Source organism: Euphorbia lathyris, chromosome 8 (genome assembly GCF_963576675.1).
Source record: "Euphorbia lathyris chromosome 8, ddEupLath1.1, whole genome shotgun sequence".
Taxonomy (NCBI): domain Eukaryota; kingdom Viridiplantae; phylum Streptophyta; class Magnoliopsida; order Malpighiales; family Euphorbiaceae; genus Euphorbia; species Euphorbia lathyris.
Genome location: NC_088917.1, coordinates 45,234,534 through 45,306,622, shown reverse-complemented (window position 1 = coordinate 45,306,622; position 72,089 = coordinate 45,234,534). Strand labels below are relative to the sequence as shown.

The following is a 72,089-nucleotide window of genomic DNA, read 5'->3' as shown; positions in this document are numbered from 1 at the left end:
AGCTGACCGGCACTCGCGAGCTAATCTCCTCAACTTCTCAATGTTCGGTCGAACAAATTAGCGAAGCCGTCCGTCTACTCAACTTGAGTAAGGAGGAAATGGAAACTGACCAACTCAAAACCAACGAACTGTTGCAATACTCTCGGGCAACTTACAAACATGTGCGTCACACAAACGCTCAACGTCAGTTTTATGATTCGGGTCTGCTTAAAATGTACTATCAAGCCTATGCCCAACTGACTGACACAATCACATGGCTTGGAAAATCCCAGGAGTATATACTCAGTATGTTCAGTGCCTCCATCCGAATTCCCCGTGATACATTGGACGATGGCATTCTAGTTTTTGATGGGTTAAGGGAAAGCACGAAAAGGCTTAAGGCTTATTCAGTAAGGTTAACTCGTGCTGCTCTCAACGACACTTTCGTTCCTCCTCCGCCTGATGGTGGCAAAACGGGGGAGAAAGAACAAGCCGATCGAACTCAGCACACATGAGAAGCCTCTGGAAGTCAGCAGCAGCAAAAGGGAAAAGGCAAAGTCAATCCTGCCCAAGTCCAAGTCAATAGGAAGAAATAGTCTGGCTAGTCTAGTTTGCTAGTTCTTATTCTTAACTTGTATTTTTTCTATGTTTCCCTTATCTTGCGTATTTTGCTTTGCTGACTATATAAAATCATGCACCTTTTATTGATTGATCTTATGAGATGCTTACTTAAGTATTGTGCTTTATGCCGATCTGTCTTAATTGAACAAACAAACAAAAGAAAAAGGAATAAACTCAGTACACATTAGACTTGATACATTTGCTCTGAAAAAGTTTTCCCATAACTGGGTTATCAAACTAACCATGTATCAAAACTGAGTTAAAACACATTAACCTCTTCTGAAAAGCTGACCTAGGCTCATCTGAATTAGATCTTGGAAGGTCTAGAATTGAACTAAGTCAGTATAAGCATGCCTTAATTTTACTCAATTGAATCTTAGAAGGTTTAGAGCTAAGATTAAGTCAATAGATGCAACCCTTACGGGGGAGTAATTTCAGAAGTAATAAAAAGATTTTCAATCATGGGGAATCTTAATGCTGAGTTCCATTATTTAAATATTTTGCCAACATCAAAATGGGGGAGTTTGTTGAAACATATTTCCACATGATTTTGATTTGACAAAATCATTTAAGTTAATCCATGATTAAGGGACAATTAAATTTAAGTGCTTTGATTTAATTGTACTAATATGTTTGTTCAATGTTGAGTATAAATATAAATACAAATAGAAATAAAAAGTAAGACAGGACGAAGTCAGCATGAGATCACAGCACAAGCTGAGTAGAGTGGAACTCAGCGTAAGAGAAGTTAAGTCATCTTCAGAACAAAAGCTTAAAGATCAAGAAGCTGAGTGGAACGGAACTCAGCATCAAGAGTAAAAAAATTTGTCTGAGAACCATGTCTCGAAGAATGAAGCTGACCATGGAAGCTGAGTAAAAGAGAACTCAGTATCTGAATTGGCAATAATCAAAAGACAACAAATAACAAAGTCATGCCAAATGATCTTCAGGACAGCACCAATGATCCGTTAGCTAAAAGACAAGTCCGACAACTGTCTGAACCAATAATAGGAACCTCGGAATTACGCACAGAAATGATTTCGAGATGCATGGGTCAAACTGTTGGTCCCTGGTAATTAGTTCCAATGGGAGGTTAGGAACTAATATAACTTTTTCGCGTTTTAATTAAGCTGACTGGAAGTTATTTTGAGAGTTTATTAACTCAGCTTTTGGTCAGCTTGGTGAGATATGTTTCAAGACAGCTTTATTCAGATATTGACTAAAGTTGTTTTCTTGTGAGTTGAGAATTGACACTCTTGGAGGTCAGCTTCTAACTCAGCACCACTTATTTACTCAAGGTCAGCTTAGGCAATCTATATGCTGAGTAAATATAGCAAACAACACATACAATATAAGAGAGAGTTCAGAGATTACTCAGTATCACTTATCCTGGTTCGGCCTCTCTGCCTACGTCCAGTCCCTAGAGTCCTCCGGGCTTTTTGAATCCAATACTGAGCTCTTTAATGATAGAGCACAAACCAATTACAAGGCAGTTGAATATGCAAGAGTACCTTCCTCTATTCGTCTACTCAACTCCTACTAAGTGCTACAACCCAGCACCTAGATTTCTCTACCACTGAATGCTTACAACCAAGCACTCAGCTTAACACTCTCAATATTCCTATTGATCACAAACTTGTCCTTTTTAGGCTAAAGAACACTTTAGATGATTACACAATAATCAATCTAGCATTTACACGGAGAATAGAAAAGTGGGTGTAAGATCTTTTTGTATTTGAGTGCTTTCAAGATTTTCTCTCTTTGTATTTTTCTCTTAATGCTTCAGTGAAGATCCAAGGTTCTTGATTGTCCTTTTATAGAAGGAAATCTGCAGATTGGATCGTTTGAATTGTTGTTACTGTTAACACCAAAACGGCTCTTTTGGGGAACAATTTCTGGTCAGCTTCAGACTGCTCCGCCATTCCCTTTCTCTGTTTTCTTCAGGCGTCAGGTTTGTCTTCTTGCGTCTGGCTTGTCTTTTTGTGCCAGTTGTCTTTTACCAATAATCCAATGACCCATGTCTCTTGGAATTAGTCTTTTGTGTGTCTTCGAGGTTCCAATTATTGGTGCAGAAGATTGGCAGACTTTGTCCTATAGTGAATGGATCCTTCATGCCGTCCTGACTGTAACTCAGCTTCATTCGTTATCCTTGAATGTTCAACTTCTATACTGAGTTGCTTCATGATTAGCTCCGTTCTATTTATACGCTGCTGAAGAAGTCTTTTGTTTTAGTCAGCTTCGTTCTGGCATCTTAGACTAAAACTTCTGATATGGAGTTCTACTCCTTTTGGCTTCCATTCTTTCATGCTGAGTTCCGTTCCACTCAGCTTTGCTTTCGTTCCACTCAGCTTTGTTTCCGTTCCACTCAGCTTTGCTTATGCTGACTTCTGTCCTATCTTACTTTATATATATATTCTTGCACTCAATATTGAACAAACACATTAGTACAATTAAATCAAAACATTTAAATTTAATTGCCTCTTAATCATGGATGATTTTGTCAAATCAAAATCTTGTGGAAAGGTGTTTCAACAAACTCCCCCATTTTGATGTTGGCAAAATACATAATTACGGAACTCAATTATAAGTTGCCCCATGATTGATTTATTTTTAAAATTACTCCCTCGTAAGGGTTGCCCATGTTGCCTTAACTTAATTCTACACCTTCCAAGATCTAATTTAATTAGACTTAAGACATTTGTGTACACTGACTTAGATTTGAGCTTGTTTGGATTTAAGTCAGCTTTTCAAAAAATATTAGAGGTATGTTGTCTCTCAGTTTATTGCATAAGTTGTTTTGGTGTTAGTGCATACTGAGTGTGTTTAACTTCTTGATTTGTTTGTTCAAATTTTATTAGTCAGGTCAGGAAGAAAATTAATACTTATCATATATGTTGACCTTTTTAAAACACATACATTTCAAGGATATAAAGCTAAGTCCTAGAAATCGACTAAGCTAGTTCTTCTTCTTTTTCTTCAAGTTGACCTGAGCTTGATGGTCAGGTTGATATACTCCCTTCCCTTTATCTTTGCTCCCAGACGCACCTATTGCAGGCTGAGTTCCCTCTTGAATGTTCTCCCCCGTTTTGCCATCATCGGGTTTGTAGAGAAAAGTTTCATTGCGAGCGGCACTGGAGAGGTAGTGAGAATAGCGCTGAAGTCGTTTAGTGCTTTCACCCAAACCATCAATTACAGGAACACTATCATCCTGGACATGCCGAGGAACCCTGAGGGAGCTGATGATCATGCTGAGTAGGCATTCATGGGATTTGCTGAGCCAGGTGAGCGAGGCGGTGATCTGACCAAACGATTGATGGTACATTTTGAGCAAGGCAGAATCATAGAACATCCGCTGGGCATTGTTGATGCGCATGGCTTTCATAATGGCCTGTGAAAAGCTTAGAAGTTCACTGTTGGAAACTGGATCAACATCCATCTGGACTTTGTTGACATTGATGAGACTCACAGCTTCACTTAATTGGTCTATGGTGCACTGAGAAGTAGAGGATACCAATTCACGCGTATTGGTTAGCTCAGCATTCAGCTTGGTAAAGCAGTCTTGCAACTCAGCAGAGGTAGCATACTCAGGATTGGCAGTTGCGCTAGATGTGGTCAGTTCCGCAGTTAGCTTAGCAAAATAGCTTTGAAGCTCAGTGGAAGTGGCATACCCTGGATTGACTTCTGACAGTTGGTGAATTTTGCCTTCAAGCGAATTCATATGGGTTGCCATTGTCAGCATCAGTTCAGTCAGTTTGGCTATCTGGCCTTGATTGGGTTGTTGAGTTTGAACCGTAGTAATAATACTGACCAGATCCTTAAGGCCTCGGAGTTCATTGAGAAGCTGAGTAATACCTGAAAGTTGAGAGGACTCAGCTTGAGTGGATTGGTGTGCATCAGCTTGAGGAGTGTTTAAATCTTGTAGCAAGGACTGAGCAGAAGCAATGACACGGCGTCCTGACTCAGTAGCATTCAAGTATGCGAATTGATCAGCATTAGGCTCAGAGGCTGGTATGGAGTTTGATGGTGGTGGAGGAGTTGGCTCTCTGCCAGATTGAGTACCTTGATTGGTACCTGGACTTTGATTGATTGCATGAGCTGAGTCATCAACATGTTGAGTTGGAGGTGGAGTTTGATTAGGCAAGTTAAGGTGCTCAGCTTGAATAGGTGAAGTGGAACCAGGAAGTGTGCCACCTTGAGCAGCTTGGATTGGATCTTCAGGGTTTTTGGCTTGTTCCTCATCCTGAGTAACAGAGGCTTGTTTTTCTACAGGATTTTCTGGTGGTGACTCAGTCTCATTCGAGAAGTACTGGAACTGGATCTTGGAGAGGTCAGTTTTAAGCTCATCAATAGGAAAGTCGTCCATAAGATCAATTTGCTTTTGCGCCTTCTTTTTAAGTCTGCGTCGTGTCGGAACTTTTGGGGATGAAGGGTCAGCTTGAATTTCGTCGCTGGACTCAGTAGCAGCTATCTCCTCTTCTACAAGTTGCTCAACATGACCCTCAACAGCATCACTTTCTCTTTCTCCCTGCTCAGCATCATCCTGAGATTTCTCAACATTGGTATGTTCTTCCTGCTCAGTATTAAATTCTTCCTCAGCATGAGTTTCATCTGCAGCATGTTGCTCAGTTCCTTTCTCAGCTGCTTTGTCAAGGTTAGTTCCATGACATGTAGAGATAGCCTCATTTAGAGGTGCGGTTTCAACTATTTGTAAGGTGTTAGCCTTCTTCCTTTTCATCAAAGGGGATTCAGGAGTTTCCTCTTCATCCTCAGGCTCTTCTTGCCTTTTTTTTTCTTCTCTGCTAACTCAGCTTGCTCTTTAGCCTTGTCAGCTTTAGCTTTTTCTTGAGACACAAGTCTCACCTTTTTGGGGACAGCATGGATGTCTTTAGAGCAGGTTTCAAGAGCCTTCCTCTTCTTCTTCTTCTTCTGCTCAGGCTGAGTTATCTTAGGGGACTCAGTATGATTCTGCTCAGGCTGAGTTATCTTAGGGGACTCAGTATGAGTCTCCACTTCTTTTTCAGGTTCATATTCAAGCTCAGCTTCTGGTTGCTCAGCTTCTTCATCTTCCTCAGCATCTCCAGCTCCTTCATATCCTTTCAAAGGTTGATTATACAACAGTCCATCCAGCAGAACTGCAGTGATTTCACTTCCCAAGCTACTTGTCTCATTTATCGTTTCTATCTGTTTGTCCTCGAGAATTTTTGTGATTAGAGAGCCCAAGCGGAGTTTCTTACCACCACATTGAAGAGCTCCAACTAAGAAGACAGGAAGATTGAGCGGAGTGTAGGTCAGCATGTGCCAGATGAAGCACTGCTCGAAGTTAGAGGCGGATGAAGCTGAGTTGAGTTTGGGGAAGATAAAGTTGGTCAGCATGTAATGGACCATCTTCTATTCTTTTCCCATACAGGTGCTGGGTATTTCACCCTTATGATCTTTGGGTTTACAGAACCCCTTGATCTTCTCAGCCGTGTCTTTTGGCACTTTCTCCTTTGTTGTTCTAAACTCAATTCCTTCGTCTGGTAAATCTAGTAAGGTGGCTAGATATGCAGGGGTGACAATGATTTTCTGACCTTTAACTGTGGTCTCCAAATAATCAGAGTCATCTTCATCAACATATAGATATGAGTATAATTCTCGTACTAACCTAGGGTAGGTTGTTCCTGAGAGAGAGAAGAGACCAGTCCACTTGTTTTTCTCGATCCAGTCACAAAAGGGCTTCTCAGAGGTGATGAATCCTGGAGAGAACCATCTGCATTTCAGAACCTCCATATTGTTGACCTTTTTGTGTACTTTGATCATTTTCCTTTCTATTTGCGTCGAAGGACCCGCGGGGTCAGTCTGAGTGGGTTTGCCAGAGGTTTGGCTTGTGAGTTTAGGGGTTTTGTCTTTGCCGGAAGCCATTGTTGAAGGTTTTAGGGAGAGAAGAGTTTGATTTTAGAAAAACGTAGGCGTAAAGAGGAATGAGTGGGATCCTTCTACTTTTTGTACTGGATTTTCGGCGGCCCTATTCAATTAACTAGCCGTTTTGCCTAGGGACGTTCAACCGACAAAGATTCTGTCATTTATGACATCTTCGGCGCATGGGATTTGCCATTAATGTGCGTCTTTCCAAGGTGCCAGAGGTTACACGTGTAGGTTCATTTTACGCGAGTGGGTTTCTTTTTGATTTTTCTAGAATTCGAAGCATTCGTGATGTTGAGTTCCCATGTTTTGTCTATCTCTAAATAATTCAGCATACGTTTGAGCACTCAGTATGTGCTTCTACTCAGCATATGATATTTACTCAACATTTGTATCTGCTCAGTATAACCACTCAATGTTTATGTCTATTTAGCATGAGGTTATTTTTCTATTTTTAAACTTAATAGAGAGTAGATATTTATTGTTAATTTACTTAGCATGGCATTTGCACATTCATTCAAATTTCCACTCAGTATAGCAATCATTCAATCATACAGAATTATTTAGAGTGGATTTGACATACCAATGGCTTCCCTCAGTATATTGAATTGTTCCCGTGCTAAGGGCTTAGTGAAGATATCTGCAAGCTGATCATTTGTTGGCACATAGGTCAGCTTGATCTCATCTTTTAATACATGGTCTATGATGAAATGATGTCTTATGCTAACATGCTTCATCCTGCTGTGTTGGACTGGATTCTTAGATAGATCAATGGCACTTTTGTTGTCACATTTGATCTCTATTGTCTTTGTTTTGACTCCATAATCCTCAAGCTGTTGCTTTATCCATAGGACTTGTGCAACACAGCTTCCAGCAGCCACGTACTCAGCTTCGGTTGTAGACAGGGCTACGGATGATTGCTTCTTGCTGAACCAAGATACTAGACAGCTTCCAAGGAAATGACATCCTCCCGAAGTACTCTTCCGTTCTAGCTTATCTCGCCCATAGTCAGCATCAGTATATCCAATGAGTGTGAAGTCATTTGAGGTTGGATACCATAGACCTGCATCAACTGAGCTTTGCAAGTATCTAAAAATTCTTTTTACAGCAGTTAGATGAGATTCCCTGGGGTCAGCTTGATATCTAGCACAATAGCATACTGAGTACTGAATATCAGGTCTACTAGCAGTGAGATAGAGTAAAGAACCTATCATACCTCGATAGAGTTTACTATCAACTGACTTACTCTTCTCATCCTTGCATAGGACAGTATCAGTACCCATAGGGGTTGATATTGGTTTGCAATCTATCATACTGAATTTCTTTAACATTTCCTTGGTGTACTTAGACTGACTTATAAAGATGCCATTCTTACCTTGCTTGATTTGAAGTCCAAGGAAGAAGTTGAGTTCACCCATCATTGACATTTCAAACTCAGTTTGCATCTGTTGGCTAAATTCTTTGCACAAAGACTCGTCAGTAGCACCAAATATTATATCATCTACATATATTTGTGCAAGTAGGGTATGTTTACCCTTTTTCTTAATGAACAAGGTTGTGTCAGCTTTGCCCCTGACATAGTTCCTGGTCAGCAGGAAATTGGTCAACCTCTCATACCAAGCTCTTGGAGCTTGCTTTAGACCGTACAAGGCCTTTTTGAGTTTATAAACATGGTTTGGAAATTTTGAATCTTCAAACCCAGGAGGTTGATTAACATATACCTCTTCGTTTATAAGACCATTAAGAAATGCACTTTTTACGTCCATTTGGTATAGTTTAAAATTCATGAAACTAGCATAGGCACACAATATACGTATAGCTTCTAGCCTAGCAACAGGTGCGAATGTTTCTCCATAGTCTATACCTTCTTGCTGACTATAGCCTTGGGCTACAAGTCAAGCTTTGTTTCTAATCACATTTCCATGCTCATCTAGTTTATTTCTAAAGACCCATTTGGTTCCTATGGGCTTTTGATTCCTAGGTCTAGGTACTAGATCCCATACCTCATTTCTGGTGAATTGGTCAAGTTCTTCTTGCATGGCATTTATCCAATATTCATCTTGCTCAGCATCAGCAAAATTTTTTGCCTCGACCATTGAGACGAAGGCAACATTGCTAAGGTATTTTCTAAGCTGATCTCTGGTCATCAACTTGTTGTTGGCAGCATCAAGAATGGCATGTTCTATATGTCCTCTTGGGATCTTTATTTCCTTGGGCAATGTTGAGTCGTTTGGAAGAGGTGTTTCTACAATCTCTACAGGAATAGATTGGTCAGCAAATGATATTTCAATTTCTTGCTTACCTTGGGTCAGCTCCTGTATAGATGACACAGAGGCTTTTGGTTGATCAGCGGAAGCTGAGCTTGGTTCATCTTCTTCAGGCTGAGCTGACTTACCTGTAGGGTCAGTTTCATCGAACTCAACATATACAGACTCTTCTACAACCTGAGTTATTTTGTTAAATACTCTATATGCTTTACTGTTTGTTGAGTACCCTAAAAAGATCGCCTCGTCAGCTTTAGCATCAAATTTAGCAAGGTTGTCTTTTGTATTGAGTATAAAGCATTTACACCCAAAGGCACGAAAGTATCCAATGTTGGGCTTTCGACCTTTCCAAAGTTCATATGGGGTTTTCTTAAGTATAGGTCTAACTAGAGCCCTATTCAGTATGTAACATGCCGTGTGAACAACTTCACCCCATAAGTACTTTGGAAGCCTATTTTCACTCAACATAGTCCTAGCTATTTCGACAATAGTTCTATTTTTCCTTTCAACGACCCCATTTTGTTGAGGTGTTCTAGGAGCAGAGAAGTTGTGGTCAATACCACTGGTTTCACAGAATTCATCAAACTGTTGGTTTTTTAATTCTCCACCATTGTCGCTTCTAATGTGAGCTACTCTTAGGTCTTTGTCATTTTCAAGCTTTTTAATCAGTGTGGTAAACATCTCAAAAGTTTCATCCTTGCTGCTCAGCAAGATGATCCAAGTGTACCGAGAGAAATCATCTACAATAACCAAGGAAAATTTCTTACCTCCCAAGCTGAGTGGCTGGATAGGTCCGAAAAGATCCAAGTGTAGTAATTCCAATGGTCTTTTGGTTAAGACAATATTTTTGCTATGAAATGACTTTTTAGTTTGTTTGCCTTGCTGACAAGCTTTACACAGTTGATCTTTTTCAAACTTTAATTTGGGTAATCCCTCAACTAATTGCTTTCTAGCTAATTTGGCAAGAAGGTCCATGCTGACATGCCCAAGTCTTCTATGCCATAGCCAGGAGTTGTCCTCTTTAGACACTAAGCATATGTTTTTAAAAAACCGTTTTTCTAAGTTCAACATGTATACATTTTCTACACGAGGGGCAGTTAAGATCAATTCATTTGTATTTCCCTCGAGTATTTGACACTTAGCATCATCAAATACAACCTTTCTGCCGCTCTTGCAAAGCTGAGCTACACTCAGCATATTGTATTTGAGACCTTTAACTAAGGAGACAGACTCAATGGTTGGGTTACCTCCGATAGTACCTGAGCCGACTATCTTACCCTTCTTGTTGTCTCCAAAGCTTACGCTTCCACCTCGTTTAAGCTCTAGTGTGATGAACTGAGTTTCATCACCTGTCATGTGTCTTGAACATGCGCTGTCTATATACCAAAGCTTTGATTTCTCCACGCATGTCAAGCTGACCTACATTTTAAACTATTCATTTTTAGGTACCCAATTCTTTTTGGGTCCTTTCTTGTTAGTGTAAACAGGTTCAAAGTCATATTTTAACTTGTGACGTCATACATTAGTAGTATGGCCACTTTTACCACAAAAGCCACACGTAGTTGCCCTTTTAGGGTGATATTGAGTGTGGTCAGCATTGTTGTGCTGAGCATGCCAGCATACCTTGGTAGTATGACCTTTCTTACCACAGAAGTCACATTGGACAGTCTGTTTGTTATGCCAGCACACAGCTTTTGTGTGTCCTTTCTTCCCACAATAGCTACATTGAGTAAACTGTTTATGCTGACCAGTACCTGAGTACTCAGCATGGGGTTTATTCTTAGTTGAACCTTTTATTTGGTTCTGTAAAGTTGTGACATCCTTTCTAAGTTTCTTTGACTCAGTTTGAACCTCCGTGACAAACTCATGTATGATTTGCATGTTGGTATGTAAGTCAGAGTTGTCCTGGAGGAGATATCGGAGGTCACTCAGCTTGACCTCTTCAATCTCGTCACACCGCCTGCTGAGTGCTTTAATCTTTTTGTTACACTTCTTAGTTAGTGTATATAAGTCACTCAGGGCATGTTACCTCGTTGTTGTTTTCCTCCTGCTCGGAATCTTCAGAGAGGTCAGCTTGCTCAGATTGGGATTGGTCAGCTCCATCATCTGCCATGAAACATATGTTGGCTGTTTCATTTTGCTCAGCTTCGGATGATGTTGACACATCACTGTCACTCCATGTGGCTACCATAGCCTTTTTGCTTCCCTTCTTCTCCTTTTTGAGGTTGGGACAGCTTGACTTGATGTGCCCAGTTTGATGACACTCAAAGCACGTGACAGACTTTGAGCTGTCCTTCTTGTACTTGTCACTTGACTCGGCTTTATACCTGTCATTTCTTCTAAATGACCTTTTGCCGTTTCTATCATTCCTTCTGAACAGCTTCTTCATCTTTCTGGTGAACATGGCTATTTCCTCATCATCAGTTGACTCAGCTTCAGTCGAGTCAGCTTTCATGACAAGTGACTTTTGTTTCTTATCTTCTGATTTTTCTTTCTCTTTAGCTTCAAAGTTTTTCATAGAGATTTCATGGGTCAGCAGGGATCCGATCAGCTCATCATACTTATAGGTAGTCAAGTCTTGAGCTTCTTCTACGGCTGTTTTCTTTGCTTGCCAACTCTTAGGCAGACTTCTCAGAATTTTCTTCACCTGTTCCTCTTCAGTGAAGTTCTTTCCAAACCTTTTTAGCTCGTTTATAATATTTGTGAACCTTGCGTTCATTTCTGAGATGTCTTCATTCTCATTCATCTCAAACAGCTCGTAGAGTCTCATATGTTGATTGACTTTAGACTCCTTAACTTTGCTTGTGCCTTCATAGGTTACTTCAAGCTTCTTCCAAATCTCCTGTGCTGACTCGCAACCTGAAATCTTATTGTATTCTGCAGCATCTAACGCACAGTGAAGCATGTTTATAGCCGAAGCATTATTTTGTAATTTTCTGAGGTCATCCTCTGTCCACTCAGCCTCACTTTTAACAATTTTCTCATTGTCAACAGTTTTGTATGGCACATGTGGACCTTGGACAATTGCAAGCCATGCACTCATGTTTGTGGCTTGAATAAAGTTTTTCATCCTATTCTTCCAGAATGTATAATTTGACCCAAAGAATAGGGGAGGTCTAGTGATTGATAGTCCCTCAGGGAGTATCTATGTTGTTTGGTTTCCTGGAAGGAACCGAGTGCTATTCTCACCCATTTTTAGGGATCAGCTCAAGATTGTTAAGTCTTTTGAGTAGTGAGCTTAGGCTCTGATACCACTTGTTGGTCCCTGGTAATTAGTTCCAAGGGGGGGTTAGGAACTAATATAACTTTTTCGCGTTTTAATTAAGCTGACTGGAAGTTATTTTGAGAGTTTATTAACTCAGCTTTTGGTCAGCTTGGTGAGATATGTTTCAAGACAGCTTTAGTCAGATGTTGACTAAAGTTGTTTTCTTGTGAGTTGAGAATTGACACTCTTGGAGGTCAGCTTCTAACTCAGCACCACTTATTTACTCAAGGTCAGCTTAGGCAATCTATATGCTGAGTAAATATAGCAAACAACACATACAATATAAGAGAGAGTTCAGAGATTACTCAGTATCACTTATCCTGGTTCGGCCTCTCTGCCTACGTCCAGTCCCTAGAGTCCTCTGGGCTTTTTGAATCCAATACTGAGCTCTTTAACGATAGAGCACAAACCAATTACAAGGCAGTTGAATATGCAAGAGTACCTTCCTCTATTCGTCTACTCAACTCCTACTAAGTGCTACAACCCAGCACCTAGATTTCTCTACCACTGAATGCTTACAACCAAGCACTCAGCTTAACACTCTCAATATTCCTATTGATCACAAACTTGTCCTTTTTAGGCTAAAGAACACTTTAGATGATTACACAACAATCAATCTAGCATTTACACAGAGAATAGAAAAGTGGGTGTAAGATCTTTTTGTATTTGAGTGCTTTCAAGATTTTCTCTCTTTGTATTTTTCTCTTAATGCTTCAGTGAAGATCCAAGGTTCTTGATTGTCCTTTTATAGAAGGAAATCTGCAGATTGGATCGTTTGAATTGTTGTTACCATTAACACCAAAACGGCTCTTTTGGGGAACAATTTCTGGTCAGCTTCAGACTGCTCCGCCATTCCCTTTCTCTGTTTTCTTCAGGCGTCAGGTTTGTCTTCTTGCGTCTGGCTTGTCTTTTTGTGCCAGTTGTCTTTTACCAATAATCCAATGACCCATGTCTCTTGGAATTAGTCTTTTGTGTGTCTTCGAGGTTCCAATTATTGGTGCAGAAGATTGGCAGACTTTGTCCTGTAGTGAATGGATCCTTCATGCTGTCCTGACTGTAACTCAGCTTCATTCGTTATCCTTGAATGTTCAACTTCTATACTGAGTTGCTTCGTGATTAGCTCCGTTCTGTTTATACGCTGCTGAAGAAGTCTTTTGTTTTAGTCAGCTTCGTTCTGGCATCTTAGACTAAAACTTCTGATATGGAGTTCTACTCCTTTCGGCTTCCATTCTTTCATGCTGAGTTCCATTCCACTCAGCTTTGCTTTCGTTCCACTCAGCTTTGCTTCCGTTCCACTCAGCTTTGCTTATGCTGACTTCTGTCCTGTCTTACTTTATATATATATTCTTGCACTCAATATTGAACAAACACATTAGTACAATTAAATCAAAACATTTAAATTTAATTGCCTCTTAATCATGGATGATTTTGTCAAATCAAAATCTTGTGGAAAGGTGTTTCAACACAAACATCCGTTAGCTAAAAGACAAAACCTGTACAAGAAGACAAAACTGCAAGAAAAGGACAAGCCTGGCACCTGAGGAAATCAGACGACAGGATTGGCCTGCAAGCCTGAAGCTGATCAGAGCCTTGTCTCCCAAAAAGAGCCGTTTTGGATTCAACGGATAAATCAAATTCAAATGATTTGATCTTCAGATTGCAACTATAAAAGGACATATATACCTCTTGGATCATTGCCGAAAAACATACAAGTATACAAGAGCATACATACAAAGCACACAAATATAAAAGAGATCTTACACCAAACTTCTATTCTTGTGTAAATGCTAGAGTGATTTTTGTAATCATCTAAAGTGTTCTTTGTCTGAAAAAAGAACAAGTCTGTATCAATTGTATTATTGAGAGAATTGTGCTGAGTGTTTGGCTGTAAATACTCAGTGGTAGAAAAACCTAAGTGTTCGGTTATAGCACTTAGTAGGAGTTGAGTAGAGGAATAGAGGAAGGTACTCTTGCATATTCAACTGCCTTGTAAACGGTTTGTGCTCTACCTTTAAAAAGCTCAGTATTGGATTTAAAAAGCCCGGACGGACTCTGGGGACTGGACGTAGGCGGAGAGGCCGAACCAGGATAAGTCGTGCTGAGTAATCTCTAAACTCTCTCAATATATATATATATCTGTATGTGTTGCTTGTTATATTTACTCAGCATATAAACTGTCTGAATTGATATTGAGTAAATAAGAGTGCTGAGTTGGAAGCTGACCACAAAAGTGTCAATTCCCAACTCATATGTAAAATAGCTCTAGTCAATATCTGACTAAAGCTATCTTACGTTACAATCGTCCGTGCTGACCAAAGCTGAGTTGAGCAACTTAAGAAAATATACTAAGTCAGCTTAATCAAATTACGAAAAAGTTATATTAGTTCCTAACCCCGCTTAGAACTAATCACACGGGACCAACAGTATTATGTGGAGTTTCACCAAGGATGGTTTGTATTCGAGTAAATCAGGCTATAGAGTGCAGTGTGGTGGATACAGTGGACCCGTTCCTGATGGGGGATGGAGTAGAATCTGGAAATTGCATATTCCACTGAAAGTTAAGATGTTCGTTTCGAAGCTGGCCTTATGCTGTTTAACTACACGGCATAGGTTGGCTGGACGACGAATGACTATACCAACCCATTGTCCGTTATGTCATACGGATGTCGAAAATGATTATCATCTCTTTATGGAATGTCTCTACGCCTAGGAGTGTTGGAACCTATCCGGGATCAATACGGATGTATTCCAACTTGATTATATAACGTGTTCTATTTTGCAGGTTCTGACGTCTAATGATGATGATTTCCTGACAAAGGTGGCAATGACCCTATGGGTAATATGGAATCAAAGGAATCATCAAATGGTTTGGGAAAGCAAGATACAGCTCCTAGAGACGGCGATCCCACTCTCGATCACTTATCTTGCCGCTTGGCGTCAATCCCAAGTTAAGGCGCCGAACCGCAGCAACAATCAAAGCCACCCTGACAACTCGACGACGGCCCATTCCCGCCACGACGCACCTCCTACCGCAGCTATGTCGTCGACGTTGCTGCCTCCTGCTGTTCCTTCATCACCGACGCTATTACCCCCTGCCGCGGCCCCTACCCGTCCTCTTTCTACTTTGCCGCGCCAGCCTCATTGGTCTGCTACACATGGCGACGTCGGTCAGCAATCCCCAGCTGCGGGCGTCGTGAGCAGCAATAGGCTGGTCCGGCAGACTACTCCTGCCGCCACTACCTAGATCAGCGCCAGAATCGCTACGGCTGCGCAGACGCATGGAAGAAGGTGGACTCGACCTCCGTCAGGTGCAGTGAAATGTAATTGTGATGCCGCCCTTTTCAGTTCCGAGTCTCGCAGTAGGGTTGGGGCTTTACTCCGCTCCTCCGATGGCTCATTCATGGCATGCCGTAGCCGCCTCCTCCCATTAATTGAAGGAATCAGAGAAAGTGAGACATTGGCTCTACGCGAAGCTATTTTATGGTGTGTTCACTTGAACTGTATTAATGTCTGTTTTGAAAGTGATTCCTTGATTGTGGTTAACAGTATTATTTCTGTTGCTTTAGATTTCTCAGTTTTTGGTTCAATTATTCAGGATTGTAAGTTTCTCTTAAGCAACCGACACGATTACAAAATGTCTTTTTCTCCGCGTCTAGCAAACAGGGGGGCCCATGCCGTTGCACGACATGCCCTGTCCAACGCTAGGGAGTCTGTATCATTTTCTGCTCCGTCCTGGTTACAGAAAATTATTTCTTCTGATTTGGTTTAATGAATGTGTTTTTCTTCAAAAAAACAAATTTAAAGTTCAATTTTTTATTTAATATTTAAATAATTATATATTTATTTTAAAGTGAATAATTATAGATTTAAAATGATATTTACTACGAAAAGTCACTAATGATTAACCGACCGAAGTAATAAGCTAATTGAAATATAGTTAACCGAATTAAATGGATTGGTTAACCGACCATGCGCACCCGTAGAAGGATTCCATAAAAGGATTTTAATCTATGATTAATTAATTTTCTTCTCCCTTCTTATTTAAAAAAAAAAAAACAAATCGTGATCTAGAGAATAAACGCGGTGTCTTGAAGAAGAAAATCAAAGTGCATGTTTGAATTTTTGTTTATAAACCTAGTCTGGTCATGCAATATTCACCCTGATTGTCATGGAAACGCCGCGCAAGTCAATGGCTCTCGGCTTTCCAGACAGTCATACTCCTTCTGATACACTCAGTACACTGCCTGAATCAATTATCTTTCGGATTTTCTCATTCCTTGATCCTAATCAAACTGTTCGTCTCAACTTGGTTTCGAAAAAATTCCGTCTATTATGCTTGAACAGCCCTTACTTGTACTTTTCTGCCGATTTCGATTCCAGTACAAACTCTTTAGCAAGGTATTCTCAGTTCTGTAATTATGTAGATAATGTTATGAAATTGCGAGCTAGTTTAGGTATAGGGATTGATCGATTTCTATTTCACTGGTTTTGCAAGCAACCTAGGTTTAACATTGGTGCTCAATTACTTGGTTCTTGTCTTAAATGGGCTACCGTCTCTAATGTTCGAGAATTGGACATTCTTGTTTATTTTTTAAATAGGTGGAATATGAGTACCTATTCATTGCCTCATTGTGTTTATGAATGCCAATCTTTGAGGATTTTGAGATTGAATTTGCAGATGGGTAATTTTGGTTTGGAATCAAGAAAGATGGACTTTGTTGAGGTCTTTTTGTTAATTTCTGTTAATATTTTTGATATGAAATTTGGGGAAAAGATTTCTTCCTTTTGGACATCCCTTAGAAGGTTAAATCTTGACAAAGTTAAGTGCATTCATGATATCTACATAAAAACTTCCTCTCTCGAAGAGTTGGAACTCTCCAACTGTGAAATTGGGAGACTTTATTCTGATTGGATTTTGAGCATTGCTAGTTCATCTTTGAAGAGTGTGAGTGTTTCTAGGTGCCATTTCAAATCCAGCTGCCGCAGCTTCCTTGATTGCCCATCTCTGATGAATTTCAGTGTCATTGGATCTGTTTTTGACATGCCCTCAACTTTCAAGATGGCTTCTCAAAGTCTTGATAACTTAGGAATCTGTAGCTCTAATTTCAAGAAATCCTGCTCTTTGTATATTTCTTGCCCGGCCATTAAGCAGATAAAGATCAATGGCTGCAGATTTAAAGAGTTGTGCAGTCTTAAAATGAACAGTATATCTCTTGATGTATTGAATGTTTCAGATTGTGAGTTCATATATGCTGATGAGAAAATTTCTGAATCTGGTTGCCAAAAACGAATTAATGTTTTTGCTCAAAGACTTCAGACGCTGACTATAAACTCGTCTGATAAGTATTCATATAAATTCCCATTATGTATTTCTGCTCCAAGTCTTCAGGCTATTATTTGGAAAGGAAATCCTGTGGATTTTAGTTATTTGAAGAGCTTCATGTCACTAGAGTATGCTAGAATTGATATTCAACCGTCCTGTCAGCATAAGAGTAAAAAATTAGCTAGCCGTTGCAAGCTTTTCATGGGATCAATCTATTCTGTTGCTGTGCTGCTTCAAAGTTTAAAAGACGTCAAATCCTTAGAAATCAATGTCTGGCCTATTGAGGTACTGTACTTGCATTAGTTTTATCTTTTGTATTGTATAGCTGCTTTATTTTCCCATTGTTCTTATGCAATTTTTGTTGTTTGGTTCTGTAGTTGTTCTTTATGCAGAATGATGAACCGATAATTTTCAAGAATCTTCTTCACTTGTTTCTGCTGGTTAATGATTTATCAGCTGAACAGCTCTCAGGCATTGCCTCCTTCCTCAAGGGATTACCAAATTTGATCACTCTAGTGGTAAAATGTGAGAAGAAGTCTGCCTTGCGTGGTGATCCAGAAGTAAGTAAAAGTTTACTCCCACATCTCTCTTATTATCTTGATTCAATGTTGGAATGGATGTGTTTTCTGAAAATGCTTCAATTTATGTTATTTCTGTACGCAGCTCATAGTCTTACTGGGCTTGTGTCCAAAGGCTTTTACTGTGTCATTCAGTGAGGATTCGAAGCAGTTGAAGATTGCTAGGGGGAATGCACAAGGTGTAGATGTAGATGATAATTTTATAAAGTGTACAAGTGTTGGGATGGAGACTGCAACATGAACTTTGGCTAAGCTTGATTTAGATATGCACCTAAAGCAAGTATAAACAGTTGGGTGCACAAGATGAATGTTCATCTTGAAATTCTGGTTTTTGAGTTTTGCTTTCACACAGATTATCATGAGCAAAAAGCATTTTGATTTTAATTTCAGTGGATTGAATCTCATCTTTACATTACATTCTTTTTTTATATATATATAAAATCATATATTATTCTATTTAAAAAAAAAAGGAAAAGTACGAAAATAAATCTTATGTTTTGACTTATTTTCAAATATAATCCAGGTGGTTTAAAAGTTTACAAACAGGTACATTGAGGTTCACACCGTTTTTTGTTCCAATTCCACCCTTTCATCAATTGATGAACAACAGATCTTGGGATGCAACTGATTATGCGAAAAAGAATAATCTCATCCAATCATTTTACGGTGAAGTCGACTTTATTTCATTGTGTTGGGTATTTTGTGTTCCTTTTCTGATTTGCATTGGGTTCCTTCTATTAGGTTCGTCTCTGGTTTGTATCGGCAAAGACTGTGAAGATTGTGGATTCCATGTCAATTTTACTCATTTGTTTAATCTCTATACTCTTGATGGGTTTGTTATTTTCTATTTTCTATTTTAAGATGGTTTTCTTCCAAGAAATCAAGAGAAAAAACGAGATTGTATTAAATGAAAAAAAATTCTTTGATTAGACATATGGCTTGTGGGAGCTGAATTAATTTCAAAATTCTCATTGTTAATTTTCCTAGACCTTCATCGCTGTGGTCTCTTTGAAGTTTCTTCTAGATTTTTTTTTTTTTTTTTATACCTTTACTTGGCTAAATAGGCTAAATAGAGGATCATTCTGTAAATATTTAAAATTATAAAATATTATCTAATCATTAGAAACAAAAAAATTGAATGGTATCCAAGTTTTAATAAAATAATCTGAAAATAGTTTTATTTAAAAAGTAGTTTTTTATTTTAAAAAATAACTTTTTATTTTAAGATGCGATGGTTGGAGGGTTAAACACCCTCCAAATATTACACATGCTCTTATCCAGTTCAATTTTTAATTTAATCGAACATAGTTGTGAAAAGCGACCCGGGCGATCAAGCCACTGCCTTTTGTAATGGAAGTAGGGATGGCAACGGGTAGTATACCCGCGGGTATCCGACACTACCTGTATCCTGTATAAAAGGATATGAGACGGGTATGAGATCAAAACTATTACCCGTTAGGGTAATGGGACGGGTATGAGAATACCCCTAGGATACCCGATACCCGTTATAAATTATTTTTATATTAATAAATACAGTTGTTTTTTAGATGTAAAACGTGAGATTTGAACTCCAAACTAAGCAATTTTATTCTTATTAATTAAGGTTCAATTTGTTCAATTTTTAGATAGATGATTTATTAAATTTATACTTTGTCAAATTTGTAATATTTTTATTTTATTTATTGATTCTTAACGGGTAAGGGTACTCGCGGGAACTCGCGAATTAAATGGAACGGGTATTGAAACACCCTTGCCCAATACCATGTAGATACTGTCCGCTTTGGCCAAAATTCAACATCTTGGGCCTCTCGACTTTAAAACACGTCTGCATGTATTGAATTCACATATTACTAATAAGCTCCAATCACTCTCTCTCCATTTCTGATGTGGGATTCAGTTCATTCCTGCCCCCATCAACATCTTGCTCAGGTCTTTTACCCTGGCGCCACCTACTCCGGACCGGGTCGTTACAGGCCCACTAGCTTCCGCCTGGTTTGTCCCCGAACCACACATCGTACGTGGAGTAACACCCTTGCCCAATACCATGTAGATACTGTCCGCTTTGGCCCAAATCCAACATCTTGAACCGCACGGCTTTAAAACGCGTCTATATGTATTGGATTCACATCTTACTAATAAGCCCCAACTACTCCCTCTCCATTTCCGATGTGGGATTCAGTTCACTTCTGCCCCCATCGCCATCCCTTAGGGCTACTCCTTGCTTAGGCCTTCTACCCACCCACTCCGGACCGGGTCGTTACAGGCCCACTAGCTTCCGCCTGGTTCGTCCCCGAACCACACATCGTATGTGGAGAGTCGGCTCTGATACCAATTGTAACACCCTTGCCCAATACCATGTAGATACTGTCTGCTTTGGCCCAAATCCAACATCTTGGGCCTCACGGCTTTAAAACGCGTCTACATGTATTAGATTCACATCTTACTAATAAGCCACAATCACTCCCACTCTATTTCTGATGTGGGATTCAATTCATTCCTGCCCCCATCGTCATCCCTTAGGGCTGCTCCTTGCTCAGGCCTTCTACCCCGACGCCACCCACTCTGGACCGAGTTGTTACAGGTATGGGATGCAAAAAGTATACCCGTTAGGGTAATGGGACGGGTACGGATAATTAAAAAATAAAAGGGTAATGGTTTGAGATTGACATTACCCGCGGGTACCCTACCCGCTGCCATCCTTACGCGGGCGAAATTCGAAAGGCGATTGCCTTTCCACCGCAGGCGAGAGGCGGTTCCAGGTGAGAGGCGGTCGCCTTTTGATCTAAGGTGATATTTAGGTCGCCTTTGGGTCTCAGGTGATATTTAGGGTAAAAATTGGAGTAACTGTAATCAGGACAGTTTGTGCGATTGCGATAGAAAGGGTTCTCTATGTCCAATTGGAAGACTTCATCTCCTCCAGGCTTAATTCATCCACTTCGACAACTTTACTTCAACTCCTCCCAACAGGACCGTCGATATAAGGTACATACTTCAACAACTTTACTTTTCTCTCTTCTCTTATCTGTTCTAACTTCTATTTCTTATTTCCATCTTCTTAGTTTCTTTTCTTCTTCTCTTACTTTTCTTGGTTCTAAGTGTTATGCTGCTCAAATTTTTCTGACTTGTTCTAATTGTTATGATGCTCAAATTTTTTATAAATTTTATGAAGTTTTTACAAGTTTATTATTAGTTTTTGTTGTGTTATGCAAGTTTATTATTAGTTTTGTTAAGTTTATTATTAGTAATTAGTTCTTAAGTGTTATGCTGCCTGAATTTTGTAGGTTTTTCATGAGTATTAGTAATTCTAATACATCGAAAGCTACACAAAGAACGGATCTTTGTTGGAAGTATGTGCAAGAGGTCAAGGCAGGGAGCTCAAATGATCTAAGATACGCATGAATGATTTAGTTTTTTGTTTTTTACAACTTTAGAAGTTAAACTAGTCAAAAAAAGGCGGTCGCCTCGCCTCAAGGCGATATTTTGCCCTTATCGCCTCGGCTTGCCTTTCGCCTTTCGCAACTATGTAATCGAAACTTTCCTCTATTAGCTATGTCTTTTTCTTTTTCCTTTCTTATTTTATTATGTTTGCATGTTGCTTTGAAGAGATAAAGTGAAGGTGGTTTCCGCAACTATCAGGGAATCGAAAGTTGTAGGTTGTCCTCCTCCTCGTCGGAGAGGATTGCTTGCTGATGGTTCACGAGTTCAGGTTGTTGCCGGTCGTTGGTGGCATTACAATTTTGAGAGAAAAGTGGTGGCGTTGAAGGAGATTAGTTTGACTTGTTGAAAAAATAGACAAAGTGACAAAATTGCCCTCTACCATTTGATTTAATTTTGCCACGTCATTTATGTCTAACGGTGTTTAACATTTTTTACTGTTCGGAATATTCGGAATATTTTTTTTGTAAACTTTTAACTCAGGTGGATGATGTTTGGAAATGGACCAAAACCAACGTGTTAGTAAAAAGATCAATAAAAATCCATGGAAAGAAGTATTTCAAAGTGGGCTTACAATTTCTCCTATATGAATATTGTTTTTAAATAAATTGTTGCATATGCATATAGACTCTTAATTTACGGTGGATTTCTCTATATTTTGATGTTATACAATATAACATGGTATTAGTATAGTTTGTTGAAATCGTGCGACGTCCTCTGCTGAAGCTGCTTCTTTCTCCTTTTTTTCTGGTGCTAGGCTAGTGTTGCTACTTCCACTAATACTATTTTAGAAACTCCATTTCCGGCGTCGCCTCTCTCACTTCTTTCTATGCCTATGCCTGCCCAATTTGTTTTTAGGTGAATCCCCTTCTTTTGTGTCAATGTTATGTTTCAGACCTACAATGTCTCAATAATGTGAAAATTCTTAAATATTTTTCTGCTCTTTATCATCTCAGACCTTACTTGCAGAACAACAATATACATATATTCAAGAAAGTTAACTAAATGATACCAAATACTTGTCATTCGAACTTCCAGTGGATAAAGGGAATATGGGCAAACACGTATGGATAAAACTGAGTGCAAATAAAATAGTACCATAAAAGCTCATGTGATTTTCAACTCTAGAAATGTCAAATCTAAATCATACCATATCCCAACCGGCCCATAATTATGATTCACTACAAAATAAGATTTGACAATTCCATAAGAAACAATTTATCTTGTGAAACCTAAGAGAAATCAATATGTAGCCTAGCCATAAATAACAAAGAAAGGGACATCTCTTTTCAATGGTTTCTTTCCATACACAAATGGCAAAAGAACGGGATAATAGACAAGAGATGCTGCAGCTTGGATTCTCAGATTATGTCTCCACAGCATTCTCAAATTTGTAAGCCAAAATTTCCTCCCTGCAACACCATATTCAACAATCTCTTCTAGTATATGCATGTACTTCGCATATTTGACTCCCTTCAAAAGTTCTAACCATCACTGACTTCTTCGGAGTCAGCAACCGGAGATAAATCTTCACATCCAGATTCATTGCCATTGGCTTTGTCAGACAAGCTATCATCCTCCGAATCAAGCACAACAGTATCAAGAGCAGAATTACGTGTGGGTCTTTGTCTTAACCTGTTTTTTGAAGCCAAGTTTCTAGTCTCCACATCAGGATGGTGCATATCTCCGGCCAACCTTATACTCCATTGTGTCCCGAAAGGCTTGTGAGAACAGTTCATGTCACTGGCATCATCCATGTCTCCAGAATTCTCTGATTCACTGCCCCCCTCGTAATTGTCACTTTTTCTGTCATTATCTTCATCATTACATGCGCTGTTATCATCACCTTTACTATCTTGTGGAATACTGTCGCTTTCAGCTTCACTGTCCAAGGAGTCTCCTTTTTTAATATTTCCATCTTTTGAGCCTGTACCCATGTCTGAATCACTGTTTTCAGTATGGCTTCCTTTGGAATCCATGCCTGCATCAGAGCCCCCATCAGAGCCTAATTTTCCCTGCTTACTAAGCTTGTTATTCCCTATTTCTTTGGTCGTCTTCCTTTTCCTGAATCATAAAGTGATATCACCGCCAGGGAAAAAAAGATATACGATCCAGAAATAGGCTAAAAAGTCTGTAGGACAGCATATCACTCTATCAAGTAAATCAACAAGGGAAGGAAAATCCTCCAAGAGTAAAGGCATGAAAAATGCACATGTGATGCTTTATATTTCATGACAATGTAAAAGACCAAAGATGCAATTTTAAAGAGAATCCACAATATAAATTCAATCAAAGTCCAAGTCAAAAATTGATCAAAGTTTATCAGCTTTTCATAAATATAAAATCTAGAAATTTGCTCCTTTCGAATTAGAACAATTTGCAAACAAATAAGATAATACTAATTTCCCATAAAGTAGTAGATACCCAATTTAACCAGAAAAATGACCCTGCTACACTATATGATTTTGCATTAAGAGCATATGAAAGACAATTGAATTCCAAAACTCAACCATGTTCGGTGAAACCTAAGTCTAAAAGAAGTTCTACTAACGAGAACACCTTTAATTCAAATTCTAAAATGGTCCTCACCCATACTCATATATTGCCTATGTGTCTTTTTTTCATTGGTTGGGACCAAGTGGACCAAGACCATTTAGAATTTCTCGTAAACTAAACTGCAATCTGCAAGGCAAGCAATCAGTTGAAATCATACTAAATATGTAAGCCTATCCTGGTGAATGGACAAGGTATCATCATCAGCATACAGCTCTTTTCAATTGCTTTTTTATTTGTGCACTTATGGAAAAAAGACTTCGAATTCAAAGCTAGGGATCTTTTCTTTTTCTCACTCAATCAACCTATATTTCAGGATATATGCGATCACCAATTCTTTTACTTAATGTTAAAGACAACAGATATTCAGTTTATAGGCCAATATATCAACAATCTATAGAATTCGGATGCTACTAAGTCTGAGCTATCCTTACTTCGATATTTTGATAGCCTCATCAATGGCACGATCATACTCATCTGCATATTGGATACCAAAAACTAGTAAGAAGCAAGTCATAACTGAATCAGTTTAGCATATTAAATCCTCATAAACATAGAAGCAATATACACAATCACATTATTACCAAATGTATAAGTAATAGCTCTGCGGTTGCGACAGGAACGCGTAATCCCAGTTCCATAGGATCCAATATCATTCAGCAGCCTCTCTTGCCTTTCTTTTTGTTTGAGTGCCCTCTCTTTCTTCTACTAGATGCAAATGAAATGAAGAAATTGTCAAGGATACAAACTAGTAAAAGAAACAAGGTGACAATGTATGTGAGTATTTGTCTTTACAAATTTGTCTGCATACCTTCTGAAATTTCTGAACTGCAGGGACAACATCAGTTTTGATGATTTTCCCAACAGCAGTTTCTCCCATAACCTTGCTGGATGAAAGTTCATCCTGAAATTTCCAGCAAGAAGCAAATGTAAATCAAGCTTGGTTTAAAGAAATGCATAAAGTTTAACTTACCACAATTTTCTCGAATTCATTAAGATTGGTTGCTAGTGTTTCCCACTGAAGAGAGATGGTTGGTGGACCATTAGATGCTTTCCCCTTCATTTTTGACTTCGGCTCGTTCTTGCTTACTTCCTTATATAATCTATGACCAATTACTGTACCTCCATCGTACCTAAGCGCAGAGTTAACAAGATCAGTACTTGAGCATTAATTACATAAACAGAGATGCTAGAGAACTACCAGTAAGAAGTTGCATTTCCATCTCCCCCAATCTTATTTTTGCGGAAACAGGAAATTTCAGATCCATTTTTCAAAGCATCATTAATGTATGACACGGCATCATCTTGCTGCAAACAAAAAACATACATTTTACAAGAGTTCGGAAAAAAGTTAATTAAAGGAGACAATTTATATTCACAACCAAATATGGTCGTGAAGCAATGAAAACAATTAAACTCGTTAAGCAAATTTTTAAAAAATGAAATCTAAACAAAAGCATGTAATTGTAGATCAATCTAGTCAAGATAACACAACAATCATTAAAATATCGAGAGAGAAAACTACTTCAGCGCGGATTTCGCAGAGTGCTTTCAGAATCAATAACCGAGTTGTTGGTTCTAGTTCTTTGTATCTGTATATCTCCTCTCTGCACAAACAAAGCAACAAGAATAATTCAGGCTAACACACACAGCCTATTTAAGAAAAAGAAATTCTTTTTTTTTTCTAAACAATAATAGACTTATTAAGTGATACCCCTTGGCTGCAGTCAAGGGCATCTCTCCTTCAGCAACCTGCCAGAGCAGTAAGCACAAGCATGCAAATTATATAGCAATTGTAATTTTGACCATATAACAAGAGTCAGCAGTAAAATTTCCAAGACTGACTTACCCATGGCCACCAGATAGTGATCTTCTTACAAACTGCAGTCACCCATGCATCAGTGTCATTCAAAGTCTTACTTACAGGTGGAATACCCTATTAAAAATTCCAGTGTGAGAAACCATAAGGGTACAAGAGCCATCAGACTACAGAAGAAAAGGTTCACCTCAATAAATTTTGAAAAAGAATATAGAAAGAATAGCAAAATTTGTAGAAACATGTTTTGCAGCATCTAGTATGAAACCACAAGCTTAGAGTAATGCTCAAGCAGGAACTTCAATGCTAAAACCAACTGGCCCTGTATCTAGTATGAAACGATTAGATTGGACTCATGCTCAAGTCGGAGCTTCAATACTCAAACCAAAAGATGATAAAGAAAGGATTCCCCCAAATGTTATTTCTACTTTGGATATAGTGAGCTTTAGAGAAAAAAAAAAAAGTAGCACCAATTTGTAATTAATAATAGTAAAGGAACAATGCACCTAAACGCATACGGAACAATGCACCTAAACGCATACGCATATGATAAAACCATATTAGGAAAAAAAGCATACCAAGATGTGCCATATATATGTAATGCAAGGTGATAGCATTGTACAATATTGAAAAGTGCAATATTTGATTCAAACTGTTACATCATCAAATGAAAAAACGAATGCTTCATCTATCATTTCAAAAACTAGACCATGCATTACATTAAAGAATAATTGACAAAATCTCAGCCCAGTCATAATGTGAATAATCACATACCTTTAATAGTTTGATGTGAAGTCGAGCAAGAGAACTATCGGGCTTGACAAGACCAGTCTCGATCTCCTCAGCAGTCAACTTCAAATCACTACCTATAACAGGCTCAAAGGTCTGCAAATAAATCCTACACTAATAAGCACTTAAAATGTACACAGTAAGCACGTTTACCATAAAACAAGATCAAAACCTGCAACCCGTAATCCTATTCCTAGGCGAACCCCTCATGTATAATGTCGAAAAAAACAAAGAGTCAAACAAATTAAGAACCAAAATCCCTATCTAAAAATAGGTCCGTTTAATCAACTCTATTTATCCAGACCCAAAAAAGTCAATAAAAATCAATAATGCTACTCCACAATTGCTATTTGAGACTCGAGAAAAAGAAAGAAAGTATTTCACCATTAAGAAGTTAAGAACAGAGGCCAGTTCCCATCGTCGGCGAATTTGAGCTATTTCGGGTTCTAAAGAGGAATTATCATCCACGACGATCACTACGTCTTCATCATTTCCATCTTTCTCGGAAGCTTGTTCTTCCACGGCGGTCTTTTTCGCCAGTGTAGCTGTTCTCCGACGATTACCGGCCATCTAAAGCCAGGAAAACGAAGAACGAGAAGAATGAATACAATTAAGAAGTTAGAGAGAGAGACTAGTGGATCGCAGGAGAATGGTGTTTCCCGCGTAAATGATTTTACCTCTGATCGATGTTATGTTACCTTCTAGGGTTAATTTCAGGATGGCTTTTCCTCTCACCGCCATTAACTGTGATAGAAACGCACCGTTTCATGTCCCTGCCACCTAAAATTACCGATACTAGCCGAAACCCGTGCGATGCACGGAATATGAAACTTTTATATAATTTAGATAAATAAAAAAATTAACATATTTATTTTTAAATAATTTTATATTATGTTATGAATACTTTTTATATTATATATATTTGAAATTAATATATATATTTTTATTCATCATTCAAATTAAATTAAATTAATTTTGAAAATAATTGATTAATTATTTTTATAGAATTTTAATTAAATATTATATCTACGATACAAAAGAATTACAATTTATGTTAAAATGGAAGCAACGTCAATATATTATGCTATAACCTATTACAATCAATACTTTTCTAATGTTGCACATGAAGAAACTTTATCAATTCAATATGTTACATATAAAAAAATAAAATTCATAAGAACTAGTCACAAATTCATCTTGATGATAATCATCTTGCTTGATGGAATTTCATGATCACCAAGTATTCGAATTCAATTATTTATTCTGCTACAATAACCTAATATATCCAATTGAATCAGCTTAAGATGATGATTTCTCCTATTTTCATCTCGTAATATCTCATCAAGACATTCAATCAATTTATTCTTCATTCTTTCACTGTATAGAATATCAATTACGCTCGCAGATATCACTTATTTGACTTCATTAATATTTTTTAATAATTATATATTCTTGAATTTCCTAAGCAAGAAAAACAAACAAAAAGAATAGAAAACAAAAATGAAGGGACAAAAAAGATAATTAGGAGAGAACTATCTTCCTCTCGTTTTTTTATGAAAATAAGAGAGAATGTCAATATATAAGCATATAAAGAGGAGAGTGGAAATATTTTTACCTATTAATTAAAATTTTTATTATTTCTTAATGAAGTATTAAGTCCACTCAGTACAAAAAAAACGTTTTATAATTAATATGTGAAATTAATTCTTTTAATTAGAATCATTATGCTCAACATTTGAGAACTTGAAGAGATTCAAATAATAATATTTTTTAATTAATATTTTCCAACAACTTATTCTATGATCATATTTCATTTTTATCTGTTAAAAACACAAATAGAAAAGGAAACATGGATAAGGTAGCGAGGGGTATGGAACCTGTATAACGACAGAAATGGAATTTCATCTTTGAAAGATGAAACTATAACAACTATTGTTTAATAAAAATAAAACAACAACATAATTGAAAACAAAAATAACTACAACATATGAAAAAAAATCGAATAATTACCTTGAGAAAAGTAAGAATTTCTTGTAATTTTTGGCACTTTTGTGTTTCTCGATTTTAGTTGTCCATACATCTTCCACTTCTATCGGATTTCTTCAATTGGAGATACCAGTTTGAAAAAAAAAGACAAATAAAAAAGAAAACATAAATACGGTAGCGAGAGGTATAGAAGATGAGTAACGACAGAAATGGATCTGAAAGATAAAATTATAAAAATAAAACAACAACACAATTGAGGACAAAATAGCTACAACATATGAAAAAATTTGAATAATTACCTTCAGACGTATAATACTATCTATCATAACCAATGAATATAATGGTGGAATACTATCTATCATGCTTTATATAGAAGCTTATTTGTGACTTTTGGATTTCCTTTGCGTTGTGTTTTTTCATCTTCCCATAACTCTTACGTTCTTTTATTATTTTAATTAATGAGCTAGTAATTGTTTAATATATTATAAATATAAATCTGTTATTTTTAAGTAATTAAATCTTTTTAATCTTATTTTTTAATACGTTGACAACTCATCAAAAAGGCATCTAAAACACTTCTTCTCATTTCTCTCTGCTTCCGCTATTATATATAGTATAAATATAGATATAGATATGTAGTGGATTACTAAACCAAGCTACCATAAATTACTCTTGCAATAAATTCACTAATTTTCTCAAATTCCCAAATCCTCTCAAATTTCTAAATCATCTCAAAAACTCTCTAAAATCTAATCCGGACTAATTTGGCAAGAAAAAAACATGGGAAATAACTAATGATACGTAATTTTGTTCGAAAATATGTTTTATTTACAGTTGTTTATAGTAAAATCGAATGATTTTTAAAATATCAATTTTTCGGTGTCGGGGCATGTGAACAATATACCTCCACCACAGGTGGGGCGTATGAACATCACGCCCCACCACTGGTGGAGGTATATTGTTCACATGCCCACGTGTGAATTTTTTTTCCCAACTTTATATTTTAATTATTATTATTCTAAACAATTATAATTATTCTAAAAAATTCTAAATATTATAATTATTAACATTATAATTAAATAATATACATGAAGTATCAAATATGTATTAAAAACAATAAGTTCTAAATAATTCTAAATATCAAAAAATTATAAAAAGCCAATTCGTCCGGTTTCATGGAATAACAATAATTAAAATGTAAAATTGGAAAAATAAATTCACACGTGAGCATGTGAACAGTCTTTCTTAAATTTAATTCATTGAGGAATGGAACCGGACGAATTGGCTTGTTGTAATTTTTTAATATTTAGAATAATTATAATAATTATAATTGTTTAGAATAATAATAATTAAAATGTAAAATTGAAAAAAAAAAATTACACGTGGGCAGGTGAACAATTTTTCTTAAATCTATCACACACTTGGAGGAATGGAACCGAATGAATTGACTTGTTGTAATTTTTTAATATTTAGAATTCTTTAGAACTTATTATTTTTAACACATTTTAATACATATTTGATACTTCATGTATATTATTTAATTATAATGTTAATAATTATAATTCAAATTATAATGTTAATAATTATAATATTTAGAATTTTTTAAAATAATTATAAATATTTATAATTGTTTAGAATAATAATAATTAAAATGTAAAATTGAAAAAAATTGTCACACGTGGGAATGTGAACATCACGCCTCACATTATTTAATTATAATATTAATAATTATAATTCAAATTATAATATTAATAATTATAGTATTTATAATTTTTTAGAATAATTATAATAATTATAATTGTTTAGAATAATAATAATTAAAATGTAAAATTGAAAAAAAAATCACACGTAGACATGTGAACATCACGCCTCACCACGTGGTGAGGCGTGATAGCCACACGCCCCACCACGTGGTGAGGCGTGATAGCCACACGCCCCATCACGTGGTGAGGCATGTGGCTATCACGCCTCACCACGTGGTGAGGCATGTGATAGCCACACGCCCGCGTTTTGTAGAGAGAGAAAAAAAAATTACAAAGACCAAAACCAATAAGGGCAGTTTCATCATTTCACGGGGCTAGGGGTGGAAATTTGTGGCTTGGTATAACAACATCCTATATCTATCTACTAGTTTTACACCCGTGCATTGCACAGGTTTTTGTTTTAAATTTTTAATACACGTTTTTATTTATCTTTTTTAGTTTTAATATATGAAATGATACATATTTAACCCCAACGTATTAATTGTACAAATGTAACCCTAATATTTTTAAGCAACATTAATTTTAGTCATACGCTATCGAATTTTTGAAAAGACTGGTCTAACTGTTATTTAGATGTGACATTGGACTTTTCAAACAAATTTGTTGATAAACTAAAGCAGTTTCATATATTTTTTGTTGGCTTTTTAACTATGTTAATACCACAGTATAGTAAAACCTCTATAAATAAATGAGTAAGAATACAGTGAATGCAACCATAGTTTTGTAAAACTCAATATCAAATGAATAACAATTATTATTATTATTGGGAGAAGTATCAAATCCATGAATAAAAAATTAAAAAGAATGATTATAATTTGATTCTAAAAGTAGTATGAGACTGCGTCTGATATATATATGTATCACAACACGTCAATATCAGTTTACTTAAAAAGTTATATCAATAGACAATAAATGAAAGGGATGTGATGACTCGATGTCAAATAATTTCCATTTGAAAATAAAACTTACAATACTGAAGATAGAAGTGAATATATGAAGATGTTAAAATTTAACTTATTATCATTTATAGTACACATAAAACTGTTATAAAAACTTAATTACTAAACTACTAATTTACTAACGTATGAATGTCTTTTTGTTCTCATTAAAAAAATACCTTGACATATTGATTCATCAGATAAATTTCTTATATAAAGATGACTAATAAAAACACTTGAAATACTAAAAAATTTTGTACAACCCACAATATAATGATTAATAACTATAAAAGTCAGTGTTGCAAAAGCAACTGTCTCAATATCTCATAATTAATGTATATTTTAGGATTTTGAGCATCAAAAATTATTTTTGTTTACCTTCATTTTGAGTTCATATATGTCATAATCCAAATTGCTTCAAGAAATATCTTATCAAGTGTATTGGACGCTTATAATCTCTTCATCTAAAGGATCAGACAACTTCTTGTTAATAATAATAATAATAATAATAATAATAATAATAATAATAATAATAATGTAGAATCGATTACTAAAAATGAGAAAGAAACTTGGAATGGTAATCATAACCAAACATGATTTATAATTAAAATAAATTTCATTATAAGTATAATGTTTCAATACCTCTTTAATTATTTTCTTCAATATGTCTTCAACTTCAATGAACAATTATTGTGAAAAACTTTATATCTATTCGTACCAAAATGAATAAAAAAAATCAATTCATATGAGTTAGATAAACCTAAATTAAATAAACAATCAGTAGACTTCACCAGTTTCTGAATTTGGAAAATTGATCTATCTCAATTAAACCTAACAATCGAGTTCATATAAAGCCGAAATCCAAATTTTAGTTAGAGTTAACAATCCAAACGATTGCACCTAACAACTTATACTAAAAAAATGAAAATATACAAAAATATTTATTTTAGTAATTAAAAAAACAAATAAAAAAACATAGATAAGATAGCGAGAGATGTAGAACAACACAATTGAGAATAAAATAATTACTACATATGGAAAAAAATCAAATAATTACATTGGGAAACATAACGATGTCATGTATTTTTTTTACACCTTTGCTTTTCCTTATTTCAGCTGTCCATTCCTTTTCTATTTCCATCAGATTTCTTCAATTGGAGATATCAAAGTTTAAATTCTGACAATTCTTGAAGAAAATGCTATTAATACCGTTTATTAATGGAAATCGCTCCTAAATAAATCTGAATCATTTAATGAAGTAAAAACAAATTGTAAAACTATATTATTTAAAGTAAAAACAAAATTATAAGATTAAGAACAAAACTAATGCATAATCAAAATTAAAGGTCGATGAAGACTTTGATTTTCGATAGCCAATGAATATAATGTTGGAATACTATCTATCATGCTTTATATATAGGTTCATTTGTTACTTTTGGTTTTTTTTCGCTTTGTGTTTTTTTATCTTCTTATACCTCTTACTTTTTTATTACTTTAATTAATGGGCTATTAATTGACAATAAATAATGTGTTAATATAATATTAATTATATAGAGATAATTAAAACTCATTAACTCATTTATTCGTTTTGCTCCTACGGTGCCAATTAAACCAAAAAACATATAAAACACTTCTTGCAAATTCTCCATGCTTCCTCTATTATACATAGTATAAATTTCATAACTTACCTGTGTTACACGCTAAAATCAACTAATAATAATATGAGTCTCAGATATTTCATTTTTGTATCTCGAGATCCATACGTGGTGGCACCAATAAGTTACAAAGTCTGTTAGACCCTGTTCTTTATTACTTAATTTCAGTAACAATCAGTTCAGTTCAATTCAGTAGCAATCAGTTCAGTTCATCATTCAGTTTGAGCATTCAATTCAACATTCAACAATTTATCATTATTTATTAAAATTATTATTATTTATATATAATTTATTATTATTGTTTATAATTTATATATAATTTATTATTATTATTTATTATAATTGTAATTATTTATATATAATTTATTCTTATTATTATTTATTATAATTATAGTTATTTATGAATAATTTATAATTGAGATAATGTACCAAAATAGGCCTGTGGTTTTTAGGGAAGTATCAATTTAGACTCCACGTACAAAATATCACCAATATAGGCTTAACGTTTAAAAAATGGTACCAATTTAGGCATCGATAACGGAACGAGACACGTCATTGATATTACTCCATTAAGTTAATTGTACGAGGGAGAACTCAGAACTTAATGGAGTAATATCAATAACGTGTCCAATCCGTTATCGATGCCTAAATTGGTACTTTTTTTTAAATATTAAACATATGTTGATGCTATTTTGTACGTGGAGCCTAAATTGATACTTCTCCAAAAACCATAAGACTATTTTGGTATCTTATCACTTTATATAAATTTGTGTCTGTATAATTTGTATAATTTGTATTTTTAGTTAAAATTAGACTTATATATGCTATCTATATAATAGGATAAGCAGAGAGAAAATCTCAACAATGTTTCAAAGGCTATTTTAGCTGATGTGGCAACTCTATGTTGAAAAGCAAACAAAAAAATCATTTATATTGAAAAGGGAAAAAATTGTGTAAAATACAGTAACTTAATCAAATAAAGTCTTTTAGTTTTCCTCTTAATTGTTAGTATTAATTAACTTTAATGTTTGCCTTAATGTATTTATTGCCTCATTCTCTTCCTCTCTTGAAAGAAAAGCACAGACGAATTAAGGATTTCTACAATTCCTACTCTTATGATGAAAGCGGCCTCTGAAAGTGGAAAAGAAGATCTTGATTTTGGCCAGAATACTGTCAATTTCTATTCAAAAGATACAACAATGCCTAATTTACTTATTTTGCATCTTCTATGAAATGGGTAAAGTATAGTATAATAAGATCTGTTTTTTTTTTCAATTCTAACCGAGCTTTTTGTGAGTTAATGGAGAATCTTATAGGATTTCTCTGGATTCGCACCAAATGCCGCATCAACCTTGCTCTCGGTGATGTTCAAATAAGTGATCCTTATAGGTAGTTAAGATGGATAAATAGATTAGTTTTCTTAATATCATCCAGTCTTCAAATTTTCATTTTTTTGTTCAATTGGTTAGAATTTAGGGTTTTCAATTCAATCCCACTATTAATAATGAATGAAATATTGATCTGATTTATCATTCAATTATATAACTTTTATTTTCTATTAAAATAATTTGGTCATGATATAATGGCTATCGGCTTCCATGAAAGTAGTTTAAGAAATGTTTCTTTGGTTGCCTGTGAAAGATATAACGATTGATGATTCTAATTCAAGCCTTCTTCTTTTTGACATTGGTGTTGCTCATGAGCAACTTTCTTTATCTCTTTAAGAAGAACTTCTCATTTGGGGTTGCCTCTTCTTTTCATCTCAAATTCAGTTGCTTAGATATGTGGTTTTACTTATTTAGTTTCTCTCCCTCACACACACACACACTTTCCCTCTTTAATCCAAATTTTCATTGTCTTTTACAGGTTAGTTTCGTTTCAATCTGTAGTGAGTTTTTCCTTTTCCCTTTATTACGCATAATCTCACATATTGTTTACCACCGATTTTTCGTATGATGAGTAGTGTCTTTTATAATGCAACTTTTTTTATAGGTTTATGATTACATATGAAGTTATAAAGAGTAGTTATGGATGTCGTATATATTGTATATAAGTGTCAATGAAGCATTATAGTCATGGAATATATGCTTCACGCTTATTTGGTGTATATTATGTGTGTTAATGATTACAACAATTACGACTATTAGTAATGTGTGTTAGTCTGTTTCTTCTTAATTCTAGCTATTTAGATGAAATATTCTACTTTTTTGATGTGCAATAACTTTTGGCTTTTCTAGAATATATGTTTTACTTCTTAATTCATGTACATATGGTGGTTTTAAATAGCGGCTTCCTTATTTCCATTAGTCAATTTATTTCATTATTTTCCGACTACTCTTTTGTATTATTATTTTCGCTATGCAGTAAACTAAGAATGCCCATGATAACTTGAACAAAACCAATTAGTTTGCGGTAGGAAATCAAAACTCTAGCAATCCTAGCTGAATTGCATGGGATGATCCATGAATTCAATGTTTGAACTGAAATTCTTCAAGTACAATTTTTAAATTTTCTACTGTGAAAGTGAAATTTCAAATTTATTTTCTTATCCATGATTCTATGCTTCTAGAGTATTTTCAAGGGTTAGGTTGTTGAAAATTTTGTACTATGTTTGTGTTATATGCTAATGGTTAGATTTATCACATTTTGCTGGCTTATTCTTATGTTGTTTGCTTGATGAGAAAATAGAAAGCAAGTTTAGTCTTGAGGTTTGAGTTGACTTACTAAAACATGGACACCATAATGAGTATATGGTTTCAATTCCACTTACCTTCATTAAAAAAAAACTCATAAGTTTTGTCAAATTACCGAAAAAAAAACCTCTAGATTTTCTTTAATAAGTGCTTTTCATGTCTAAATTTAATGTTGGATATATAACTAATGTAATTTGGTTTTGAATTTTGTGCTTGCATATCTTTAGCTGACTTCATTTTTTTTAATAATAAAGTTAGGACAATAACTGTTGTATGGTTCCTAATATGTGTTCCTAGATAATAATTGCTAATGTGTAGTTGTGAATTGCAGATTAAAGTGATCTTTTGTAAAACGAAGATGAAAAAAAAAATTATTTCCATTTTGCTCGCAGTAGCACAAACTTTTAAATAAAGGCAAACACTGAAAGGGTTTAGGGATCTCTTAAGTATGAATTTTCTTATTAGAAACTGTTGGGCTTGGCCCATTTATAATTTATGAAATTGGCCCATGTATATGTCTTTAAGTTTTTTCAAGTGAAAAACATCCCACATTGCTTTCAAAGCACTTGGTGGAGATGTTTATAAGGAAGGTCCTCACATGCTTGGGGTGTGCCCCAAGGGGTACCCACTTTTGTGAAAGGGTGAGGACCTATCTCTTTGGTTGACCACCACACACGCGCGCCGTCCGACCGAGCCGGGTTGGGTTGGGTTGGTGTGGTGTAAAATGATTAATTTTTTATTAAAAATTATTATTATTAATAAATATTATTTTTAATTTCGGAAATAATTTTTTATTTAATTATTTACATTTTGATTCAGTCTTTGTGAACGTTATTCACAACGTCTACTTTGCTCTGAACGTGTCTTCAAACACGTTCACTTTTCATTCATTCTTTATCTTTTCGAAAACTGAGCAAGTTAAACAGAGAGTGTATACAGAACGATTTTCATACGGTGCAATACGAAAATCGTATTTAAGAGGGTTGTTTTATCCTAGAGGCGATCGGAGTTCATACTGTTTGCTAAATTCCGGCAGTTCCGCGAACGTCTTAAAGAAAGCGACATTGTCCGCGACTCTGCCCATTTAATTTTGTTCGGTCTGTTCCTATTTTCTGAGTTCGAGCTACAATAATTTTAAGACGATTCAATTACTGCTGATGGCTACCGAACAATCAAATGGGATTGCTGAGATTAACAAACCATTCCGGTTTGAAGGAGCTCATTTCCGAAGATGGAGACATAAGATGTTGTTCTACCTCACAACAAAGAAGGTAGCTTCTGTTCTGACTTCGGAAAAACCAATTGTTCCTGAAGATGGTGACGAGGCAGATGTTCGTGCTGCTGAGAGATGGACAGAAAATGATTTTCTGTGCAAAAATTATATACTCAATGGACTGACTGACGATCTGTATGATTACTACACTGCTGAAGAAAAAACAGCAAAAGAAATTTGGGAAGCTCTGCAGAGGAAGTATGACACTGAGGAGGCCGGATCGAAAAAATACGCTGTAAGTCGCTACCTCAAATTCCAGATGACTGATGACAAGTCAGTGGAAATTCAATCTCATGAATTACAGAAGATAGCACATGAAATTATTTCAGAAGGTATGCCTTTAAACGATCAATTTCAAGTTGCTGTCATAATTGACAAATTGCCTCCTTCGTGGAAAGATTTTAAAAATATTTTGAGGCACAAAACAAAAGAATTTTCGATGGAAAGTTTGATTACTCGCCTCCGAATTGAGGAGGAAGCTCGAAAACAATATTTAAAAGAGGAAGTGCTTATTGTTTCTAATAGCACTAAAAGGTCCACTGCGGTTCTGAAACCCACTCAAAAGAATTTTAAGAATCAGAACCGCAAACCAATCCAAAACCGTAACACCCGAGTTAATTTGAATTGGAACCTTCAAAGGAACCAAAATAGGCCACAACAACTACCACCTAGAAATGATGCTGCTTTCCTATGCTTTAATTGTGGGAAACCAGGTCATATGGCACGTAAGTGCAGGAACAGGCCAAACACTACTCCTAGTGTTAACCTGACTGAAGAGCAACATAACTTTGTTGCTATGATTTCTGAGATCAACCTCATAGGTGGATCGGATGGGTGGTGGGTAGACACTAGTGCTTCTCGCCATGTTTGCTATGATAGAAGTATGTTCAAAACATACAGTGCTGTGACCGAAGATAAGAAAGTGTTATTGGGTGATTCCCATACCACTATTGTTGCTGGAATTGGTAGTGTGGAATTGAACTTCACATCTGGAAAAACCTTAACTTTGAAGGATATGATGCATACTCCAGAAATGAGAAAAAATTTGGTTTCGGGCTATCTACTCAACAAGGTTGGTTTTACTCGGACTATAGGAGCAGATTTATTTACTTTAACTAAGAACAATGTATTTGTAGGAAAAGGTTATGCTACTGAAGGCATGTTTAAGTTGAATGTTGAGATTAATAAAGTGAATGCTTCTGTTTACTCCTTGTGTACTTTTAATGTTTGGCATGCTCGTTTTTGTCATGTTAATAAGCGAATCATTAAAAATATGAGTAACTTAGGATTAATTCCAAAATTGAATCTGAATGAATTTCTTAAATGTGATTATTGTAGTCAGGCAAAAATCACAAAAACACCTCATAAATCTGTTGTTAGGGATTCTGAACCTCTAGATTTAATTCATTCAGATATATGTGAATTAGATGGAAAGTTGACTAGAAATGACAAACGATACTTTATAACCTTTATAGATGATTGTTCTGACTTTACTTTTGTTTATCTTATGAAAAATAAAAGTGAAGCGTTTGACATGTTTAAGTTGTTCATAGTTGAAATAGAAAATCAATATAATAGGAAAGTCAAGAGACTTCATAGCGATAGAGGCACAGAATATGGTTCTAGCCTGTTTATTGATTTCTATAAAACACATGGTATTATACATGAAACCACAACACCTTATTCACCAGAAATGAACGGAAAGGCTGAAAGGAAAAATAGGACACTTACCGAATCTGTAGTAGCTATTATGCTTAGTTCAGGTGCCGCCTCACATTGGTGGGGAGAAATCCTTTTGACTGTTTGCTATGTGCTAAATAGGGTCCCTAAATCCAGAAGCAAAATCTCTCCTTATGAGATCTTGAAAAATAAAACGCCTAGTCTATCATATTTTAGAACTTGGGGTTGTTTGGCTTATGTTAGGATTCCTGACCCTAAGAGAGTCAAACTTGCTAGTAGGGCTTATGAATGTGTGTTTATTGGATATGCTGTGAATAGCAAAGCATATAGGTTCTATGATTTGAATGCAAAAGTCATATTGGAGTCGAACGATGTTGACTTTTATGAAGATAGATTTCCTTTTAAGTTGAGAAATAGTGGGGGTGCATCATCTAGTAGCATACCTGCTACTAGACCTATAGTACAAAAAGAGATTGAGGAATCTGAACCTAGGAGAAGTAAGAGACCTAGAGTATCTAAAGACTTTGGTTCTGACTTTTACGCTTTCACAGTAGAAGAGGATCCACTTACTATACAAGAAGCCTTAACCTCATTAGATGCTGATTTATGGCAAGAAGCCATTAATGATGAAATGGACTCACTTGAGTCAAACCAAACTTGGCACTTAGTAGACTTACCACCAGGTTGTAAACCAATAGGTTGTAAATGGATCCTTAAGAAGAAACTGAAACCCGATGGTTCAGTAGATAAGTTTAAGGCTCGCCTTGTAGCTAAAGGCTTTAGACAAAGAGAAAATGTTGATTTCTTTGATACTTATTCACCTGTCACTAGGATTACGTCCATACGTGTTTTGATTGCTATTGCTTCTGTGCACAATCTAGTAATGCACCAAATGGATGTTAAAACTGCGTTTTTGAATGGTGAACTAGAAGAAGAGGTTTATATGGATCAACCTGAGGGCTTTGTAGTCTTTGGTCAAGCCCATAAGGTATGTAAGTTAGATAAGTCTTTATATGGGCTAAAACAAGCACCTAAGCAATGACATGCGAAATTTGACAACTTGATTATTTCAAATGGCTATAAGGTGAATGAAAGTGATAAGTGTATCTACTATAAATATGAAAATGGTCTTTGCACCATTATATGCCTATATGTCGATGACTTGCTTATTTTTGGATCTAATATTCATGTTGTAAATGCTGTTAAGTCAATGTTGTGTGAGAACTTTGACATGAAAGATCTAGGAGAAGCGAACGTCATTCTTGGCATAAAGATAACTAGGTCTGAAACTGGAATTTCTTTAGATCAATCTCACTACGTTGAGAAGATACTAAAGAAATATAACTACTTTGACTGTAAACCTGCATGTACACCTTATGACCCTAGTATAAAACTTTTTAAGAACACTGGAGACAGTGTAAGACAATCAGAGTATGCTAGCATAATTGGCAGTCTTCGTTATGCCACTGATTGTACTAGACCCGACATCGCGTATGTCGTAGGATTGCTATGCAGATTTACTAGTAGACCTAGTGTGGAGCATTGGAATGCTATAGAAAGGGTCATGAGATACCTTAAAAGAACCATGAAACTTGGATTACATTATCAAAGGTTTCCAGCAGTCCTTGAAGGATATAGTGATGCTGACTGGAATGCCTTATCAGATGATTCCAAGGCTACTAGTGGCTATATTTTCAATATAGCTGGTGGTGCTGTTTCATGGAAGTCTAAGAAACAGACTATTCTAGCTCAATCAACCATGGAATCAGAACTGATTGCACTAGCTGTGGCTAGTGAAGAAGCAGGTTGGTTGAGAAGTCTGTTAGCTGAGATTCTCCTATGGGAAAAACTGATTCCAGCTGTATTGATCCACTGCGATAGTACCGCGGCTATTGCTAAGATTCAGAATCGTTATTACAACGATAAGAAATGACAGATACGTCGTAAGCACAGCACTGTGAGAGAGCTACTCACTAAAGGAGCTGTTAGAGTGGATCACATACGCTCAGAAGAGAATTTAGCCGATCCTTTGACGAAAGGATTAGCTAGAGAGAAAGTCCATAATACGGCAAAGAGTATGGGACTTATGCCCCTACAGTGATGAGTTACACACAATGGTAACCCAACCTATAGACTGGAGATCCCAAGAAATAGGTTCAAAGGGTAATAACAAGTTGTGTTGTAATATGAGTCAGATCATGCAATTAGAAGCATGAATATCCTGAAGCGATTTGAGGTTGAGATAATAGAAACTCTTAATGAAGTCTATACTCCATTTGGAGTGAAGTACATAGCTACAAGAGTACTTTTGATAGACTCACCTATATGAATGTGGAAGTGAGGCCGCTTCCTATGAGTTTAGGGCAAAACTCTAGAGCATTCATTAAACCGGGATAGACGTGCAAGGCCATAAACGCACGGGCTACTAGAACTACACTCTGAAAAGGTTATGGCGTGATATACGTCAGAGATAGAGTTCAAGACTACGAGTCACTCTAGTAAAATCTGAACTATACTCACTACGCAAAGGTTCAAATCGAAAGATACCTCTGCTTATGTCTGACCTTATGTAACTGCTCAGTAAAACGATTTCAAAAATTCTAGTGGGGGATTGTTGGGCTTGGCCCATTTATAATTTATGGAATTCGTCCATGCATGTGTCTTTAAGTTTTTTCAAGTGAAAAACATCCCACATTGCTTTCAAAGCACTTGGTGGAGATGTTTATAAGGAAGGTCCTCACATGCTTGGGGTGTGCCCCAAGGGGTACCCACTTTTGTGAAAGGGTGAGGACCTATCTCTTTGGTTGACCACCACACACGCGCGCCGTCCGACCGAGCCGGGTTGGGTTGGGTTGGTGTGGTGTAAAATGATTAATTTTTTATTAAAAAATTATTATTATTAATAATATTATTTATTATTATTTTTAATTTCGGAAATAATTTTTTATTTAATTATTTACATTTTGATTCAGTCTTTATGAACGTTATTCACAACGTCTACTTTGCTCTGAACGTGTCTTCACCAACCCAGTCTTCTTGATTTTCCTCCTCCACCTTCTCCATGAAATCAAAGCTCTCAACAGCTCTTTTTTCTTGTATAAATAGGTGATCAGAGACTGCCTTCAAACACAATTCACTTTTCATTTATTCTTTATCTTTTCGAAAACTGAGCAAGTTAAATAGAGAGTGTATACAGAACGATTTTCGTACGGTGCAATACGAAAATCGTATTTAAGAGGGCTGTTTTATCCTGGAGGCGATCGGAGTTCATACTGTTTGCTAAATTCTGGCAGTTCCGCGAACGTCTTAAAGAAAGCGACATTGTCCGCGACTCTGCCCATTTAATTTTGTTCGGTCTGTTCCTATTTTCTGAGTTCGAGCTACAACAGAAACTCTTGATGATGTTGGGTTTTCATGAAAATAATTTATATCTCTTCAGTTAGCATTGTTACATATTAATAGACTATAGATAGAAGTTCCAATTTAAGGCCACTAAGCAAAAATTTGTATTCTATTATACCATGACTTGATTTCTTTTAACAATTTAAATTCCTTTATTGTAAGAACTCAAGTTGAATGCAATTTTGCTATTATAAATAAATAAAAAGATCATTTTCTTAACATTGAAGAACTCAATTGCATTAGCGTTTTATTATATTTTTTACTCAATATTATCTTAATTAGGTACTAACAATTTATTTTTATTTAGTTGTTAACATTGCTTTGCTATTAGTTAGGGAGTAAGTATTATTTTAGTGACGCATCAACAAAAATTAAAAAGAATATTGATAAACCTTGCAGATTATGTTTTGATGATTAAACTAAACAATATCAACTTGAAAAGAAGGCTTTCAGGATTTAATAATAAAACATAAAAACCACAACTACTTAATTTAAATACAAAGTTCTCTTCTTTGATCTTGGAGGATGTGGTGGGGGTCAGTTTTCCTAGGCTGATCCCGGATTGAGCGGCCTTTATTGTTTGTTTTTATTTTCCTTTCCTACCAAAAAATAAAATAAATACAAAGTTCTATCAAAATAAATAAATAAAAAGATAATTTGCTAAACTTAATTTTTACCTTTTAAACTATAATAACTATTAAGTTATAGGTGTTCGCTATGGTTACTTTGTTTTTTACAAAGTACCGTTACTTGGTGTGGTTTTCACCATTGGATTAATTCTTTAATTACATAGAACTGTATAAATGAGTAAAATGATTTTCTCGAATTTTGTTTCATTATATGAAACAAATTATAATATTATTTTAATTCTATACCATTTCTCAGTTAAAATATCAATTTAATTTAAAAAAAATATAACAACTCATACAATTAATTAAAATTGTATCTATAACCCGCTCAATACACGGACTATCGTTTAGTTTTTTTTTTTTTTTGTGTAGGCAAAGGAAAGAACAAACAAAAACCAAATATTAACCCGGGATTAGCCTGGGAAAGCTAACCTCAACCCCATCCTCAGAAAGTAAGAAATTAAAGGAAATCCGGAGGTGACGAGAAGGTAGTGACTCCCAGCATCCTTGCCTGTCCCTCAGAAGCAATGCGGTCAGCAACCCTGTTCTGCTCCCTAAAGATATGTTCAAAGTTGATGGAGTCGAAGGAAGACAATAACCTCTTAATCCCTTTAACTAAATTTTGGTTGCCCAAACATAAAGCTTTATTTTTATAGGCTTTTATCACACTAAACTTTTATTTAATATTTAATTTTATTTTTAATAATATATTTATTTAATATGGTTAGTATTATCTATATCTATACTATATATAATAGCGGAAGCAGAGATAAATAAGGAGAAGTGTTTTAGAGGTTTTTTTGATGAGTTGTCAACGTAGTAAAAAATCAAGATTAAAAAGATTTAATTAATAAAAAATAACAGATTTATATTTATAATAAATTAAACAATTACTAGCCCATTAATTAAAATAATAAAAGAAAGTAAGAGTTACGGGAAGATGAAAAAACACAAAGCAAAGGAAATCCAAAAGTCACAAATAAACTTCTATATAAAGCATGATAGATAATATGTCACCATTATATTCATTTGTCATGATAGATATTATTATATTTCTGAGGGTAATTATTCGATTTTTTTTTTCATATGTTGTAATTTTGTTTTCAATTGTGTTGTTGTTTTAGTTTTTATTAAACAATAGTTGTTATAGTTTCATCTTACAGATCCATTTCTGCCATTGCCCAGGTTCTACACCTCTTGCTACCTTATCCATGTTTTTCTTTTTTATTTGTCTTTTTTTTTTCCAAACTGATATCTCCAATTGAAGAAATCCGATAGAAATAAAAGATGCATGGACAACTAAAATAGAAAAACACAAAAGTGTCAAAAATTACAAGAAATTCTTACGTTTCTCAAGGTAATTATTCGATTTTTTCCATACATTGTAGTTATTTTTGTTCTCAATTGTGTTATTGTTTTATTTTTATTAAACAATAGTTGTTATAGTTTCATCTTTTAGAGATGAAATTTCATTTCTGTTTTTTTAGTTTGAAAATGATATGGATTGTATTTTTTTTTTTATGCATTTTGTACAAATAGATATAAAGTTTCACACAATAGTTGTTCATTGAAATTTGAGACATATTGAATAAAATATTAAAGAGGTATTGAAATATTATACCTACAATGAAGTTTATTTCAATTATAAATTATGTTACATTATTATTATTATTATTATTAAGAAGTTATTTTTTTTCCAGTTCTCTAGACAAAGAGATTGTAAGCGTCTAATGTACTTGATAAGATGTTTATTCTTGAAGAATTTGGATTATATTAGATTCGAATTCAAAATGAAGCTAAATAAAAATAAATTTTGATGCTCAAAATCCTAAAAATGTACATTAATTATGAGATATTGAGATAATTGCTTTTGCAACATTGACTTATATAATTTTTCACTATTATATTATGGTTTGTATAAAATTGTTAGTATTTCAAAAGTTTTTAACAAATGAAAATGAAACATGATCATAGGACAAGTTGTTGGAAAATATTAATTAAAAAATACTATTATTTGAATCTCTTCAAATTCTCAAAATGTTAAGCATAATGATTCTAATTAATAGAATTAATTTCACATATTAATTATAAAACGTTTTTTTTTGTAAGTTGTTGGAAAATATTAATTAAAAAAATATTATTATTTGAATCTCTTCAAATTCTCAAATGTTGAGCATAATGATTCTAATTAATAGAATTAATTTCACATATTAATTATAAAACGTTTTTTTTATCGAGTGGACTTAATACTTCATTAAGAAAAAATAAAATTTTTAATTAATGGGTAAAAATTATTTTCACTTTCCTCTCCTCTTTATATGCTTATATCTTGACATTCTCTCTTATTTTCGAAAAAATAATGAGAGGTATATAGTTCTCTCCTAATTATCTTTTTTGTCCATTCATTTTTGTTTTCTATTATTTTATTTGTTTTTCTTGCTTACAAAATTCAAGAATATATAATTATTAGAAAATATTAATGAAATCAAATAAGTGATATCTGCGAGCATGACTGATATTCTATGCGGTGAAAATAGGAGAAATCATCACCTTAAGCTAATTCAATTGGATATACAGCAAAATGAATAATCGAATTCGAATACTTGGTTCCATCAAACAAGATGATTATCATCAAGATGAATTTATGACTAATTGTCGCACCCGATCCTAACGGCATCGGGTATGAACGGAAAACGAGATTCAATCTTCAACTTGTTATTATTATTACTATTATAAGTTTATTAAAATTATTTTGAAATTTAATATCATTATGTTTATTAAATTCAGTGACATCCCGTTTAGTAGCCTCCGTGTTTTTTTCAGAGCCTTGCTGTTTCGATTTTGGATCCGACTAACATAGCCATTACCATTATTTATATTTCCAGCTTTATTCTCCTCCACTCTGAAAAAAGAAGATATGGCAACCAACATCAACACCGCCAGAGAATCTAGAAGAAGGAAGATCCTCCAAAGAGGATCAGACCGATTAGCTCTCATATCCGCTCGGTCTCACTCTATTCCATCTCAATCCCAGGATATAGCAGTTACCGATTTTTTTCAGCCGTTAAATTCGCACTTCCACCGTCAAGATCTGACTCCTCATCTCTCCGGTCAATTCACCGACAAGCGTAATCTCTCGCTCTCGCTCTTAATTGATTTTCTGGTATTGGACGCTTACTGTCCTAAAACGGCAACTATTTCTTATCAGTTTTTTATTGTTATGGAGGGTCTCTCTCCATATCTGGATGTGTATTTATGGTTATTAAACATTTCCTGCATTCGCTTGCTGCTATTAAGGGCTAATTACAAATCTAGCCCAATTAAAAGGGTCCGTTTACATATCTAACCCACTTTGCTTCAATATCACCAAATTAGACACTTTCATCCACTTTGGACAAGAATAACCATATTTCTATTCGATCCATTCTTTTTCTTCGATCCATTCTTCTTCTTTTTTCTTCTTCAATCGAATCTTCTTCTTTGTTCGATTCTTCTTCTTTCTTCTTCCATTGGTTCTTCTTCTTCGGTTCATGTTCTTCAATTTCTGATACCAATCGTTAGTGATTATTGAAGTATTATGTTTAATTTCCCGTAGAAATTGTATGTTTTTAGCTTATATACATGTTTTTCTTGCTAGTCTTGCCTCTTTCTTTATCAGTAATGATATTGTTTCAATTTCCTCTATTTTCCACCATTTTCCGTCAATTTCCTTCATTGTTGTCGCATTTATGACGAATTTGTCGCATTTCGTCACAAATGCGACACCACTTCACAAATGCAACAATCGCTGTCGCAATTTGTCGCAAATGCGACAACAGCTGCCGCATTTCGTCGCAAATGCGACAACTTGCTGTCGCATTTCGTCGCAAATGCGACAACTTGCTGTCGCATTTCGTCGCAAAGGCGACAACCGTTGTCGCAAATGCGACAAATCTTGTCGCATTTGCGACGAATTCGTCACAAATGCGACGTCACAGCAGTTAAATTGTTAGATTTTTTTTTTCTTTCTTATTTTTTAAGATTTCCGTCCTAATCCTCTTCCACAGACACTAGTTCTTCAAAGGTTGAACGAAACAAAATCTCTTCTCTCTATAAACCACCGTCTTTTCGCCCGTTTGGGATGACGAGAAAGACGTTCAGAATCTGAGAAAGAAGATGAATTGAAATAAGGGTATTCTTGTCCAAAGTGGATGAAAGTGTCTAATTTGGTGATATTGAAGCAAAGTGGGTTAGATATGTAAATGGACCCTTTTAGTTGGGCTAGATTTGTAATTAGCCCTGCTATTAATTGGCTAATGTAATTACTGGGTGATAATGAATTAGTTGTGAATTTAGGGTGTCTCTAGGGTTGCAAATGATGGAGACTGTCCTTGTCTAGTCTAGATGGGGAATTAAAATTATTCAAATATAAAAATGAAAATTTAAAAATTCATATAAACTTCATGCGGATTATATATGATATCCTAAATTGTGTTATGGTGTCCTTGTGAATTGTGTGTGTTATTACAAATAGCAATTGTTTCACTATATATATTTATAGTTCTTAGAGTACAACTGGAATGCTGATTGCTCATGGGCTTGTTGATTTGCATTGCAGCTCTTCCTAACGGTGATGATGGAGAAAACAGTTCTAAATTGGGAACTAACGATATTGTTGATGCCGGCAGCAGAGTAAACAATATAGAACCTACATTGTTCACACCTGAGGCAATTACGCCTTCAAGAACTCCTGCTTCTTCTGATGTTGACAAATCTTTGGCTTCATCAACAGATCAGAGGTCAACTACAGCTGCAGGCGGCCTGAAACTCTTAGAGAAGTTGTGTTCTAATAGACTTGTGACACCAAGTCAAATAAGCTCTGCCATTGCAGCAACCAAAAGCTCCCGTCTTTTTTGTTCTGTAATTGTAGCCGTTTTTGTTGTCCTGTCATGCTTAGGTTTTCCACTGCTAGGCAGGAACACAATAAAGAGCATAATATGTTTCAGGCCCCTCTATCTTGTGTTGCTAACTAACCTTACACTTGTGCTTGCACAACTTCTCTTCAATAATCAGAGAGGTTTTACTAGGATTGTTGGGGACGATACGAAATATGATTGGGCTGAACAAGCAGGCAATGCCTTGGAGATAGGTTTATTGATGAAGAAGGCACTTGATGCACTAGTCATGGATTGCAGTATATATGCAATAATTGTAGTCGCTGGCTTTTGCATTTTACATTGAATGTTATTTGCTTAACACGTCTCTTTTCTTTTGATGCTAAATAAAACATTTATGATTCTTTTTTTCTCTTTTGTCCGTAGTTATTAAAATTTGTGACCAGACCCTTTAACAACTATGTTTTCTATTGATTATGATTGATTTCATTCATGGAGCATAACAAATACAACACTTTAACACAAATATTTAGATTTAAGCAAGCAAAGCTGAACCAGGAGGAACTCTAATCTTTTAAGAATTAATCAAAGAATCAATTGAGAAATCTAGCTTTACTCACTCATCCATCCTCTGGCATTATTTGGATTACATGTTCAGCTACATCCTGATGGGACACAAAGAGCTCTAGCAACATGAAGATGTGTTTTGAAAAAGGCTTGGAAGCATCACCTGATACAAATTCTTCAACGACATTGTTGAACTCGATCAAACTACCTCCTGGTTTTCGCTTCATGCTCTTGCTTCTTATAAGTTTTCGAATCCTCGACACATCTTCCCACTTGCCAAGATCTGCATATATATTGGAAAGCAATACATAATTCCCTGCATCACCTGGTTCAAGCTCTTCAAGATGCTCTATAGCAATGACAGCAATTTGGATGTTACTGTGCGTCCTGCAGCAACTTAATATAGAACCCCATATTTTTGAATCTGGCTTCTTAGGCATATTTTGGGCAATGTGAAGAGCTTGAGTGAGGCGTCCTGCACGTCCGAGAAGATCAACCAAACAACCGTAATGCTCAAGTTCCGGTTCTATATGAAAATCTTGTTTCATGGTATCAAAGTAAATGAGCCCCTCCTTCCAAAAACCGGCATGAGCACAAGCTGATAAAAGAGCGAGGAATGTAATAGCATTTGGGTTTATATTTAGAAGCTTCATTCTTTCAAACATCCTAATTGCCTCGAGAGCTTTCCCGTGACTTGCTAGCCCTAGTATCATTGTAGTCCATGAAATTACATCTCTTTGAGGCATTTGTTCAAACAGCTGGCGAGCCTGGTCTAAGCAGCCACACTTTGTGTACATTTCAATGAGACAGTTGCATATACAGATTTGAGTCAATAACCCATTTCTTTCACAGTAAAAATGTATCCATTTTCCAACTTCAAGGGCTCCCAAATGAGAACATGCTGGCAGGACTGAAACAATAGTTGCCTCATCAGGCTCAATATCAACATATTGCATTTGCCTAAACATGTCCAACGCCTCAGCATAAGACCCACTGCGAGTATTACCGGAGATCATTGCAGTCCAAGATACTACTGTCTTACTAGGCATTGCATCGAATATAGCTCTTGCTTTTCTCATTTGACCCATTTTAGCATATCCACAAATTACCCCATTCCATGAAATTGTATCTCTCTCAATCATTTTATCGAACACATTGCATGCATCTAGCAAATTATCACATTTCGTATACATATCAATCAGTGCGTTCTCAGTGATAAGATGGGTTTTTGGCCCAAACTTTAAGAAGTGGGCGTGGACTTGTTTGCCTAGATTACGAAGCAAAAGCCTCGCACAGGACTTCACCACAAACGGGAAGGTGAATTCATTAGGGCCCGGGGTATGTTGCCTTACCATTTGCTTATAAACATCGATTGTGAGGCTATACATAGAGTTGTGTGTGTATCCTCTTACCATTGCATTGTACAGAAATGCATTTGGTTCTGTGAATTTCTTGAAAAGCTCTGCTGCATACTTCATATCCTTGCTGCTATCACAAACATCTATCATTTTTGTTACCAGGAAGTTGCTCTGTGACAGTGAGTACTTAACTATAAGAGTATGGATTTTCATCAGTTCTGCCATGTTCTTGCAATTTTGCAACATTGGTGCAACCATATTTTCCAGTTCTCTAATTTTTAAGGCCATGAGGACAATGAACCGTTTGAGTGAGCGGCAGAGACTTGCGGAGTTGTTGCGATCTTGTTCAAAAAATGTTCTACTTAATCAAGGAGTGCAGCTGCACGGAGCTGTTGTAAAAGAAGGTCTAGGATCTGATTTGATGTTGAGCAATGATCTTATAGATATGTATGGGAAATGTGGTAGAGTTTATTCTGCTTATAAGGTGTTTGATAGAATGCCTGAAAGAAATGTGGTTTCTTGGACTGCTCTTATGTGCGGGCTCATACAGAAAGGCGATGCTAATGAGTCACTATTTCTCTTCTCCCAAATGGGATTATCTGGTTTAAAACCTAATGACTATACTTTTTCGACGAATCTTAAAGCTTGTAGTATGTTGAATCTTCCTGATATTGGGATGCAGATTCATAACATTTGTGTGAAAACTGGATTTGACATGGAGATTGTGGTTGGCAATTCAATAGTTGATATGTACTCAAAGTGTGGAAGAATCAAGGAAGCTGCTCAAATGTTTGATATTATGCCTGTTAGAAATGGTATAAGTTGGAATTCAATGATTGCAGGATATGTTACTGCAGGATTTGGTAAGAAAGCTGTAGTTTTGTTCAAAAAAATGATAGAAGATGATGAGCAAGTTCCTGATGAATTCACACTTACAAGCATATTTAAGGCTTGTAGTGTTAGTGGTGCAATAAAAGAAGGAACCCAAATTCATGCTTTCTTGACCATTAATGGTTTCCCATATTTGTCTAAGCCTAAAGTTGCTGGTGCTCTAATTGATCAATATGCAAAATGCGGGAAGTTGTGTGAAGCCGAGAGAGTATTTGATCAGGTGGAATCGAAGAATGTGATATCAAGCAGTGCACTAATTCTAGGTTATGCTCAAGAAGGAAACATAGCAAAAGCGATGGAGTTGTTTAGGCAGATTAGAGAGAGTGACAACATTGAAGCAGATGTGTTTCTTCTTTCGGGCATGATCGGTTTTTTTGCAGATTTTGCTCTGGTGGAGCAGGGGAAGCAAATGCAGGCCTACACTATCAAAGTCCCATCTGGTTCAGACACATCAGTATGCAATTCAATTGTGGATATGTATATGAAATGTGGAGTAGTAGATGAAGCAGAGAAAGTGTTTGCTGAAATGAGTACAAGAGATGTAATCTCATGGACAGTTATGATCACTGGGTATGGGAAACATGGGCTTGGTAAAGAGGCGATTTGTCTATTTAATAAAATGAAATTGGATAAGATTGAGCCTGATTATGTTACTTACTTAGCCATACTATTAGCATGTAGCCATTCAGGATTAGTTGAACAAGGTCAAGAATACTTCTCCAGATTGTGTAATGATACAAGGATTAAAGCTAAAGTAGAGCACTATGCATGTATGGTTGATATACTGGGGCGAGCGGGGCGTTTGAAAGAAGCTAAGGATGTTATAGAGACAATGCCTCTAAAGCCAAATACAGGGATATGGCAGACATTGCTGAGTGGTTGCAGAGTGAAAGGAGAGTTAGAATTAGGGAGAGAAATAGGTGAAAAGCTGTTGAAATTGGATGGAAACAACCCAGTGAACTATGTGATGCTATCAAATATATATGCTGATGCTGGGAAATGGGAAGAGTATGAGCAAGTACGGAAAAGGATGAAGAGCAAGGGGTTGAAGAAGGAAGCAGGAAGAAGTTGGATTGAGATTGACAAACAAATGCACTTCTTTTTTGGGGGAGATGAGACACACCCACTCATAAAGGAAATACATCAAGTGTTGAAAGAGATGGAGAAGAGGATCAAACAAGAAATGGGTTATGATTATGGAATTAAATATGCATTGAGAGATGTGGAAGAGGAGTCAAAACAGGACAACTTGAGATTTCACAGTGAGAAGTTGGCAATTGGTTTCGCATTACTCTCCGAACTTAAGGGAAACCCCATTCGAGTCTACAAGAACTTGAGAGTTTGCGGAGATTGTCATCAATTCATTAAGGCTTTATCCAAGATTTTGAGTCTGGTTTTTATCGTCAGAGATGCTAACAGATTTCATACATTTCACCACGGTCTCTGTTCATGTAGAGATTACTGGTAGTTGAGTGACTTGTTGCTTTTATTGCTCTAATATCTGTGCATTGAATGAAGAAAATCAAATGGACATAGAGCTTTTAATAAAAGAGAGAAATGGAAAACGGATGAAAGGGAAAATGATAGGTCATACATATAGTTAATAATAATAAATGAGATAGAGAACTAAAACCGGATGGAAGAGGAAATTATATGTCATACTGATAGTTAATATGAATAAATAAGAGGAGATGAAGCTTTTATGAAAGACAAGGAACTGAACAAAAAGGTTCAGAGAGATTTTTTATTTATTTGTATTTACACGTTGATGAGGCATATGGGCTGAACAAATAAGGCCCGTCAGCCAACCAAACACTTGGATCATGGTCCGATCCAAGTTCGACCCATCTCAAGAGTTTTATATAAAGATAAGCAATCCCATAAAATGAGGTGGTCTCTTTCTCTCTAACTATTCCCTCATCTATCTAACTTGGGCGTCATAGTATTCCCAAGGATTGATCCCAGCATAGAAAGAATCTGCAATCGAGAGGCAACTAAGAAAGTCCCACATATCTATTATTTGGTGTGGTGAACGTGGAAAGCAAGTGACTTTCTTTTCCTTTCGTTAAAACATGATTGACCATCAGCCATCCCCTACTCATGTTCAGGAGGTGCTTGTCGCAGCTGCCGGGGCATCTGGTTCTAGGCTGGAAGAACCCCATTGAGCCCCATCGAGATGCCGCAGAACTTAACCCCCATTGCTTATGGAGGTCAAGCCCCACGAAGAAGCAACGAGCACCTCAGCTCAGTTAGTCAGCATCATCAGAAGCTTCCAGATAACACAATCGGTGCAAACCGCCACGCAAATGAAGATCATCGAGCAGCGTTAGGCTTTGCAGAAGGAGAACACCAAAATATGGGAGTTCCTTAAAGTTCAAGGGGCCTCACAAAGGCAGATCCCAATCTCAACTCCCCCGGTATTGACAAATCCGACCTTAATACTCCTCGTGCAAACCACGCCCATGACAACACTCTCTGTGAGCCCAATCGTGATGTCATCACCATCTCCCACTCCCATCTTTTCCACATTAGCACCGGTTATCGCTGTTGAAACACAATTTCCACATTGATTTTGATTATGATAAAAATATTAAATTAAATTAATATCTCCATAATTAATAACACACTAAAATAAAATGTTGATTTTTTTTATACGAATGTGTTTGTTGAAATGTTTGATAATATAAGCTTTAGTTCAAAGAAATTAAGTTGGGCCTTAAGGCTTAAATCCAAGCCCATTCACAAAGGCTTGTGAATCAAAGCTTCAGCCCAACCTTTAGAAGGATCCAGAAGCCTTCCATTCATCTCAAAGATAGGATCATTTCTGGAAGACAAAGATCAACCACGTTGGACAAAATCAACCACGTTGGACAAGATCAAGAGTTGACTTCTACACAACTGACAATGCCATACCAGATAAGGAAAGTTTCAGAACCAACAGACAAATTGTCTCCTGGTCAACCTAAGGGAACTTTGCCTGATTTAGTTAGAACAAACAGTCTGCCTCCGATCAACTCTGAAGCACATCGCAATAGACAAAACCAATGGTAAAGGATAGAAGATCATTGGCTGTTGGCACTGGCCTCTGAGTACTGAAAACGACAATCGAACGTTTTCCCTCTTAATGGTTATTTTGAATTTCGAATTCAACCCAGCCTCAAGTGTTAACTATAAAAGGCCTCCCATTTGCAACATTGGAACTAGATCTTCAACGCATAAAAACTCTAAGTGAATCATTCATTGAAGTTCCAAGAAAATAAAAGCAAAGCAAAGCAAGAACTGTTACACACACCTTCATATTCTTTTGTGTAATCCTTTCTTTAAGTTCCTTCAAAGTGTTCATAGTTTAGAACAAAAATTATCAATTCTTTAGAATAGTTCGGAAGCTCTGTTTGTTCGGTATTAGCAAATAGAGTTAGATAGTTCGGAGTGTAGGATTATAGAAGAAGTACTCTGTAATTGCTCAACAACTATTGTAAGGGTTTGTGCTCTACTAGAAAGAGTGGATTAAAGCTCGGAAGATGAATTCCGGGGACTGGATATAGGCAGGAGGCTGAACCAGGATAAATCTATTGAGTATCATTTTTTTAACTCTTACTCCTTATAATTGCTTGCTTTTAATTCGGAACCATTGACTAGTCAGAGTTATATCTTAAACGTGTAAAGTTTAGAAGTCTCCTAAGCATTATCTTTTAAACCAAGGACAGAAGCAATCTTAGTTGTTAATCAACTAAAGTTGCCTCTGAACTTTAATATTTGCACTCTGAGTTATGCTGTGAGAAACGTTTTACACTTGGCAAAAAATTTAAATCTGTAATAGTTCCATTAACCCCCCCTCCCTTTGGAACTAATTCTCACATAACTAAGGGACCAACAATTGTTGTGGTGAAGCTCTTAGCCCAGTGGTTGAGAGCTTACCTATGCCTTGGGAGGTCATGGGTTCGAATCACATCCGAGTCTGGTGGGGATTTTTCTTTCTTCTTTAATGTAAGCGCATTGCGCAAATTTTTTTTAAAAAAAGGGACCAACAATTGTAACCTTGCCTACGCATGAGGTTGAAGACTTTTTAGAATCCAAAAGCCAAAGATTTCTAGATAAACGAGCTTTAGGCGGAGTAATGGGAGGAAACGCAACGTCAAGCAAAACTCCCCTGGTGCACCGCATTATTGGCACCCGTTTCTAAAGGACTGGAAAACTCCCAGGCTCACTTTTTACTCAGGCACTTGATAGGGGTGAAAACCCCTTGTCTTTTCGTACAGTTTTTGGGGTAATTTTACGCTAATTCCAATAAATTAATAGCAAATTCCCGTACTTTATTTCACTTCTGTCAATTATTTAGTTTTCAATTCTATTTTAGCACTTTTTATCATTTTTTGTGTTATTTATGTCGTTTATAATAACATAAACGTCAAGTTAGCACTCACCTAAAGTTTTCCCTTAATATTTTGGCTAATTGATCTAGCAAATGTCACTATGAATTGATTTGGTACTTAAATCCTAAGTTTGGTGAATCAATTTAGCCCTTGGACTAAAGTTTTTGGAGTTTCAGTGAGTTCGTACAGGTTAAAGACGGAATGCTAGAAGAGTCACGCACGAAAGAGGCAAGAAAAGCACATCTCGGGACCCATGGGGGCTAGCTCGGCGAGCTGGCCATCGAGGAGAGCTGGAACCACTCTTGGGGGCCAGCTTGGCAAGTTGTTCCATTTCCACCTTATGAGGAGATGATATACGTCTCTTGCTATACCCGAGACAAGAACTTCAAGAAGTTGATCAAAGGAGTCACCATGCCAGAGCCAGTTGGTGATTATCATGCCTTCATACGTGATACTCTAAGCTGGACTCCAATCCGTCCTGGGGACATCGATTTTGTTCCTGAGGCACCTACTCATGTAAGAATTCTCTTTAACTTTCTCTTTCTGTCTTTGCATTATCTCACTGACAAGTCTGAAAATGTACATGTTAGACAGAGATCCTGAGTTGAGCAATTTTCTCAGATTGCTAACCAACATTGCTTCTATTCCTACTACTGCTCCTGCCTCTAGTTCATCTAGTCATGCTCCGATGTCTGATTACGTGATGAGAGAGATAACTCAGTACTTTCATATCAGTGTCTAGCTAGCTCATCCCGAGGGAGGTAAGGTATGGTCCATTTCCACTTGGACATGACTTTCCTTCCACCTTATGATCCACCGACTACCACTCATGTAAGATGTGCATGATAGGAGAACTTAGCTTCTTTCTTGGACTTCAAATCAAACAAGGCAAAAATGGAATATTCATTAGTCAAGCTAAGTACGCCAAGGAAATACTGAAGAAGTATGACATGGAGTATTGCAAACCAATATCCACACCTATGAGCACTGACACTATACTTTCAGTAAACGAGTCAGGTAAGTCAATAGAGAGCAAATTATATAGAGGTACGGTTGGCTCCCTACTCTATCTAACTATTAGTAAACCCGATATACAATTCTCAGTATGCTATTGTGCGAGATATCAATCTAACATTAATGAATCTCACTACATTGTTATGAAAAGAATCCTTAGGTATTTGCAAAGTTCTGTGAATACAGACCTCTGTTATCCTAATACCTCTGAATTTACACTTCTAGGATACATGGATGTTGACTATGGACAGGATAAGCTGGAACGAAAAAGTACCTTTGGCGGATATCACTTTCTCGGATGTAGTCTAGTATCCTGGTTCAACAAGAAGCAATCCTCAGTGGCTCTGTCTACCACAGAAGCATAGTATATTGCTGTTGGAAGCTGCATTGCTCAAGTCCTCTAGATAAAGCAACAGTTAGAAGATTTTGGAGTCAGAACCAAAACTATTGATGTCATATGTGACAACAAAAGTGCAATAGACGTCTACCGCTTGAAAAAGCGAACAACTTTCTTTTTGGTTGGAGGTTCAGGTTACTTCCCCTTGGTGCAGTGATTAACAAAATGGTTGGCTTAAAATCCAATCCATCACAGCAGGATGAAGCACGTCAGTATAAGACACCACTTTATTAGAGATCATGTTCTTAAAGGAGAAATAAACTAATCTATGTAGCCTTAGAAGCTCACCTTGCTGATATCTTCACCAAGCTTTTGGCAAGAGAACAACTCTACGCTCTAAGAGAATCAATAGGTATGTTCAATCCTCTTCAGTAGTTCTAAGTTCAAAAAATGTATGCATGCTTAAACTAAATCAGAACCTCTAGAACATATTCTTATGTGTATGCTTGCACGAATGACACACATCTAGGGTTTAGCACGCGTACTTAATACCTAGTGCCTAGTCCAAGGGTCTAGTCCATCATTACCCCCTAGCAATAATGACACCGCCGAACATTTTTGCACAAGTTCCTAGAACGCCATAACTCCGATTTGAGGCTTCGCCTGCCAGAACCCTTCCACTCTGCCTATAAATATTACACTATTTCTCTCACGTCTCTCTTTACGCTAAGTTCATCTTCTTCAAAGATTAAAACCTTCTGTTCTCCCTCTCCCCAAACTCCTAAAAGCTTCAAACTTCTACCTTGAGTTATTCATCAATGGCTCAAGAAAGTGTACACCAAGAAGAACATCAAGAACAAGAACAAACTAACAGTGGTGATATGGTTAGTCCAGTTGCAGTTTACAAGACCTTTGTAAGCCTTCCAGTTCAAAAATCTAGATATTTTGACTACACCTACATAAGCACCACTGAACCATTTGCAACGTGGATTCGGGTAAGGAAATGGCAAACATTCTTCAGTATACCTAGCAACACATATCCAAACCTAGTGGTGGAGTTTTATCAGAACCTCTATATGAATCCTGAGAACGAGGACCAACTGGTCACCACTGTCCAAGACGTCACATTCTTTGTTACCTCACAAAAGTTAGTAGATCTTGCTGGAGAAGAGCTACGAAAAGCTGGGGATGAAAGACGCGTTGCTGAATTTCCCCAGAACTATCTAACTCCGAACGACTTGTACGGAGAACTTATTGCAACCTCTCTTCCAGAAACACCTCGTCATGCCCATTATATCTCATCGCCAATTACATTTTGCCAAAGAAGGGCTCTGTCAATTCAGTGTCGAAATTTGAACTCTAACAAGATTGACAAAGATTAGATTGAAGAAGAAAGAATGAAATTGTATTAGAAAGAAGTATGAAAATCTGTACAGGAGAAGAAGAACGCGTATACAGAGAAGAAGAAGAAAAACAAAGTTACCCTTAACCTACCATCTATTTATAATAATGACTAACTACCCCTGGCTATAATGTTTAATTACAATTTTACACCCATTACTAATCTAACTAATTCTATTACCTCCCCTCAAGCTGGAGTGCATATAGTAAGAACTCCAAGCTTGTTTACAAAGAAATTAAATAATTTAGATGGTAAAGCCTTTGTAAAGACGTCCACAATCTGATAAGCAGTTGAGATTGCCAAAGGATGAACTAGACCTGCCTTGTGCTTTTCCCTGACAAAATGGCAATCCAGTTCTATGTGCTTGGTGCGCTCATGAAAAGTGGAATTGCTTGTTAAATATATGGCAGAAAGGTTGTCACAAAACAGCGGAATTGGTTGCTTACGACTAATTCTTAAAGCCTGGAGAAGATAAAACAACCATTGCACCTCAGCCGTAACAGAAGCTAGAGCTTGATATTCTGCTTCTGTCGAGGATCTGGAGACTGTTACTTGCTTCTTACTTTTCCAACTGATCAAGGACTTTCCTAAGAATACACACATTCCTGTAAGTGACCTCCTGGTATCAACACAGGTGGCCCAATCTGCATCTGAAAAAGCCTTTAATGCCAATTCTGAATTGGTTGGGTAAAACAAACCCTGTCCTGGATTCTTTTTGATATATAATAACACTCTCCTTGCAGCTGCATAATGAACATTAGTAGGCCTAGACAAAAATTGACTTAATGTATTGACAGAGTATGTTATATCTGGCTTAGTATTGGTCAGATAAATTAATCCACCTACCAACCTACGATAAACAGTAGGATCCTGTAAAACTTCACCTTGATCTTTAGAAAGTCTCAATGTGGATTCCATTGGTGTATCAACAGGCTTAGCTGCAAGTAAACCTGCATCTTGCAACAATTCTAAAGAATAATTGCGTTGTGAAATATGTATTCCCTTTTCAGTTCTAGCTATTTCAAGACCCAAAAAATATTTTAAAGATCCCAAATCCTTAATCTTAAATTCAAAATCCAAAGCATGCTTAATAGAATTTATTTCCAATAAGTCACTACCTGTCATGATTATATCATCCACGTACACAAGTAAAACAGTAACCAACTGCTTATTATGTTTAATAAACATGGAATGATCAGATTCACATTGTATAAAACCATGAAGATAAAGAAAATCAGACAAGCGCGCATACCACTGCCTACTTGCTTGTTTTAAACCATAAAGTGACTTAGTCAATTTGCAAACCAAATTAGGACGTGGTAATTTTAAACCTAGAGGTGGTTCCATATAAACTTCTTCCTGTAATTCCCCATGGAGAAACGCATTATTTACATCACATTGAAATAATGGCCATCCTTGTATAACAGCTAATGCTAATAACAAACGAACTGTACTTAACTTGACAACATGGGAAAAGGTATCTTTGTAGTCAATTCCCTCAACCTGTGTGTAGCCCTTTGCCACTAACCTTGCTTTATACCTTTCCAATGTACCATCACTCTTTAACTTCACTTTAAACACCCATCTATTTCCTATAGGTACTACTCCTAGGGGTAAAGGCAATAATTCCCAAGTCTTAGTAACCTCCAGGGCCTGTAATTCAGTGTCCATAGCCTGTTGCCAACAATTATATTTGATTGCTTCTTTATAATTCTTCGGTTCAGGTATGATACTTAAATTCATAACATAACTTCTATGATGATCTGATATATTATTATAACCAATAACATTGTCCAAAGGATATTTAACAGCAACTTTAGGTGTAACTAAAGACATAGAACTAAGTTGATTACAATGATAATCTTGTAAATAAGATGGTTTTACTCTTAGTCTATCTGATTTCCTGATATCTAAAACAGGCTGAATAATATCTTGAGAACCTGCATTAAAATCATTTACAGTAGACCCTGTAGCATCACTACCAATTTCTAATATGGACTCAACATCAACATCAACATCAGCATCAACATCAACATCTAATACTGACTCAACATCAACATCAAGAATATTATTTTCTAAAGTAAGACCAGGGAGAATATTACCAGAAATATCAACATCTCTAATAAGTTTTGAAGATTGTACCTGAATTGGAGGTACTAAAGATGGTACCTGAACTGGTAAAGATGAAACTAATGGCTCTTCTGGGGGAAACAAACTGGCTAATAAATCTTTGCTGATAACATTCTCAGAAGTATCTGAGAAGAACTGCCCTGCATTCTTATAAGGAAAAATATGTTCTACAAATTTCACATCCCGTGACATCGTATAAGAATTGGTTTCTAAATTAAAAACTTTAAAACCTTTAACCTGTGATTTATAACCTACAAACACACAAGGAATTGCACGAGAATCGAACTTTGTTTTTCCAGTCTTGAGATTAACTATATAGACTAAGCTACCAAAAACTCTTAGAGTATCATATTGAGGTAATTCTTGATACAAAACACTATGAGGAGATTGATTTTGTAAAACAGGAGTAGGATACAAATTAATAAGATAAGCTGCATGTAAGATACAATCTGCCCAAAACACTAATGGTAAACCAGATTGAAACCACAAAGACCTTGCCACACTAAGAAGGTGTTAGTGTTTCCTCTCCACAACACTATTTTGTTGTGGAGTATAAGGACACGAAAACTGATGTAAAATACATTTTTCTAAACAAAAATCTGTCAATTGTAGTTCAGGAGCATTATCACTACGAAAACTTTTAATTGACTTAGAAAAATGTACTAAAACATAGTTATAAAAACCACGTATACATTTTGTTGCTTGTGCTTTAGTTTTCAAGAGATATATCCATGTATATCTGCTATAATCATCGATTATTGTCAAGAAATACTTATAACCGTCATTCGATTCAGTATTAAAAGGTCCCCATACATCCAAATGAATTAAGTCAAAAACAGAACTAGTTTGAGTGACACTAACAGGAAAAGGTAATCTCTTCATTTTTGCTAAAGGACAAACTTTACAATCAAAATGATCATCTTTGTTATCCAAATGATCAAGAGAAGATATACCTATCATATTTAATTTTGAAAAAGGAAAATGGCCTAATCTAAAATGCCATAAAACTTTTACAGGAAAAGAATTGGACTTATTCAATTGAGAGGAAACAGCAGAAATAGTACTAAGGGAAGGAACTTCAGTAGTCTCTCGAGCTAAGAGATACAATCCATTGCTCAATTTAGCTGAACCAATCGTCTGCTGAAGATGAGTGTCCTGGATAAGACACGCATCATCAGCAAAGACACAGACAAGCTTAGAATGCTCAGCTAAACGACTAACAGAAACAATATTGAACTTAAAACTTGGTATATAAAAGACATTATGCAAGAGTAATTGTGAATTCATCCTAACAGTGCCTATTTGAGTAACATTCAATTGCTGATTGTTAGGCAATCTAACTATCACATTATTTACTTCATGCATAGTAATAAAACAAGTCAAATCATTACTAATATGGTCTGTGGCTCCACTATCCAAGATCCAGCCATTTTTAACCATATTAACATTATTAATAAAAGATGGAAATGAAGGCAAAATACTACCTGAAACAACATTGCCAATGACATGTCCTGGATGCCCATAGCTTGTGTCCTGTGCATCCAAAAGTCCCACCAAACGAGCATATTGTGCCTTTGTCAAAGTGACACCCTCTGATTGATCTATAGAAGAATGTTGCACAAGAGATTCTTCAAGCACAGAAGACTCAGAAGTCACATTGCCAGTCATATTCTTTTTGCCTTTGGTAAACTTAAAATTTGGAGGAAATCCATGCTTCCTATAGCATTGGTCCACAGTGTGTCCTGGTTTATCACAGTGGCTACATTTAGGTCCAGTCTTCTTCTTTGCATCATAAAATTGTCCCTTTGCAAGGTTGATAGAAGATTCTAATTGCAAACCAAAAGTATGATTCTGTCTTTCTTGTTGAATGACTAAAGACAATACAGAAATAATATTTGGTAAAGGCTTCATTAGAAAGATTTGAGACTTTGCACTAGCATACTCCACATTTAACCCTTTCAGAAAACGAATAACCATATCTTCTTCTTGATATTTTTTAGCTTTTTCTAAAAGAACAGCACACTTACAAGAAGGTGTACATTTACACACTGATAAGGGCCTGAAGTTGATCAATTCTTCCCACAGCGTCATTTGCTTGGTGTAATAATCAGTTACAGTTAAAGACCTTTGAATAAAGGTATATATCTGTTCTTGCAACTCTGATATCTTGATCGAATCTCCTTGAGAAAAACGTTTTTCCAAATTAAGCCAAGCATCGCTGCAATTGTCGAACCACTGAATGCTATTAGCAATTGAAGGCACGACCGACCTACTAATCCAGGAAAAAATCATAGTGTTACAACGTTCCCAAGCAGCACGATTCACGTCTCCTTCCTCCGGCATTGAAAGAGATCCATCAAGGAAGGAAATCTTGTTTTTAGCCCGTAAAGCTCTTTTAAACTCACGATTCCATGAGTGATAATTGTCTCCGGTAAGGAGTTGAGCAACAAGAACTAAGCTCGGATTCTTACCAGAATGGAGATAGTAAACACTCGACGGATTTTGTGAAAGATCTGATGTACCAGTGGTCGGAGCAACTGGAGTTTCAGATTGAGGAGTCGGCATTTTAACAAAATACCCAAAGATTCAACAAACTGATGAACGGAATAACCAAAGATTCAGTAAATTGATGAAGAAAATCGCAAGAAAATTGCAAGATCAAGATGAATCTGTGAGAAAAGAAACCCCAATTTTAATCGAAGTTTGAAGATTGCTAAAAAGAAATTTAACAATCGTTGAATGAAATTGATGTTGAGTGAACGCACGAAAGGTTCTCTGATACCATAACAAGATTGACAAAGATTAGATTGAAGAAGAAAGAATGAAATTGTATTAGAAGGAAGTATGAAAATCTGTACAGGAGAAGAAGAACGCGTATACAGAGAAGAAGAAGAAAAACAAAGTTACCCTTAACCTACCATCTACTGTCTATTTATAATAATGACTAACTACCCCTGGCTATAATGTTTAATTACAATTTTACACCCATTACTAATCTAACTAATTCTATTACCTCCCCTCAAGCTGGAGTGCATATAGTAAGAACTCCAAGCTTGTTTACAAAGAAATTAAATAATTTAGATGGTAAAGCCTTTGTAAAGACGTCCACAATCTGATAAGAAGTTGAGATTGCCAAAGGATGAACTAGACCTGCCTTGTGCTTTTCCCTGACAAAATGGCAATCCAGTTCTATGTGCTTGGTGCGCTCATGAAAAGTGGAATTGCTTGTTAAATATATGGCAGAAAGGTTGTCACAAAACAGCGGAATTGGTTGCTTATGACTAATTCTTAAAGCCTGGAGAAGATAAAACAACCATTGCACCTCAGCCGTAACAGAAGCTAGAGCTCGATATTCTGCTTCTGTCGAGGATCTGGAGACTGTTACTTGCTTCTTACTTTTCCAACTGATCAAGGACTTTCCTAAGAATACACACATTCCTGTAAGTGACCTCCTGGTATCAACACAGGTGGCCCAATCTGCATCTGAAAAAGCCTTTAATGCCAATTCTGAATTGGTTGGGTAAAACAAACCCTGTCCTGGATTCTTTTTGATATATAATAACACTCTCCTTGCAACTGCATAATGAACATTAGTAGGCCTAGACAAAAATTGACTTAATGTATTGACAGAGTATGTTATATCTGGCCTAGTATTGGTCAGATAAATTAATCCACCTACCAACCTACGATAAACAGTAGGATCCTGTAAAACTTCACCTTGATCTTTAGAAAGTCTCAATGTGGATTCCATTGGTGTATCAATAGGCTTAGCTGCAAGTAAACCTGCATCTTGCAACAATTCTAAAGAATATTTGCGTTGTGAAATATGTATTCCCTTTTCAGTTCTAGCTATTTCAAGACCCAAAAAATATTTTAAGATCCCAAATCCTTAATCTTAAATTCAAAATCCAAAGCATGCTTAATAGAATTTATTTCCAATGAATGATGTATATCCTTTCCAAAGAAGGGCTCTGTCAATTCAGTGTCGAAATTTGAACTCTGCCTGATGTGGGCCTTCAAGTACTTCTTATATCCGCAATGAAGAAATGCAGCACCCAACTGATTTTTGGCTCTATGATCACCTTAATTCTCGAAGACAACAATGTTCCCATTTCTGCCCGTATGAAACCCCTATCTGAATCAATCCTATCTGAATCAATCATCAATGAGAAAATCATAAATGTCTTAGACCATAGCAAGCCATACAAAGCCATCCCAATCAAGAAGGTACCCAAAATAAAGGCCTCTGAAACTCAAGCTTCTGAACCGAAAATTTTCAAGCCTCTTAAAATCACTCTCAAGAAGCCCAGATCTGTTGAATCTCCGCTGGTCTTCTCTAAGATTGGTTTGTGGTAGTGGTGAGGGATTTAATGTATACACTTATCTCATGAGTTCAATTTCTGAATAGAATATATAATGTAGATTATCTCATTACTTCAATCCGATTAATTTCTGGATTTGGTGACTTTTATGGTATTTTGTGTTCAAAGTTATGTCAATTAGGTGATATTTGGACGTATGGTTATAAGTAGTATTGGTTGTGAAAAACAAAAAAGGTTGGTTGATACCTTATTTCTTGGAGTTTTTGGTTTTTGCATCTTATAGAAAGAAGTGTTTCCTGTTGGGGCAGAGGTATCCAAAGATGTTGATTTTAATTAAATAACTAATGTATGTTGCATTGGTGCTTATATGATGTATAGGCACGTAATTGATCCTATTAAACATAACTTATGTGATGAAAATGGGGCTAATAAAGGCTTTATTTTATATAAATGAAGGACTAATTGGTATTTTATGCAGATCTCGATTGTACAAGTCAAAAGGGCTGCCATGCAGTCTGTTTTGCAGCTGAAAGGAAGAGAGCAAGCCATGGACCAGCGGTTAAAGCTGCAATCTGATGAGGACAGCGACTAGAGGAAGCGGAGCAGGAATAGGCGGCCCGAAAGTAGTATGATGACATGATGTTTCGACTCTTGAGTTTTCAAGAGTCAAAGAAGATACCATCCATTCTAGTGACTGAACAATATCCACCTTTTTCATGAACAATCTTTTGCTGTAATAATTTAGGTTATTTTTCGTACCTTTTTGGTAAGCCTTCCCTCCTATATATTTGAGATCGGTAGTGGAGGGAAGGATATACATTATTCTCGGATCATTTTGTAGAGAGAGGAAGGAAGCTCTCTAAGAACTAAAAGGAAACTCCTTTAATGGAGTATCTCCAATCAAGCTCAGGCTGTTCACTCCACATTATGAGTGAGTAGTCATTTTGAATGGGCTAGGCCAGTAAGGGCTGGTGCTGTAAGTATCTATCTTCTTTTTATGAATGAATGTTATTATATGCTGATGTGTTTTGATGAAGTTTCGCTTGCATGTTAAATACATCTATCCTAGTGATCAATGAATGATAGGGAATTGCTTTCATTATCATGTATCTCTCATCAAACTTACAAGACCCGAAATAGGAATATTAGGGGATTGTATCAAGGGTTTTCTAGATGGAAATGCTGATTCATCCGTAATGCAAGAAAGAACCAACGTTAAGGACGCTTAATGTTGTAGTAAGACTTAGAATCTTAAGAACACATAAAAGTTGACTTAAGTGAGCTTAAAGCAGAGACTTTGACTTCACTATATGACATTCATGAATAAATAGGAGATAATATATTGTAAGCAACCTGTTCCACTTTGGCTTAGCCCGTTCTCTCATTTTATTATTACAAACCAACATCTTCAGAATTACCAAGCCATGAATCTTTGTAGTTAGTTATTTCCAATCAAACCAACAAAAATCATTCCTCAACTAGAGAAAGAAGTCACGTACCACGAACACCCTGTTCTACAAAGTTTTTCTATTAAAATTAGTCATCAATCCTTGAGGAGATGATACTCTACTTATCATTTTATTACTTGTATCTAGTGCACTCGCTAGAGTCTGTTTTGAGGACAACAAGTTTTTGGCGCCGTTGCCGGGGATTGAAAGCAACAATTTTATATGAAAATTTCTGTGAAACAAGGTGTTTTTGATCTGTTTGTTCAATAGTATAGCCAAAGACAGGTCTTTCTTACAGTCTATTCGTAGAGCTAGACCGCCAACCTTTCCTATCGATCTTGAGTTAGAAAGAACGTGTAGAAGGAACCAGGCAACAGCTAGACGAGCAAGACAAAGAGAAAGGCATAGGCAAAGAAGAATGGCCGGAAGAATACCAGAACAACCTGCTCCAAAAAGAGAAGGTGAAAACAATAATCCACCAGTCATGAGAATCAGAGACTATTCAAGACCTACACTGAAGGGCACTCCTCATGCATTGTGATGCCTAATGAAGGGAACAACATGTTAGAGATAAAGGCATCTATGATACAAATGTTACAAGCAGATGTGCAATTCAATGGGTACCACACGGAAGATCCAAATGCACATATCCAGGAATTTGTTACACTGTGTAACACATTCCGCTCGAACCGGGGAGTTGCCGATGATGTGATAAGGCTGAAGCTGTTTCCTTTTTCTCTTAAGGATAAAGCAAAGAACTGGCTAAAAAATTTGCAGCCAGGGTCCATAACAACCCGTCAAGACATGGCCAGTGCATTTCTGATGAAATACTTTCCACCGAGACAAGCAATCAAACTAAGAAATGAGGTGTCCCACTTTGTGCAAGAAGAGGATGAGTCCTTGGCAGAAGCTTGGGAAAGATATAAAGAGTTGTTAAGGAGGGTACCAAACCATGGCATCCCTATGTGGATGCGAGTACAATTTTTTTACAATAGAGTCACCAATACGTACAAAATCCAGATAGAATCCATTGCAAATGGCAACCCCGAGGATCTTGAACCTCAAGCTCTATATGACCTCATCGAAAAGGTTGTCAATACAAGTTACAATTGGCACTTGGCTAGGAGTGAGGGTAAGAAGACTGCATATTCTGATGTTGTTTCCAAGCTAATGACCCAGGTGGAACAGCTTGCGAAGCAAATCAGCAAAATAAATGTATCGTCCATCCATAGTGAACCACCATTCCATGATGAGTGCGACTTCTATGGAGGGCCTCACTTCAACATCAACTGCCCAGGAGTAAAACAAAGAAAAGCTAACCAGAAACAGTGCGATTATGCTGGATACAATTAGAGGAACCCACCAAATCCTTACTCAAATACATACAACCCAACCACCAGGAATCATCCGAATTTTGGGTGGACTGGACAGCAGAACCAACAAGAACAACCAAGATATCAGCAGCAGCAAGGAGGACATTATCAAAGGCAACCTTAACAACCCTACAAACAGCCTGTCCAGCCTAAGGAGGACATTGAGCAGGACATGAAAACCATGATGATGCAATTCATGAAGCAAACACATGCTTCCATAAAAAAACTTGGAGACTCAAGTACATCAACTGGCGGCACCATCGTCATCCAAAGGAAAAGGGGTCATGCCTAGCAACACTGAACCAAACCCTAAGGGAGATGTCATGGCCATAATGTTAAGGTTTGGTAAGGAAACCTCTAATCCTTTAATTGCTAACAAGAATGTTGATTGTGCAGGTACCTCTAAAACAACTGGGAATGAGAAGGAACAGACTGTTCAGGACAAGGAAGCACCGGTTCTGGTAGATCTAACATCTGACCGGATTCAAGAAGAACAAGGGAAGAAGTACTATCCACCTCCTCCCTATGTACCACCTGTGCCCTATTCGGCTAGGCTCGTGAACAAAAATCTAGACGAACAAAACTCCAAAGTACTAGACACATTGAGGAAGCTGCACATCAACATTCCCTTTGTGGAAGCACTCGCTCAGATGCCCACATATGCAAAATTCCTGAAGGACATCCTGTCCAACAAGAAGAAATTGGAAAACATCTCTATGATCCAGTTGAATAAAGGCTGTTCGTCCATACTCCAGAACAAACAGTAGCTTTCTAAAAAGCTTAAGGATCTAGGGAGTTTTTCAATTCCTTGTTCTATAGGCAAATTGAACATTGAAAATGCATTATGTGACCTTGGTGCTAGTATAAACCTCATACCATACTCAGTTTATGTTAAGCTAGGGTTAGGAGAACCACAACCAACTAGGATGTCAATCCAATTGGCTGATAGGTCTGTATGCTACCCTAAGGGGATTGTACAGGATGTGTTAGTCAAGGTAGGGAAGTTCATACTACCTGTGGATTTCATAATCATGGATATAGATGAGGATTTGCATGTTCCTATAATTTTGGGTAGACCTTTCTTGGCAACGGGTAAAGCGTTAATAGATGTAGGAGAGGGGCAGTTATTCCTAAGAATAAATGGCGAAGAAATAATTTTCAAAATGAATGAAGCTATGAGACGTGCTAACACCAACGATGATACATGCTATTTCTTGGATGAATTTCGCAGCTTGTCTGTTTTGCAGGAACAGGGTCATGACACATTTGAGGCACTATTGGGAGAAGAGGTGACCCTCTGCGAAGGAACAGGCTGTTCCATTGAAACAGGAACCTCACCACTTCCTCTAGACACTAATGAGCCAACTCATAAAGAACCGCCAGATATACCCACTGTTCAGATATCTAAACCAGAACTCAAACCACTACCATCTCACCTTGAATATGCCTTTCTTGAACCACCATATGGTAGCCCTGTCATCATTTCGTCCAAACTGACTCTCGACCAGAAAGCTCAACTGGTGGAGGTCTGAGACACAACAAAGATGCTATTGCTTGGAAGATGGATGATATCAAGGGAATCAGCCCGGCAGTATGTGTCCATCGGATTCTCATGGAAAAGGACCAAAAGCCGAGTGTCCAACCACAATGAAGGCTGAACCCACACATGAAAGAGGTGGTAAGGAAAGAAGTAATCAAGTTGTTAGATGCTGGGATCATCTATCCTATCTCTGATAGTATCTGGACAAGCCCAGTACACGTTGTTCCAAAGAAAGAAGGCACCACGGTTGTTCTAAACGAGAAGAATGAATTGGTTCCTACACGAACTATAACCAGCTGGAGGGTATGCATTGATTATCGAAAGCTAAACGAGGCAACAAGAAAGGACCATTTCCCCTTGCCATTCATAGACCAAATGCTGGAAAGGTTGGCAGGATATGCATTCTATTGTTTTCTCGATGGGTATTCAGGATGCAATCAAATTCCCCTTCACTCCGAAGATCAGGAGAAAACAACCTTCACCTGCCCATATGGAACTTATGCCTACCGAAGGATGCTGTTTGGTCTGTGTAATGCTCCAGCAACATTTCAGAGGTGCATGATGTCAATCTTCCATGATATGGTAGAAAGAACAGTCGAGATCTTTATGGATGATTTCTCAGTCTATGGGAATTCATTTGGAGACTGTTTGAAAAACCTGGAGGTTGTTCTAGTTCATTACAGAGAGACCAATCTGGTGCTAAACTGGGAAAAGTGTCATTTTATGGTCACTAGAGGTATTGTCCTTGGTCATTAGATCTCGGAGAAAGGAATGGAAGTCGACAAAGCAAAGGTTGAAGTGATAGAGAAACTGGCTATTCCGAACAATGTCAAGGATGTGAGGAGTTTCCTCGGCCACGCTGGGTTCTACCGAAGATTCATAAAGGATTTCTCCAAGATAGTTTTGCCACTGTCGGCACTATTGCACAAAGATGTAGAGTTCACCTTTGGAACATACTGTGTGAAGGCCTTTGAGATATTAAAAGGCAAATTGATCAACTCACCAATTCTCGCCGCACCTAATTGGGATTTGCCATTCGACATGATGTACGACGCCAGTGATACATGTGTTAGAGCTGTTCTTGGTCAACGAATTGAGAAAAAGTTCCGACCAATTTACTATGCAAGCAAGACTCTGAATGAAGCACATCAAACCTACACCACCACTGAAAATGAGCTATTGGCAGTTGTGTATGCTTTTGATAAATCCCGACCATACTTGCTCCTATCAAAAGTGGTGGTTTACACAGACCATGCAGCCTTAAGATACCTGTTCGCAAAGAAAGATGCTAAACCAAGGCTAATTAGATGGTTGTTGTTGCTCCAAGAGTTTGACTTGGAAATCAAAGACAAGAAGGGAACAGAGAATGTAGTTGCTGACCATTTACCAAGAATCTCTACTGAACTTGGCCAGGAACAACCAGAAATCCTAGAGACCTTTCCAGACGAACGGTTGTACTCTCTAAACCTTACACCTTGGTTTGTTGACATAGCTAACTATCTTGCTAGTACCATTAAACCATATAATTTTTCCACCAATCAGAAGAAGAAGTTCTACTCGGAAATCAAATATTATTTTTGGGAAGAACCGTATCTTTTCAGGTTATGTGCAGACCAGATCATACGAAGGTGTGTGACCCAAGAGGAGGGACAGGCTGTTCTGAGCCATTGTCACGATAGAGAAGCTTGTGGGCATCATGGGGCAAGTAGAACAGCCGCGAAAGTGCTCCAATCTGAATTCTTTTGGCCAACAATATTCAGGGATGCCCACATGTTTGTAAGTGCATGTAACGAATGTCAGAGATCAGGTAACATCTCAGCCAGAAATGCCATAGCCTTAAATAACATTGTGTTATGTGAAACCTTTGATATATGGGGCATAAACTTCATGGATCCATTTCCTTTATCATTGGGTAACAAATATATCTTAGTTGCAGTTGATTATTTAAGCAAATGGGTCGAGGCAATCGCTAGTCCCACTAATGATGCATGTGTGGTTGTAAAATTCCTGAAAAGGTTGTTCGCCCGATTTGGTGTCCCGTGTGCCATCATTAGTGATCAAGGCACCCATTTCTGCAATGCACAATTTGAAAAATTAATGGGCAAGTTTGGAGTCACTCATAGAATTGCCACACCATACCACCCACAAACCAGTGGGCAAGTAGAGATCTCCAACCGTGAGATCAAAAGAATTCTAGAAAAAATGGTGGGCAATTCTAGGAAGGACTGAGCAAACAAGCTTGATAATGCATTGTGGGCTTACAGAACTGCTTATAAAACGCCCATAGGAATGTCACCCTTTCGGCTGTTATATGGGAAATCTTGTCACCTACCTGTGGAAATGGAACACAAAGCCTTTTGGGCAGTAACTTTCCTGAACTTTGAGGAACAGGTTGTTGGTGAACAGAGACGCTTGCAGCTCAGCGAGATGGAAGAGTTTAGACTGTTCTCTTATGAGAATGCGGTGAACTACAAGGACAAGACCAAAAGATGGCACGATAAGAAGATTCAGGAAAAAGTTTTCCATGAAGGACAAATGGTACTTCTGTACAACTCTAGACTCAGACTGTTTCCTGGCAAGCTAAAGTCTAGATGGTCTGGACCTTACACCGTGAACAAGGTGTTTCACCATGGAGCTATGGAAATTGTCCAGACCGGTCATGAACCATTTAAAGTAAATGGCCAGAGGTTAGAGCCTTATCTTGAGAATGACATCCCAGGGACAATTGAAACTGTCCACTTCCAAGACCCCCTACGAACTTAACATCAGAAACAGGGTGTTCGATGCAAATACCAATTGTAGCCAAAAAGAGGGGTAACCCTAAACCTTTATATCTTGTTCACATTTTGTACATATTTTTGCCAAAGTTTGTAGGATAGTTTAATTAATTTACACATGTCTGGTCCGTACCATTTTAACATATGATGCACTTACAATTGCTATGGGCAAAAGTATAAACTCGTTACCCTTATTGTTAGGGTAGAGTTTTAATTTTTACCTATATGAAATATGGAGTGAAGTTCAATTGGGAGGGAAATGTGCTGGCCAAATAAATTGAAAATTTTAAATGGAGGGATTTGTCACATCACCTTTTTTCTCGGTCTTGCTAAATTGTACTTGGAGGACCTTAAGCCTAGTGCATGTAAAAGCCCTTAATTGTGAGAACTTGAGCCTATATTAGCATGTAAATGCATTAATTCTTTGAGAGAGGGCTTGTACATATTGTCTTTAGATAGATTTTGCCTTGGTTGCCTCGTTAAAATGGAAAAATTTTGGAAAAACATTGGATGAAAAAGGCATTTAGACACCCAAGTCAATCCACCAAAGAGCTTACCTGTGCATTGCACTCACATGTTTAGGATAACCAACTTGAGCCTGACCTATTCTTTCGTTAACACCACCTAAAATGATCAATTCTCATTCACTCAAGTCCCAAAATACCTGGAATCTGTCTCATGACTCAGAACAAGCTGCCCTAGCTAATGAAAAATTGTTGAAAAATCTGAGCGTCACAATAGAAGAGTTAGAATGATAACAGTCAAAGAATGATGATTGAGTGAGAACCACTTTCTGAGTGCCTAATAAGAAAATAAAAACATCTTTTAATTCAGGACACACGATCACATCTTGAGCTTGAAAAGAAATATTTGGTTGGTTGTTTGTAGGTGTGTCTAATAAAGGGGTTGGGTAAAAAATTTGTGAAACAAGGTGTGCAGAGTGGTGAGGTTAAGACAAAATCATTAAAGTATTAAGTACTGAGCATAAGCTGAATTGCATGAAGACAAGATTCTTACACTTAAAATGTCATTCACTTCCATACCTTAGCCTTAACCTAACGTTACAACCTGTGAAGACCTTTTGACATTGTTTGGAAAATTTTAATCCATAGAGACTGGGCCGATAGGCAAAATCACAAC

The 72,089-nt window shown here is 36.5% G+C and overlaps 4 protein-coding genes across 6 annotated transcripts; 3 read left to right on the top strand and 1 right to left on the bottom strand.

Annotated features, from left to right (window-relative positions):
• The first annotated feature begins 16,107 nt into the window (after window positions 1-16,107).
• LOC136203638 (uncharacterized) lies at window positions 16,108-18,253 on the top strand. Of its 3 annotated transcripts, none has more exons than XM_065994839.1 (4): window positions 16,109-16,428; window positions 16,990-17,638; window positions 17,731-17,913; window positions 18,017-18,253. In XM_065994839.1, exons 1-4 carry the CDS (start codon window positions 16,199-16,201, stop codon window positions 18,170-18,172), a joined length of 1,218 nt encoding a protein of 405 aa, XP_065850911.1. In that variant the 5' UTR covers window positions 16,109-16,198; the 3' UTR covers window positions 18,173-18,253. The 3 variants fall into 3 exon arrangements, with proteins under 3 accessions (XP_065850909.1, XP_065850911.1, XP_065850910.1); XM_065994838.1 differs by having other exon boundaries at window positions 16,215-16,428; window positions 16,709-17,638; XM_065994837.1 differs by having other exon boundaries at window positions 16,108-17,638.
• Window positions 18,254-22,443: 4,190 nt separating this feature from the next.
• On the bottom strand, window positions 22,444-27,217 carry LOC136202052 (DDT domain-containing protein DDR4). Its single transcript, XM_065992502.1, has 11 exons — window positions 26,909-27,217; window positions 26,510-26,620; window positions 25,769-25,855; window positions 25,634-25,671; window positions 25,445-25,526; window positions 25,121-25,227; window positions 24,893-25,052; window positions 24,731-24,823; window positions 24,504-24,624; window positions 24,354-24,396; window positions 22,444-23,430 (listed from the first exon to the last, which is right to left on the bottom strand). Exons 1-11 carry the CDS (start codon window positions 27,092-27,094, stop codon window positions 22,851-22,853), a joined length of 1,608 nt encoding a protein of 535 aa, XP_065848574.1. The 5' UTR covers window positions 27,095-27,217; the 3' UTR covers window positions 22,444-22,850.
• An 18,131-nt stretch (window positions 27,218-45,348) lies between these two features.
• Window positions 45,349-47,857, top strand: LOC136203012 (uncharacterized). Its single transcript, XM_065994042.1, has 2 exons — window positions 45,349-45,671; window positions 47,141-47,857. The coding sequence occupies exons 1-2, from the start codon at window positions 45,461-45,463 to the stop codon at window positions 47,761-47,763; spliced, it is 834 nt and encodes a 277-aa protein (XP_065850114.1). The 5' UTR covers window positions 45,349-45,460; the 3' UTR covers window positions 47,764-47,857.
• Window positions 47,858-49,229: 1,372 nt separating this feature from the next.
• Window positions 49,230-51,818, top strand: LOC136204142 (putative pentatricopeptide repeat-containing protein At3g15130). Its single transcript, XM_065995342.1, has one exon. The coding sequence runs from the start codon at window positions 49,566-49,568 to the stop codon at window positions 51,699-51,701; it is 2,136 nt and encodes a 711-aa protein (XP_065851414.1). The 5' UTR covers window positions 49,230-49,565; the 3' UTR covers window positions 51,702-51,818.
• Window positions 51,819-72,089: the final 20,271 nt, after the last annotated feature.

Bases quoted from the DNA above. Each gene is read 5' to 3' on its own strand.
- LOC136202052 (XM_065992502.1), bottom strand. From the start codon at position 27,094: ATGGCCGGTAATCGTCGGAGAACAGCTACACTGGCGAAAAAGACCGCC. The intron at 25,856-26,509 runs GTATGTGATTAT...AATTTTTAATAG, and splicing joins TTCACATCAAACTATTAAAG to GGTATTCCACCTGTAAGTAA. The intron at 25,527-25,633 runs GTATCACTTAAT...TTGTTTGTGCAG, and splicing joins CCCTTGACTGCAGCCAAGGG to AGAGGAGATATACAGATACA.
- LOC136204142 (XM_065995342.1), top strand. From the start codon at position 49,566: ATGTTCTTGCAATTTTGCAACATTGGTGCAACCATATTTTCCAGTTCT.
- LOC136203638 (XM_065994837.1), top strand. From the start codon at position 16,199: ATGGAAACGCCGCGCAAGTCAATGGCTCTCGGCTTTCCAGACAGTCAT. The intron at 17,639-17,730 runs GTACTGTACTTG...TTGGTTCTGTAG, and splicing joins TCAATGTCTGGCCTATTGAG to TTGTTCTTTATGCAGAATGA. The intron at 17,914-18,016 runs GTAAGTAAAAGT...TTCTGTACGCAG, and splicing joins CCTTGCGTGGTGATCCAGAA to CTCATAGTCTTACTGGGCTT.
- LOC136203012 (XM_065994042.1), top strand. From the start codon at position 45,461: ATGGCAACCAACATCAACACCGCCAGAGAATCTAGAAGAAGGAAGATC. The intron at 45,672-47,140 runs GTAATCTCTCGC...TTTGCATTGCAG, and splicing joins CGGTCAATTCACCGACAAGC to CTCTTCCTAACGGTGATGAT.